This window comes from Perognathus longimembris, chromosome 5 (genome assembly GCF_023159225.1).
Source record: "Perognathus longimembris pacificus isolate PPM17 chromosome 5, ASM2315922v1, whole genome shotgun sequence".
NCBI lineage: Eukaryota > Metazoa > Chordata > Mammalia > Rodentia > Heteromyidae > Perognathus > Perognathus longimembris.
In genome coordinates, this window is record NC_063165.1 from 53,198,611 (window position 1) to 53,261,938 (window position 63,328).

Consider the following 63,328-nt stretch of genomic DNA (forward strand, 5'->3'; position numbering starts at 1 on the left):
GGCTGGGAGCCGAGTCCCTCCGGATGCCAGCTTCAGAAAAGAGGGTGAGAAGAAGGACGCCCCATTCCCTGACACCTAGGCGCCTTTCTTCCTGGTCTCGCATTCCCCCCTTTGTCGTGCACCCGCGCACCCCTGGGCGCCCAACACCCCAGCCCTCCGCCAAGCAGGTGTGCGCACTGTCTGGCCCTGGACGTGGGGTGACTTGGTGCAGGGACCCTGTGCCCTCGAGGAGCCCGGCGGCCGCCCGCCCCGGATGACCGCGAAAGGGGTCTCGTGGACCCGGCGCCGCAGCGGCGTCGGGGGCGGGGCGGGGGGCGCAGCCTTTGTGCGGCGGCGGCTCCGGGCTCCGCCGCTGGAGGGCGGCCTGCGCCCCACCGACCCCCGACAATAGCGCGAGGGTGGGGAGCCGCGCGGTCCCGGAAACTTTTCCCGGGGATCGCCGCCGCCGCCCCCCTCGCGCCTGGGAACCGGAGGGGGCGCGCCACCTCTGCGGCGGTGGCCGGGGAAGCTGTGCCCGGACTCGGGGCGCCGCGCGGGAGGCTCCGGCTCCGGCCGGGCTGGGCGCTCCGCGCGGTGCCATGGAGGAGGCGCCCAGCCCCGCGCCCGGCCCCGCGCTCGGGGACTGGGACTACCTGGATCGCTGCTTCGCCCGCCACCGCGTCTGCATCTCCTTCGGCCTGTGGATCTGCGCCTCCTGCTGCTGGATCGCCGCCCATGCGCTGTAATGGACCCGGGGCGCAGGGGCGGGGGCGGGGGGGGGGGGACAGGGGACCAGGGACAGGTCAGGCAGGGGGTGGTCGCAGAGGAAAGGAGGAGAGGAGGGCGTGGAGGAGACACGCGTGCACACGCCTCGCGTTAAATCTAGCGTTTCTCTGTGGACGGAACCGAGTCTTTCCGGATTCCAGGCGCAGGAGAGCCGGGCCCGGAGCCAGCAGCGCCAGGCTGGGTGGTGCAGTGAATGGGGCCGGGACTGGATCTGTGGTCAGCCCTTCTCTATTGGCTCGCGGCGTGAGCTGAACGAAAGATTAATTAGCCTTTGCTCCTCGCTAGAACGGGGATCTCGAAAGAGGAATGGGAGGGTTAAAGGAGGCATATTGGGAAAGCGCTTAGTAGGTGCTCATTGAACATCACCGTGGCTCCAGCTCTGCCCCTACCCTTGAAGACGTGGACAAGTCCCTCCTTGCTTCTGGCCTGGATTTACCTAAGACCTCCTAGCTGGGAAGAGGGGCTGTGTCATAATCTGACTCTGGTGGCCCAAATCCTGGTCTCTGTAGCCTGAGTTCCAAGGGTGAAGCCTCCAGATTTTGGGCAATGCTTTCCCAGGAACAGAAATTCAGTCGCAGTTCCCAAGATGGTGCCACCCAAGTACTCCCAGGCAGGGGAGACAGGAAAATCCCCCCCACCCCCACACACAATAGCTTCTCCCCTCAGACTTCACACAGTGCAGTCTGCAGCCTCACTACCCAGAAACTGGAGTAGATTAAAAAAGACATGGGACAAGTAGTGTATTTAGTCACTCATCCAAATCCTTGCCACAGGCCTGTGAAATAGCCACACTTACTGGGGAGCAGCCCCGAGTTACTGAGAGGTTAAATATCCTCCCTAAGTTGCACGAGGAGAAGAAAAGTCCAGGCCCTGTTATGCAGGGGCAGAACTTCAGGGATGAAAGTGCTCCAGGTCAGAGGTTGAAAACTAAAAGAGCACTGTGCACATTATCACCTTTATTGTTTAGCCACAGTCGAATAGGTATGTCAGCCACCCGGAAACCATGGCATAGAGAGGTCAGGGGCCTCCTGAGGATGCACTGCTGGCTGGTCTAAGAGCAGGGCTTCTGCCTTCCTGCCCTAGCTGGGACTGGACTTGCTGAATTACTCACTCTTCCAAGTGGTGGGTACATGGGTGGGCTAAGGTGGGCCAGGATCTCCATCCTCCGAGAGCAGGAAGGCTCAGAACAAGCCTTCAGTGTGAAGCCACAGACCTGCCTTCAACTCATCTTACCACCCACCCTAAGACTCAGTTTTCTCCTTGCTCAAATGGGGGTGGGGGGTTGAAATAAATGATTGCTTATTTTGGGTCTAACTCTGATGGTCTTTAAGTTGAAGTTGCCGTTCTCTGGTTTTAAATTGGTTTCCAGAGCCCAGAACTTTGATTAATGGTTGATGGTCACACTGTGAGCTTTGAGTCTAGACTGGGCAGGTGGGAAAATGCTTAGGAACCCAGCAGCCTTCCACTCCTGAACCTTTTCCCAAGAGCTGACATTCAGAATCTAATGATATGGGGTGAATATCACCCTCTGGTTAATAGAAATGAAACCACAGCTACCATCCAAAGAAACACAGCAAGGAACTGGGTGCAATAGATTATGACTGTAATCCTAGCTACTCAGGAATGTAAGATCAGAGGATCATGGTTTGAAGCCAGCCTAGGCAGAAAAAGTCTGTGAGACTTCATCTCCAATTAACCAGCAAAAAGTTAGGCTTCAAGTTTGGTTTAAGTGGTAGAATTCTCTTAGAGCAAACAAGCTGAATGCAAGGCCCTGAGTTCAAATGCTGGTACTGAGTGGGTAAATACAGTATTACATTCAGTGTACATATATGAAAATGGAGCCACTCGAGAGTATGAGTGGGCTTAGGAAAGATGGGGAAGAATGATGGAAGGCGTGAAATTGTTGACGATGGATTGTACTCATAAACTGACGTGCTGAATGAAAACCCCTTTGTACAACTACTTAAAGATAGTTTTCTAAAATTACAAAGAGGGCTGGGAATATGGCTTAGTGGTAGAGTGCTTGCCTAGCATGCATGAAGCCCTAGGTTTGATTCCTCAGCACCACATAAACAGAAAAAGCCAGAAGAGGTGCTGTGGCTCAAGAGGTAGAGTGCTAGCCTTGAGCAAAAGAAGCTCAGGGATAGTGTCCAAGCCCCAGGACTGGCAAAAATAAAAAAATTCCAAAGAGCTTCATGCCAATGGCTCATGGCTATAATCCTAGCTACTCGGGAGGCTGAGATCTGATTATTGCAGTTCAAAGCCAGCTCAGGCAGGAAAGTCTGGGAGACTCTTATCTCCAACTAACCACCAGAAAACCGGAAGTGGTCCTGTTGCTCAAGTAGTAGAGTACTAGCCTTGAGCTGAAGAGCTCAGGTATAACCCAGGCCCAGAGTTCAAGCCCCACAACCAACAAAAAAATAAGTAAATAAATATAATAAAAAATAAAAATTACAAAGAAATGGTACTGGCATTTTTGCCCGGGGTTGACACTGAGATCCGCCCACCTACATCCCCCCATGTAGCTGAGATGAAAGATGCATACCCATTTACATCTTATTGTTGAGATGCGGCCCACACTGACCTCCAACCTCAATCCTACCAATCTCCTCCCAAGTAATATACATCACGGGTATGAGCCTGGCACAACTGACCTTTTTAATTTTGGCTGCTGGGTCTGCCACTGGCTGAAGTGCTTAGGTTATTGTTAGAACCCTCACAATTAATTGTCTTTCAGAAAACCAAACCAGATGGCTAGAGAGTTAGAGTGGGGAGGCATGTCACTGCACTGACTGATTTGGAGAGAGCCAGTCTTCAGTAGAGGATGATGCTGTTTCCACGTGTGTGACTCTGGCCTTTGCCATGGGCTTCTCAGCCAGCGGCTTGGGGTTCCTCTGATGGTTTCTTCCCTATCTATAAACTAAGCTGGGAAACACCTGCTCCAGGCCTGGGGAAGAAAGTGCTTCCTTAGGACACAAAGCCACAACTGCCTTTTTCTGTTTTGTTTTGTTTTGTTTTTGTTGCCAGTCCTGGGGTTTGGACTCAGGGCCTGCGCACCGTCCCTGGCTTCTTTTTGCTCAAGGTTAGCACTCTGCCACTTGAGCAACAGCACCACTTCTGGCTTTTTCTATATATGTTGTGCTGAGGAATCGAACCCAGGGCTTCATGTATACAAAGCGAGTACTTTACCAGTAGGCCATATTCCCAGCCCGCACAGAGCTGCCTCTTTTAAGATATCTGTTCTGGCTTGTCCCCAGATTCACAGCTTCTGTATTCTGTCCACACCTCCCTCCACCCAGGCTTCTTTACCTGACATGTGCAAGGAAATCTGGACAGAGCCAGTCAGCACTGTGTTCTGCGTGCTGTCTCCTGAGTAGTCTGTGTGATACCATCGGGGCGATTCTGGCCAGGCAGCTCACGATCCAGGTTAGTGCGAGCCTTGGGCCCAGTCCAGCACAGGTCTGACTGTCCTTTCTCTGTTACAGCCACAGTGACTTCTCTTGTTCCATCAGCATGTAAGGCACAGTTTACCCTCAGAGCTTCTGTTCTGTTATTTCTATCCCCCACCCAAAAAACTTCTTGCACCCTATAACCCATGACTTATTGTTCACTTCCTGTAAAGTTTGTTCAAAGTCACCTTCAATAAGACTTCTCAGGAGGCTGAGATCTGAGGATCTCTGTTTGAAGCCAGCCCAGGCTACACAGCAAAACTCTGCCTCACAACACCCTAACAGGGGGAGGGACTCCCATTTCTTGGTAGCTGATAAGATAGAATAAGAATACACGCAAGTCCAAAAATAATAGCTAGTGTCTATTGGACACTTGCCTACATCCTTTACACTAAAGGCCTGTAGGCCTGTTTTCCAGATGAGGAAACTGAGGCCCAGGTTCAATGGCTGAGCCATATTTACACAACAAAGACTATCCATGCAGTAGAAAGAATGTGGAGTAGGAAGCAGAGGGCTGAGTTCCTGTCGCATCTCTTCTGGTGGGCATCTTTGCAAATAGGATAAGTCATTTGGGTACCCCATCCCCTCATCAAAGAGACCTTTCTCAGGGTAGGGGGCAGGTGGGAGGTGTGGCTTACAGGTGGCTGTGTTCAATCCTGAATGCGAGGGGCTGTGGTTCTAGAATATGATACTTGATTGGCAAAACTATTTTTATTTGCTCCCAGGTTTTCACTGGTGCCTACCTGGCAGCTGTTGACTTCGTGAGCTTTCTGTTCATTGTCTTCCCCATCTGCAGATCCAAATCTAACTCGGGTGAGTCTGTGGCCATCCATTCCTGTCCTCCTTCCTCCATGCATTCATCTGGATGCTGAGTGTCAGCTCCTTATCCCACGGCACAGGCAAACTGAACAAAGACCCCCAACTCAAGCCACATGAGAAAGTCAAGGCCCTAAACGGTTACTTGAGCTCTGGTCAGGTGTGGGCAGCCAGGGAGGCCATGGACTTCAGGCATCAGGGAAGTCCTGGGAGTGGGAGTATAGCAGGCATTCCAGATGAGCAGAATGGCACAGGTTCACACCAGGAGCAGGCACATGCTGTGGAGATGAGTGGAGAGATCTCAGCATGCAAATCTGAGTGGCCAAGCAAGGTCCCATCACTTCTGGAAATGGAACCCATCAATAGACCACCCATAGCAGAGCAGGGGCAGGAAGTGACAGGAGAGAAGAGGAGCTCTGAGTATGTGGGACTGGAGGGCCCTGAGAGAGGCATTTATGTGCTTGGACCCTTGTCCAAAAGAGGGAATGCTTCTGTCAATGGTACTGTAGCATGTTGTCAACGGACACAGCTGCCAGGAAGAGACATGTTCCTGCACAAAGCAGAGTGTGTGTGTGTGTGTGTGTGTGTGTGTGTGTGTGTGTGTGTGTGTACTGGAGCTTGAACTCATGGCCCCAGGCTCTTGCTTAGTTTTATCAGTCAAGGCTGACTCTCCACCACTGAAGCCACACTTCCACTTTCTGCTTTTTAACTGTTCGTTAGAAGTTAAAACTCCCCTGGGCTTTTTTGCCCCGGCTGGCTTCCAAGTGGGATCCTCAGATCTCAGCCTACTGAAAATGAGCCACTAGCACCCAAGGCAACCTTGAAAGACGCTGCCCGTTGCTGCCCGTCCTGCTCGCAGGAGAGGTGTCGTGACACAGCATATCACTGACCCATGTGTTCAGCCAGCTTGTCGTGGTTCTGCTCTGTGTTCAGGGAATGAGGCCTGTCCTTGAGAGTCCTAATCTAGGAGAGTCTCTGCTGTCAGCACACAGGCTTTTGATAACAGATAAAGTCCCCTCAGCTCAGGAAGGCAAACAGAGCCAACTGTGGGTGGAAGAAGAGAATAACTCAAGGGCTCAGAGGGGGCAGGGAGGCTGCCGCATAACCAGGGGTTGGGGTTGGCACCAGCTCTTCCCACACAGGTCTTGGGCCAATTCTAGGCTCCAGGAGCCACATGGGAGTTTGGTGTCTCTTGTAGGTCAGGACACCCGGGAGAGGAAGAGGAGGCGGCGGCTCAGGGCCAGTGTGTTTGTCCTGACTTTGCCACTGAGCCTGGGCTCAAGTTGGGCTCTCTGGGCTTCTGTGCCCAAGATCTCAGCCCCTGTGAGAGGCCCACAGCGGAGGCTGTTGGGGAAATTTCTGCAGGTGAGGCTGAGCCACCATAGGGAGGGCAGAGCCCTGGGAGGCTGGGAAAGGGGGGACAGGGTTTTCTGTCCCTCGGAATGCTGACGTGTGTCATCTATTCTTGCAGGACAACACTGAAGTCTTTGGCTACCTGCTGGGTGGCATCGCTGCCCTCGGCTCCTGGGCATCTCGCATGCCCCCACTCTCCAGAATTGTGAGGCTTGGGGGGAGGGGGTGGAGGAGGGTCTGGGACTGTGGGTCACATGGCAAATCTTAGGGCATCAGGAACATCCCAGAGGCTCTAGATTTCCCTGGAGGTGTGGTGTCAATTTTGTGCACAGGCATATGTAAACTTAGACTTTTTTTCTTTTTCTTGGCCAGTCCTGGGGCTTGAACTCAAAGCCTGGGCACTGTCCCCGATTGCTTTTTGCTGAAGGCTAGCACTGTGCCACTTGAGCCACAGCACCACTTCTGGCTTTTTCTGTGTATGTGGTACTGAGGAATTGAATCCAGGGCTTCATGCATGCTAGGCAAGCACTCTACTGCTAAGCCACCTTCCCACTCCCAAGTTAGATATTTCTGTCTATGACAGTGACAAGAACAAGGGGTGCATGTGGAGAGCCCGCGTGCGGCTCAGCCAGTGGGACTTGAGGCCTCTGCATCCATTCCCATTTCCTACCAGCCGAGGAAAAGCACTGGGGGTGGGGTGGGGAAGAAGGGGACAAACAAGGGTCCCACTAGATACTTCTGAGGGTGTAGAGGCCAGACACAGTCAGTTACTGGGCTTTGATTTGCAGATATTTCCCAAGTGTCTGGGATGAGGAAAACCCTTTTGGCCAATCCTGTTGGGGTATGGAGGTGAGTTTCCCTTGGCGGAGCTCACAGCCACATGGAATGTACAGATATGCAGTCAGGATGTCAGTGCTGTAGAAAGGCGTCATGTTTGCGATTTCAGAAGAGGGAGAGGAGGCATCTGAGCTCTGTACGGTATTCAGGAGAGCGAGGGTGGAAACCACACTGCTAGCGCAGGTGATGGCAGCTGTCCTGAAGGCTCAAAAGGGAAAGTGGGACATGGGAGGGAAGAGCAGTGTGAGCACTTAAGGGGACACAGGACAGTGCCTGGACAACCGAAACCTATGGGGCGTGTGTAGACTGCCCTGCCAGGTTTTCTCTGACGACTCTGCCACACTAGTCCTGTCTCACTGACAGGAGCAGCACCAGCCTGGATAGCTAGAGATGAAATGGTCCATCGTTTAGCATAAAAAGAACCACTTGACAAGGAACATCATGGCTGAGTAGGAGGCCCTGGGAAGGCGAGTATCTAGTGATGATTTGTGTGAAGACAGAAAGGACCCACACCTGGGCCTTATCCACAGGAATCCTGTCTCCAGACTAAGCAAGGGAGCAGGGAGCCCCTGCTTGAGCCTGTGTATCCAAGGAGGGACTGGGGTAGGACAGTGCCTGGCCACTGGCCTCAAGCAGATGAGGGCCACCTTCTATCTGCCTGGGAATAAAAGTAGCCAACTCTGAGATCTGAGAATCAAGGTTCAAAGCCAATCCAGGTAAACAAATCCTTAAGATGTTTTTTTGCCAGTCCTGGGCCTTGAACTCAGGGCCTGAGCACTGTCCCTGGCTTCGTTTTGCTCAAGGCTAGCACTCTGCCAATTGAGCCACAGCGCCACCTCTCGCCGTTTTCTATATATGTGGTGCTGGGGAATCAAACCCAGGGCTTGATTGTAGGAGGCAAACACTCTTGCCACTATGCCATATTCCCAGCACCTCCTTAAGATACTTATGGCCGATTAACCAACAAAAATCCAGTGTGGCCACACAGTGGTAGAATACCAGCCATGAGTGAAAAAGCTGAGCACAAGCATGAAGACCTGAGTTCAAGGCCCACTGCTCACCCACCCACCCACCCACACACATACACACACACACACACACAAAGTAGTTGAAATACAGAGCACAAAGTTACTGTCCTAAGGATTCTTTGAGCTGAAAATGGGGGGAAATCACACATAACATGCCTTTTTTTATATTTTTTTTCCATTCCTTAGCCAAAGTCTTTATATTTCTAAATATAATCAGCCAAGGAACAATCTAAAATACACACATTTTATATTTGTGTATATAAATTATGTGATTTCACATACTTAATGTGTAGTTTTGTGTATATGCATATATGACTTTGTACCTCTAAAAGCTACTTATATATAAGTATTGCATATGTTTCTTATTTTTAAACCCATAGCTCTAGTCCTTGTTCTCCAGAATTGTCCCTTTGGCTTCAGAATGGCCAAAATATTCCCTATCTTTTTCCTGACCTTTCCTTTTGGGCCTGATTTAGAATTATTGGTCCCAGCAAGAAAAGGGCTGGGAAGTAGCCCTTCACAATTCAGGCTCTCCCAGCTGGCATCTCAGAGTCCCTGCCCTGTATCAGAAGCTGGGCACTGAGATGCCAAGCCCTGCTTGTCCTTAGGAGCTCTCTGAGTATGTAGAGAGCAAGGAGGTGGGTTTTGTTGTGGTGTTTGTTTTATTTTTTTCTTGGGATGGTACTGGGGCATGAACTCAGGAGCTCTGCTTGGCTTTTTCTCTCGAGTTTGGCCTCTACCACTTGAGCCACACCTTCACTTCCAGATTTTTTGGGGTAGTTCATTGGAGATAAGAGTCTCACTAATTTGTCTTCCCAGCCTGGATTTGAACTGAGATCCTCAGATCTCAGCCTCTGGAGTATCTTAGGATTTACAGATGTGAGCACCCAGCAAGAGCAGAGTCCAGTTGAGCAAAAGGCACTGTGTTGGAGAGAGCATTAGATACAACTGAGCCCAGAAGTGAGTTAGTCGTTCTCCATAGCGTGCAAGTGACAAGAATTGGCTTCTGGACTCACGTTTAAGGTAGATTTTGAAAGATGGGTCAGAGTTTGCCAGGCAGAGGGTACAGCTTGGCCCAAAGCAAGATGCATAACAAAAGCAGCACCCTTGGGGAGAACCCTGGGTACAGGGCCTGCTGCCCAACATCCTGTGCCAATAAGGAGCCAAGGTCCCCAGATCCACTTCCCACCTGCCAAGCCGCTTCTCTTCCTGCGTAGTGCCAGGGAAAGCTATTCCCCTGCATCTATCTGTGGACACAGTTCCTGTCGGCCCTGGCTGGCCTCTTCTATGCCTCCGCCATTGTGGCCCATGACCGGGAGCCTGAGTACCTGCTGCGGGCCACACCCTGGTTCCTGACCTCCCTTGGAAGGGCTTCACTGGACCTCACTGTATCCACCTCAGACTGGAGGATGGGCGAGGCTGGACTGCCTTGTTCTCAGCCCCACCCTGCCATGTCCTCTGTCCCTCTGTCTAGGCAGCATCTGGCCCACACTTAGGGATGGTATGAAGCCAGGGGCACACAGCTGCCAATGTCATTCTTTACTATTATTATTCTTTGGGCTGGAGCTCTCCAAAACAATGAAGAAGAGTGGGAGGGTTCCAGGCCTTGGGTTCACAGGCCAGGTCTGGGCTCAGTTCTCTCCCTGCCTCTCTGCCTTCGCTTTCTCTCAGGTCTGGGAAGAAGTGTCTGCACGCTGGCCTGCCATGCAGGGTCATTCCTGCCTTCTTCCTCTGCTCTCTGGGACCGGAGCCTGGGGTGGAAAAGCAGAGGTGAAAGCTGACGGGAGCTGCTGTTGTTTGGTGGCTGCCTAGTGGCTCCTGGCTACTGCTTGAAGTGCTGCATGAGTGACCTTGCATGACCTTGCAGCAGATGGCAGGTGGAGGTGCTGGCTGTGGGAAGGGCTCTGTGGTGGGTGGGTAGGCCTAGCCAGGAAGTTTGAGATCAAGGCAGGGCACATGATAGGCTTTTGGAAAGAATCTGTCCTTGCCCTTTTCCGGAGACTGGTGGCTCCAAGCATTTCCTTAACTTGTGGCCTCATAATTTGAGCTTCTGTTTCTGTCTTCTGTCTTTGCGTGACCTTCCTTTTGTATATCTCTGCATGGCAGCTCCTCCTCCTGTTCCTTCTCCTCTTGGTGATGGTCCTGGCATTTGAACTCAGGACCTCACACTTTTCTAGGTGGGTGTTCATCACTTGAGCCAACACTCCAAGCTTTTTTGTTGTTGTTGTTCGTGGTAGAGCTTGAACTCAGGGCCTGGGTGCTATCCCTGAGTTTTTCTGCTCAAGGCTAGTGCTCTACCACTTGAGCCCCAGCTCTCCTTCCCCCAAGCTTTTTCCTTGAGCTGTTTTCAGATAGCCTCAGACCTTGGTCTTCCTACCTCCACCTCCCAATTAGGTGGGATTCCAGGTATATGCCTTTACATCCGACCCTGACTGCTGCTGCTGCTGCTGCTCCTCCTCATCCTTATTCTCCTTCTTCCTCTTCCTCTTCTTCTTCGTCTTCATCTTTTTGTGCTGGTACTGGGGTTGAACTCAGGGCCTGGATGCTGTCCTTAGTGTTTCAATCAAGACTGGCACTCTACCAACTTGAGCCAGCTCCACTACCAGCTTGTTGGTGGTTAACTGGAGATTAGAGACTTACATACTTTACTGCCCAAAGTGTCTTTGACCCGCATTCCTCAGGTCGTAGGCTCTTGAGTTGCCTGAGTCTTCGTCTTATAAGGACTGGAGTCATTATGCCGGGCTCACTCTGTCCCACGATGGCTAATTACGTCAACAGAGACTCTACTTCCAAATAAGGCCCCATTCTGAGGTCCCGGGTGGATATGAGTGTGGGAGGACACCATCCCACCAGTGCTTGTCCTGTCACTGTAAGCCACGCCCTTTGGGAGGATGTTCTCAACAAGTATTTACCAGAGGCAGGAATGCAGATTCAGGCCTGGCCATGTCCTCAGCTAAGCTGAGTCTCTCTGGAGTAGACAAAGGCAGGATCAGCCCATGGAGGGATGAGAGTCTGGGTGGGCAGGACACCTGGGGTGCTAGGAAGGGTAACAGCAGGCCCCTGACAGGGCTACACTTTCTTGTACCTTAACTTCTATGGCTCAGATCATTTTCCTTTCGTGTGTGATGAAGAGCAAGATGAGAAGAGCCATTGGATTTGCCACTGAAGCCAGAGAGAGCCCTGACACCCAAGCCCTGCTGACCTGCACCGAGAAAGAGGATGACAACCCGGAGACCAGCAGTGAGGACAAGGTCTACGCAGTGTTTCCTGGGTGAAGTGGACAGAGGCAGGGGCCCTGAACCAAGGCTGGGATTTAGGAACCTTGGAAATCCCTCTATGCTCTGTGTGTGTGTGTGTGTGTGTGTGTGTGTGTGTGTGTGTGTGCTAGTGCTCAAACTCAGGGTCTGAGCTCTGTCCCTTAGCTTTTTTGCTCAACCCTGATGCTCTTCCCCTCTTCTCCACTTTGCTTACTGCCCTTTGCTGGTTACCTAGAGATACAAGTCTCACAATGGCACATACTAGCATCCTAAGCTATCTGGGAGGCTGAGATTGGGAGGATTCCCAATGGTTCCCGGACAGTCCAAGCAGAACGGTCCATGAGACTCCATCTCAGTGGGAAGAAGCTGCTGTCATCCAGCCATCACAGGAAGCCTAAGAAGGCAGGCTGTGCGTGCCTTAGCAAGAAGCAAGGCTTTACCTAAAAAGTAACCAGTGCAAAACAAGGGCTGGAAGCATGGCTCAGCAGTAAAGTACCTTCCTAGCAAGCATGAAGCACAAGACCCTGAATTCAAACCCTAGTACCACCAAAGTTAAAAATAATAATAATAATAATCCCGGGATGGGAATATGGCCTAGTGGCAAGAGTGTTTGCCTCGTATACATGAAGCCCTGGGTTCGATTCCTCAGCACCACATATATAGAAAATGGCCAGAAGTGGTGCTGTGGCTCAAGTGGCAGAGTGCTAGCCTTGAGCAAAAAGAAGCCAGGGACAGTGCTCGGGCCCTGAGTCCAAGGCTCAGGACACCCCCCCCCAAAAAAAAAAAATCCCAGCGGATTCTCTTGGACTGAAGGGTTTGGGGACCATTGGCTTCAAAAGGAGAGAGCTATGACACACTTACAGGAAGCAGGATGTGAGGTGTGCCTTAAAAATAAAATCAGACAAAAATGGACAAAGGATTTGCTCAAATAAAATGGGAGCTTGCTTTTAGAAAATGTCTCCTGACTTTCAAATGTCTCCTGTCTTCCTGTCTCCTCTCAAAAGAATTCCGATTGGGTGCCACTCACCACCCTGTCCCACTGCAAGTCGCTGAGGACGATGACAGCCATCAGTCGTTACATGGAGCTCACCATTGAACCCGTGCAGCAGGTGAGAGGCCATGGGCTACGGTTAGGTGTCCAGGAGGGTGGGAAACAGTCCTGGAAGGCTTCCCAAAAGAGGTGATACTATAGCCACAGGGGACCATGTAAAGTGCTGTCATGGAGGGCACACAGGGGAGAAAATGGTTTCCCTTCACCCTCCTAGGTACAGCGGTTGAGGATCAGGAATCCAATTGGTAAGAGTTACAAGAATAAACAACAGCCTCATTCTTATGCATGGAGGTTTCTCTGTCTTTGGCTAAACACAAGAGAAAGGGTTAGAATGTGAGAGGACAGGCATCCTACAGAAGTGGGGGGGGGGGTAAGGAAAATAGGGGTGCAGATGTTGTCACAGGAAATAGCTCTCTTCCTGCTGTACACTAGAAATTCCCTTCATCGATTTGAGTTTTCCTTACAAAAGAAAAAATTTATATAATCGGCCCTTTTTATCCATGGGCTCTGCAGCATATTGAAAATATTCAAGAAATTTGCTTAATGTACTGAAAATATCCAGTACTTTTGGTCATTTTTATAAAATATAGTAGAAGAACAATTTACAAAGGATATATTTTGAATTAGCCATTATAAATCATCTGGAATTGATTCAAAGCCTGGTAGTATGCAATTTCTATACCTTTTTTTCTTGTGCCAATATTGGGGCTTGGACTCAGGTCCTGGGCGCTGTCCCTGAGCTTCTTTTTGCTCACGGCTACCCTAGAGCCACAGCACCATGACTGGCTCTTTTTTTTTTCTGTTTATGTGGTACTGAGGAATTGAACCTAGGCCTTCATGTATACTAGACAAGCACTCTACCACTAAGCCACATTCCCACCAGAGATTGTTCTTGTCCAGGCTGCTAAACTCAGTCATTTCTGCTCTGATGGAGGCTTGCTCATTTAGCCTCTGGCTTCTGACTTCTGTCCCCACGCTCTTGGTGTTTCCGCCATCCTCATGGGCTGTGTGCCCCCTTAGATTCCAGTGCTTTTCCTGGCTAGCTTGGCTTGCAAGTGGAAGTGTCCGGGAGTACCCTCTTCTCTTATGGGTTCTTGGGGACCCCGAGTCCCATGGCTCTCAGTGCTGTGCATCAAGGTCCTCAATCTGTAGCTGCACCCTGCTGCTCCCCCCAGAGTCAGCTCTCTGGCTGCCTATTCTGTGGCACCACATGGCGTCTCACACTTACCACGTCCAACACAGACCTCTGAGTTTCCCTGCCCAGACCCACTCCTCACGCATCTTCCCCGCCATGGTTCACAGTGCCCCAGTCCACGCATCCTTCCAAATTGCTCCATCAGTCCAAATTGCTCCTTCCTGTCTCCTCTCCTGCTGTGTCCCTATGCCCATCCCACTTGTGGGCGCTATAAATGCTCCCCCAAAATATGTGTCAGTGATCAAGCAAAATGTATTGTTTTGTTTGTTTGTTTTCTAGTCCTGGGGCTTGGACTCAGGGCCTGAAGACTGTCCCTGACTTTTTTTTTTTTTCAAATTTTTATTATCAAACTTATGTACAGAGAGGTTAAAGTTTCATACGTTAGGCATTGGATACATTTCTTGTACTGTTTGTTACCTTGTCCCTCATACCCCCCTCCCTCCCCCCTTTCCCTTTCCCCCCATGGGGTGGTTCAGTTCACTTACACCAAACAGTTTTGCAAGTATTGCTTTTGTAGTTGTTTTTCTTTTTTTACCCTGTGTCTCTCGATTTTGGTATTCCCTTTCAATTTCCTGGTTCTAATACCAGTATACACGGTTTCCAATATACTCAGATAAGATTACAGAGATAGTGTAGGTTGTTCCTGGCTTCTTTTTGCTCCAGGCTAGCACTCTACCACTTGAGCCACAACACCACTTCCGGCTTTTTCTGTTTATGTGGTACTGAGGAATCGAACCCAGGACTTCATGCATGCTAGGCAGCCACTCTACCACTAAGCCACATTCCTAGCTCGAAGATGTATTGTTGTACTCATGAATTGATATAAGCCCCTTTGTGTTACTACTTAAATGAAATTTAAAAAAAACACAAACATATCAAGTCCAGTAGCCACGTGGCTCATCTTCTCTGCCACTTTGTTCTACCCCTCCATCAACATTAATAGCTAGAAGGCTTTTTGACAAAAATAAATTATATCTTCCCATTCCTTTCCTTAAAACATTCTTCTAGAAAAACAACAACACAGGACAGTGTCCAGGACCTGAGCTAAAGTCCCAGTACCAGCATCAACAAGTAAATAAATAAATAGCTTTCAGGCTAGTCTTACAGAGTCTCCAGCACCCTTGGGCCCAGCCTGCCACTACTGCTGTGTCCCCATCGTGTGCTTCGTATTGCTCCCCCTGTTCTCTGTCCTGTGTCCCTCCTCTCCTGCTGCACGGGGACTCTTTCTGCCCCTCTGCTTTCAAATGTGATCTCTCAAACTGCAAGGTGTCACCTACCCCAAAGGCCTCCAGGGAGAAATAGCCTCCTGACTAGATGGCTCTCTCTCTCTCTCTCTCTCTCTCTCTCTCTCTCTCTCTCTCTCTCTCTCTCTCTCTCTCTCTCTCTCTTTCTGTTTTATTTCTTTTCTTTTTTTCTTGTTGTTTGTGGGGCTTGAACTCTGGGCCTGGGCACTGTCCCTGAGCTCTTTAGCTCAAGGCTAGCACTCTAGCACTTGAGCCACAGCACCACTTCCAGTTTTCTGGTGCTTAATTGGAGATAAGTCTAACTGAGTTTCCTACCCAGGCTGGCTTTGAACTGCAATCCTCAGATCTCAGCTTCCTGAGTAGCTAGGATTATAGAAGTGAGCCACTGGTGCCTGGCTGATGGGCAATTTCTCTCTCTCTCTCTTTTTTTTTAAACTATTTTTTTTGTCTTTTCTTTTTTGGTACTGGGGATCGAACCCAGGACATTGCACTTGCTAGGCAAGCGCTCTGCCACTAAGCTACATCCCAGCCCACTGATGGGCAATTTCTTAAAGCACTAAGACTGTACTAAAGTACAGTCTTATTTTGTATGCTGTTCATTGTGTGTGTGTGTGTGTGTGTGTGTGTGCGCTTGTGCGCACACGCATGCACGGGCATACACACACAGTACTGCGGCTTGAACTCAGGACCTCATGTTCCTGGCTTTTTGGTTTGGGGTTTTGTTTGTTTGTTTTTGCTCAAGGCTAGTACTCTATCTACCATGTAAGCCACAGCTCTACTTCTGGTTTTCTGGTGGTTAATTGGGGATAAGAGTCACCCAGACTTTTCTATCCAGGCTGGCTTTGAACTATAGTCCTCAGATCTCAGCCTCCTGAGTAGCTAGAACTACAGGCCTGAGCCACTGTGCTCTCCATCGCCTTTGTCTCCTGTCTCAATCCTCCCAGGAGTCACAGGCTGTCTCTAGAGGTACATTTTGAGCATGTTGCACACTGACATGGCCCCTGTCCAGATGCCCAGAGGACACTCAGAAGATTGGGGCTTTCCTCTTTGCTATTGCTGTTTCCTTGGATGTTGGGCGCCACTTCCCCTGTGGCGACATATAAGGGAAGTTCCCAGAGAGAGCATGCCTTTTCCATGAGGAGCCCACTGTGGCTATAGAAATGTTGGGGAGTTGGGGGAGCTAGAGGAAACACAGAGAACTCTAATAGCAGATTCCTGAAGATGGGCACTAGACAATTTCCCACCTTGGAACTACTGAAAAAGAACTTTCAGAAGCTTCTAGGGTGGGATGCTGGGATGGAACTTAGTGGTAGCGTGCTTACCTCGCATACATGAGGCCTTGGCTTGGATCCTTAGCACAGCAAGGGAGGGAGGAAAGTAGGGAAGGAAAGGGGGACGGACGGAAGGGAAGGGAAAGAGAGGAAAGAAGGGGTGGGGAGGAGATGGGAGAGAAAGAGGGAGGGGATGGGGGAGCTGGTTAGCTGGTTATGGTTACTTTCACAGGAATTTCACCTCACTGTTGGGTGGGCTCCTGCTGACATGTTCCACCTCTTTCTCCCAAGAGCCCAAAATCTCATTCGGAGTTTCTGCCCATGCACTTCCTTCTGTGTCCACCAGAGGGCAAGAGTCATCTTGCAGAGAGGGAGCCTGGAGCCTGCTGCCAGCTGGGTCTGGCTGGCAGCCACCTTCCTCCGCTCTAGGGACACCACTCTGTGGCAGCCTGCTTCCTGAGAGCTACTTGCCAGATTCTGATTAAACAGACTCAACAGTGCTGGCTCTAAATAACAGCTAATGCTTTCTTGGTGCATATTATAATGGGCTGGAGCACCAGCCTAAGTCCCATATATAGATTATTTGTGTGTGTGTGTGTGTGTGTGTGTGTGTGTGTGTGTGTGTGTGTGTGTATGCTGGTACTGGGGCTTGAACTCAAGGTCTGGGTACTGTCCCTTAGGACTTTTTTTTTTTTTTTTTTTTTTGCCCAAAGCTGGCACTCTTCCATTTGAGGCACAGCTCTACTTCCTGCTTTTTTCTGGCTAATTGGAGATAAGAGTCTTAGGGACTTGCCTACCAGGCTGACTTAGCAGGCGCTCTAGACTTGAGCCACACTCCAGCCCTAATAATTGTCATTTTAAATTGAAGCACAATGCCAAGGGTGAGGGTACATGCCTATAGTCCCACGGATGCTTGCCTCAAGAGTCTGAGGCAGGAAGACTGCTTGAACCCAAGGCTGGCCTGAACAAGACACCAAGAGCTTGTCTCAAAAACAAACAAACAAAAAAGGAAGAGGGGCTGGAAATATATATATATATATATATACATATATATATATATATGTATAGTTTAATAGCAGAGTGCTTGCTTGTCATGTGCAAGGTACTGGGTTTGATTCCCAACACTGGAAAAAAAAACAAACCAATAATAGTCAGAGGTACTGAGAAGTTAAGTAACTTACCCAAGATCCCACAGCAAATCACAGAAATAGGCTTCAAACTAAGCCTGTCTAGAACCTGACCCAGAATGCCTTTAATCCTAGTTACTCAGGAGGAGGCTGAGATCTGAAATCAAAGTTCAAAGTCTAGGCAGGAAATTTAGACTCGTGTGTGTATGTGTGTGTGTGTATGTGTGTGTGTGTGTGTGTGTGTGTGTGTGTGTGTGTGTGTGTGCTAGTCCTGGGACTGGAACTCAGAGCCTAAATGCTGTTTCTGAGCTTTTATTTTAGCTCACAGCTAGCACTCTACCACTTGAGCAGTAGCTCCATTTCTAGATATTTGATAGTTAATTGGAGATAAGAATCTCATTTACTTTCCTGCCTGCTGGCTTTGAACCATGATCTCAGCCTTCTGAGTAACTAGGATAACAGGTATGAGCCACTAGTACCTGGCTCAGAGAGGTTCTTATCTCCAATTAACTAGCAAAAATCTGGGTGGAGATGTGGTTCAGGTGGTAGAGTGCCAGTGGTAACTGAAAAAAACAAAAAATGAAAGGCCTGAGCCAGGCACTAGTGGTTCATGATCTGAGGATCGTGGTTCAAAGCCAGCCTGGGCAGGAGAGTCTTCAAGATTCTTATCTCCAATTAACCACCAGAAAACCAGAAGTGGTACTGTGTCTCAAAGTGGTTGAGTGCTAGACTTGAGCAAAAAGAGCTCAGAGACAGCACCCAGACCTCGAGTTCAAGTCAAATGACCAACAAAAAGAAAAAAAGGAAGGAAGGAGGTCAGGAGAGAGAGAGAGAGAGTCCCCGAGTTCAAGCCCCAGTAACAGCACACTGAAGAAAAATAGAGCAGCACCCTCTGCTGCCGCATTGTACCTGTTCCATTAGCTAATATTATTTCTCTATTTTCTTTCTTCAGTGGGTGTGTGTCTGAGACCACTGGTATCTTGGCCATTCTGTTGGTGAGAAGAGCACAGAGGTGCCTATTGCTCTTGCTGGTCCTAAGGAGATGCCCAGAGGTGCAGGGGAGCATCTGCTAGTGAAGCAGGACCCCAGGGAGGCGTCATGATTGCTGGGGACATTGACACCCCACTCAGCTGTTGACTGGAGTGTAGCCGGCCCTTGGGGAGACTGTAGGATTCTCTCTTCACTGTAATGAGAGCACCTGCCTCCCTACCCACAGGTTCCTGTGCCAAAACCTTCTGCAGAGGGCAACAGGGCCACACTTGTGCTGCTAGGCTGCTTCTAGAAGCTGCCTGTGCTCCTTTGTGGTCTTCCCCCAAACTCACATGGACTGGACAGAGCGCCGAGTATGCTGAGGACCGGGACTGCTGGGAAGCCTAGCACGTATAGCCACGTTTCCTGTGTGTCCACGTCCCAGCCCTGTGACACCAGTACAGACAGGGACAGGCCTGGAGCGCCGCCCCCTTGGATAGGCTAGGAGATGGAGACTCAGAGAGGCACAAATTTCCTTCTGAGGCTGCAGAGCTTGTTAGTGGAAGAAGCCTATCCAGAAAGCAGGAAGATGCTTGTATGGAAGGTGGGTGGGAAGCCCACCATCTTGCAAAAGTGCAGCTGGTGGAGCGTCACTGATCTCTGAGGAAGCACCTGGGAATGCTGTGGGAGGTCAGACAGACAGACAGACAAATGCTCCACACCCATCATCCTCCCTTTCTTCCCAGCTTTTCTGTTCTGGCATGAGCTGACTAAGCTCAATGGGATGTGTGGTTTCCAAATCACAAATGCACATCCTCTTCAATCCTTCAGTTCTGCCTCAAGGGGTTGATCCCCCAAGCACTCTGAGCTCATCAGAGGTTTGCTGTAACTTAGGACAGCAGGCAATGACTGCAGGAAGAGAGATGGGAGACGCCCTAAGCATCCATTCGTAGGCGATGATGGTTAAATGGACTGTGCTGACCCAAGCCCCCAAACTTCTGACATAGGACCCTTCTAAGACAATATTGTTAGGTGAAAATAGGGTGTAAGAGGCCAAGTGCTAGTGGCTCACACCTGTAATCCGGCTAGTTTAAGAGGCTGAAATCTGAGGATCAAAGCTCCAAGCCAGCCAGGGAAGACAATTCTTGAGGCGCTTATTTCCAATTAACCAGCAAAAAAGCTGCAAGTGGAGGCAAGGGCCAAGTGATAAAGCATGACCAAAAAGCCAAAAGAGAGCAAGAGGACCTGAGTTCAAGCTCCTGTACAACACACACACACAGTGTAAGAGAATGTGTACTATACTACTATCATTGGTTGAAATTGAGGCAAATGAATGTATGTGCATTTAAGGAAGTGTGTAGAATGTCTAGAAGGGCACATGGGAACCACTGGCCACTCTGGAGGCCCAGGGGCCAGGACACCGGCCAGACACTGCCTTGCACACATCTTGTTCCCTTGGATCTGGAAGCATAGGAATGCTTTGGCTCTTCTGAGGCTTCCTGGACTCAGTGTCCCTGTTCTGTCTTTCCCACCCCATCCCCCCTGCAGGCAAGCTGCAGTGCCACCAGGCTGCCTGGTGACGGACAGATGAGTGTAGGAGATGCGTCCCTGCAGGAGCCTCCCTCGTACCCCCCCGTGCAGGTCATCCGGGCCCGAGTGTCCTCCAGCAGCTCCTCTGAGGTCTCCTCCATCAGCTCGGACCTGGAGGTATGCCACCTGCCGCACATGGCTTAGTCATTCACCTATGCTTGCCTGGCTGTGTATGGCGCCTCTGTCATCCTGCCTGTGCTTGCCTCATGCTTGCTCTATCAGAATGAACCTGTGGGGGGGGGTCCACCCTTCACTCACAGACCTCCCAAACTGAAAGCACTGGCATAGCCAGGCTGGTGAGGAGAACACAAGTGTTGCAGGTCCAGCCGTCATGGACCACTTGCTCATTCAAGTCCTAGAGAAATACACACATGAGAAATAGATCTTAAGGATTACAGATTCTCCGATCCATTTGGCCCTGGGAGCACTTCTTCAACCCAAAGACCCCACCCCCACCAGCTCCATCCTGGGGTGCCAGTGGTGACCTGTGGCCGTCACCACGTATTGGCAGGTGGCATCTTGGAGGCACAGCAGGTTTCACTCGGGTCTGACGAGGGCTCTCCATCCCAGCTCCCATGTGATCAGGAAGTTTCTACTTTTCTGAAGAAAATGGAGAAGGACAATGTAGTGGTCACGTGTATGTTGGCAGGAGTGTGCCAGCTTTAGTGTGTGTGTGTGTGTGTGTGTGTGTGCTTCCAACTTTTTGTGTGTGTTAAGGTACTTAACAGGGTACCTGTTATGAAATGATAGTAATAAGTAGTGGAAGTTGGCCGGGTGCAGGTGGCTTCTGCCTGTAATCCTAGCTACTCAGAAGGCTCAAATACAGAAGATTGAGGTTCAAAGCCAGCCTGGGCTGACAAATCCTGAGACTCACTTTTTATCTCCAGTTTTATCTCTAGCAAAAGGCTAGGGTGAGGGCATGGCTCAGTGGTAGAGTGCCAGGTGAGCAAGCCAGCTCAACAAGCTTGAGTCCCTGGGTTCAAATCCTGGTATTGGCAACATGAGGGGCTGGGGATATGGCCTAGTGGCAAGAGTTGCTTGCCTCGTATACATGAAGCCTGGGTTCAATTCCTCAGCACCAACTATACAGAAAACAGCCAGAATTGGCGCTGTGGCTCAAGTTGCAGAGTGCTAACCTTGAGCAAAAAGAAGCCAGGGACAGTGCTCAGGCCCTGAGTCCAAGGCCCAGGACTAGGAAAAAAAAAATACAGTGGCAACATGAACAACAACAAGCAGTGGTGTCGAGATTTTGGTTTAGGTTTGGTTCTTTTTGTAATAGGCTCATTAGCAAAAGAATCAGTTACCCACTGTGTGTCCCCAAATTTGTCAAACTTGTTTTGGACACTGAAATCCCAAACTCAGAGCCACTGGTGGTGGGATAAAGTCCACAGTCCTTAGAGTGATGTTCCAGGTTTTTATCAGCCTGCTGGCCTCAGCTGGCACTATTGTCTAACTGTGAGCTCTTCCTTGTCCCTAGGCTTCTGAGCTGTTCCTCCCAGGATTCACTTTGCTCCCATTTGCATGGCCTGACTTTTATGGCACTTCGTGTGTGAGGCCAACCCCCACCCCCCCTTCACCTGCCCTCCACTGTTGGCCACTGATCTGGGAAGGAAAGTGTTGTCTTTGTCCCCAAATCATTGACAGCTGATGTGAAGTTAAGCGCATGTATCCTTAATATTGTGCTCCTGTCATTCCATGTTATGTGCAGAAATGTAGGCCTCATTAGCTGCCCAGGAGGCTGAGATCTGAGGATCAGGGCTAGAAGCCAGCCAGGGAAGAAATGCCCATGAGACTCTTATCTTCAGTTAACCACCAAAATGCTGGAAGTGGAGCTGTGGCTCAAGTAGCATTGTGCTAGTGTTGAGCAAAAGAAAGCTCAGACAGGGCCCAGGTTCTGAGTTCACGCCCCAGGACAGAAAAAGAGAAAGAGAGGGAGAGAGAGAAAGAAAGTAAGAGAGAGGAAGAGGGAGAGAGAAAGAGAGAGGGAGGGAGGGAGGAAGAAAAGGAGGGAGGGAGAAGAGAGGGGAGGGAGGGAGGGGAAAAAAGAAAAGAGAAAAAGGAGAGACCGGATCTAGTTTCAGAACATGCACCACGCCTATGCTGGGCAGCCTGGAGCCACAGTCATGGCCAAGATCCAAGGAACGAACACTGGGGAAAGGACCGCACCACACAGGGCACTCAGTGAGCAGAGGGACCTGTGGGTTAGGTGAGGCTGGCAGGGAAAGAGGAAGGAACATTTGCTCCATAAGGGTATCTGGCTATAAGCCCACATTCATATTCTCTCCCTTTCTCTTTCTCTCTCTCTCTGTCTCTCTCTCTGTCTCTCTCTGTCTCTCTCTGTCTCTCTCTCTGTCTCTCTCTCCATTCCCAGATGAGGTAATAACTGCACAGCAGCCTAGAAAATATAAGAACCTGTCTTGTAGTTTGAGCTCTCAGCTTTGCACACCTATACACCGGTTCCTCCCTGACTCCCCATTCTCTCTGTTTTTAGGAATCTTTTGTATACAATTTGTCTATTCTAGGGGCCCAAGGTCACCTTTTTAAATTAAGCATGTGGAAATGACTACTTTGGCCCACATTAAAAAGGAATAACTTGGGCTGGGATTGTGGCTTAGTGGTAGAGTGCTTGCCTAGCATGCACAAAACTCTGGGTTCGATTCCTCAGCACCACTTACACAGAAAAAGGTGGAGATGGCACTGTGGCTCAAGAGGTAGAGTGCTAGTCTTGAGCAAAAAGGAAGCCAGGGACAGTGCCCAGGCCCTGAGTTCAAGCCTCAGGACTGGAAAAAAAAAAGGTGGGGGAGGGAATAACTTTTAGAAGCTCAGCCTCCTTGGCCCTACTCTCCCCAGCACAGGCTTTCTGCTCACACCCTAAACCACACTCACTCAAGATGATAGTTACCACAGCCTCACATTATAACTAACTCACATTATATAGACTTCACATTATAGACTCATACCCACAGGCCAACGAGGATTGTGAAGCTCAATATTGATTCTTTAGTTTATGAGCAGGAGATCCTGTCACTTCCCCCACCCCTTCAGTTTTTAACCATAATAAAGGGAGTTAAGCAAGCATGGTGACTCACACTGGCAATTCCAGCTACTGGAGAGGCAAGTATTGAGAAGATTAAGGCTGAACATCAGCTCAGGCCACAAGTTAGCAAGACCTTCATCCCAAACAATAAGCCAGGAATAGTAGTTCACCGTTAGTTTGTGTTCCGGAACGCAAACTAACAGGGAGGGGCAGACAAAAGAAGCTATAACTTTTTTTTTTTAACAATAGGTAACAAGAGAATTAAAAGGCAGACCTGGCAAAGGAATTCCTCAAAGCACCTATTGTCCCTGTGTTTTGCATGGGTCTGGATCACATCTCCACCCATCTTACCCACCCAGAACCGTCATGTAAGGACCAAAGGGTTTGCTACAAACCCACAAAGTATAAAGGCTACAGATAGAAGCTCTCATTTTTAGTTTTGAACTTCCATTTCCTACCCAGGGAGCAGGAAGTGTTTCTCTTTTTCCATGTCTCTCTAATTTATTGTATTGTACAATCCTACATAACATTTAAAAAACAAAGAAAACAAAACAGTATCTTGAAAAGAGATGTGGACTATTTTCTCCACCAGGGGGCCCTCTTCTTACATGGGAGGCTGTCTATGCTGCGGCTGGATTGGAAAATTTATTTCAAGGGTTCAATTCAGCTGGGGCACTTCAGCCTACTGACTTGTTTGCTGGTATGTTTGCTTAGCTTTAAGTTAACGTTTGATTTGGGGAATAATTTTCCATGTGTAGTAGGTTTGCATGGGTAATTCTGAGTTCCTGCCTGTTGTTTGCCCAGCCAGCTTCCCTGGGCTCATACCTTATATAACCATGCTACATTTATCAAAACATTAGCATTGGCACATTGCTATCAGCTAAATGGCAGTATTTATTTGAACTTCACTCATTTTTTCATCCATGTTCTTTCTCTTTTCTATGATGCAATCCAGGATACCACACCACACTTGGTAACATTGTTTAAAGAAACGAATGTACACTAGCCATAAATATCCATTTTGATGAATATTCATTATTTTTAAAGAAAAGTAAAGGGATGACAGCTGTCAGTGGCTCATGTCTATAATCTTAGCTACTTTAGGAGGCTGAGATATTAGGATTGCAGTTCACAGATAATACAGGCAGAAAAGTCTATCTCCAGTTAACCAGCAGAAGCTAGAAGTGAAGGCATGGCTCAGCTTGTAAAGTACCAGCTTTGAGTGAAAAAGCTAAGCAAATGCACAAGGCTCTGAGTTCAAGCCCCTGTACCAGCACATACACAATGATGATGATGATGGTAGTGGTGGTGGTGGTGGTGGTGATGACAATGAAAGAAAAGTGAAGACTAGCATTTATTAAAGTTTTTATTTCCCTTATGTTTGTAATGGAAATCTAACCCTTGCTTTATATTATGTACATTTCAATTTTATTTAATTGTCTGTGGAACTACCATTGCATCTCCTCCAATTAATCTCTCTTTTTTTCAAACTTATTTTCCTCCACTGAGGTGGCACTACAGGACAAATGGTATCTGGAGGTGTGGCTCAATGACAGAACTCATGTTTAGCATGCATGAGACTCTGGGCTCTAGCCCCAGCACACCCATGCACACACACAGACACACATATGCAGGAGGAGTGCTAAGGAATTAGCACTGATCTTGTTAGATTTAACATGCCACTATGCTTGGGACTTTTTGAAGAATTCTTATCTAAGGGGTACATTCTGAAATATTTATAAGTGAAATAATTTACTTTAAAATAATATGCCATGGCTGGGAATGTGACTTAGTGGTAGAGTGCTAGCTTTGAGCAAAAGAAGCACAGGGACAGTGCCCAGGCCCTGAGTTCAAGTCCAAAGACTGGCAAAAAACAAACAAACATACAAATAAATAAGTAAATAAAATACTATGCCAAATAAAAAGATTGGGAAGCTAGATCAAATAAACAGGATAGATCTGACTGTTATCACTATATTATTGTTTTAATTTTGTGTAAGATTGAAGCTTTCGTAGTTAAAAAATTTGTTTAAGCCAGGTGCCAGTGGCTCATGCCTGTAATCCTAGCTATGCAAGAGACTAGTACCTGGAGGATCAGAGTTTGAAGCCTGCCTGGGAAGACAAATATATGAGACTTCATCTCCATAAAACCAGCAAAAAAGTAGAGCTGATGGCATGGCCCAAGTAGTGGAACAAGCTGAGTGAACTTAAGTCCTGAGTTCAAGAAAAATAAAAAGCTGCAGTGGCTCAAACCCACAATCCTAGCTATTTGGAAGGCAGGGATTGGAGGATTGTCCTTTCAGGCTACCCTGGCCATCAACGTTTGTGAGACTCCTCCACCAATGACTGAGCGTGGTAACACATGTCGGTTCTCCCACAGGGGGAGCCAGGGGAGCCCAATGGCTGGGCACTGGTGAGTGCCTGAAACACCAGCAATGCTGAGAAGCACAAGCAGAAGGATCAAAGTTCAGGCCAGGCTGGGCACAAACATTTTATGTTGAAAATAACCAACATGAAAAGGTTATAGGCCTGATTCAAGAGGCAGAGTGTCTGCCTAGTAAGCATAAAGCCCAGAATTCAAACCCTACTATCAGTTGTTTAACTTAAGAATTGAGCTGGGTGCTGATGGCTCACATCTGTAACTCTAGCTATGCAGGCAGGCAAGTCAGTGAGATTCTTATCCCCAATAAACTACCAAAAAGCTGGAAGTGGCTGTGGCTCAAGTGGAAGAGATCTAGCCTTGAACAAAAAAAGTTTTGACTTCATGTTCTTGGACTGGTAAGAAAGAAAGAGAGAATAAAAAGAGCAAGAAAGAAAGAGGAAGGATGGGCCAGGAGTTTGGACTAGTGGTAGAGTGCGTGCCTACCATGCATGAAGTCCTGGGTTTGATTCCTCAGTACCATATACACAGAAAAAGCCAGAAGTGACACTGTGGCTCAAGTGGTAAGGCACTAGCCTTGAGTAAAAAGAGCTCAAGGACAGTGCCCAAGCCCTGAGTTCAAGCTGCAAGACTGGCCAAAAAAAAGAGGAAGGAAGGAAGGAAGGAAGGAAGGAAGGAAGGAAGGAAGGAAGGAAGGAAGGAAGGAAGGAAGGAAGGAAGGAAGGAAGAATGCTGGAAAGAGCTGAACAGCAGGAGCTTCGTTTCTATATGATAAGAGCCCAAGTCTGGAGAATGTACGTACTTTAAATACATCAATAAATACTTTTAACTTCTACTGAAGGAAAAAAAAAAAGCAGCCCAGGTCCTGTGAACAGCTCATCCTGGCAGCTAGTCTGTTGAACAGACTAGACATTCTCAAATCAGCCTGATAAACACCCACAGATTCCTAGCTCTTGTGTCAGAAATATACATCTCTGGGACACCGCAGGAAGCAAGCAAGCGCTGGAAGAATGAGAACAGACACTGGGGTCCGCCCTCCAAGAACCTGAGTCAGGCATATTTGAGGTTTGGAGTAGAACCAAGCATGCAGCAAATGCTGAGGAAAAATGAGTCTTGGCCGGTGGCAAACACCTCATATTTCAAGTGGGGATTTTATGTGTATCTCTTTCTTGGTTTTATGGGCTCCCATGGAATGATCCCAGCTAAGTGGTTAATAATTGGGAAATTTATTGTTATTATTACTGTTAATAATAGTCATTTCTAATCATAGTAACTTTTAAATCTATGTAGTTACTTCCCCCAGGTTCCAAAGCCCTTCATAACTATCATGATAGTGCTGTTGATCATTTAACTAAGTTGTCACTGCTAATCACTGCTGCCTTGTTGCTTGCTGCAATCAGCTTTCCCTTTGTCCCCAACCATATGAGGCTTTGTCTCCTGGCTCACTGAGCAGACAGGCTGGCACCAGGTACTGCTCTGTGATGGTGACAAAGTTGTGTCCAACCTTTTTTTCCCTGTCTCTCTTTTTATCCTACAGCAGAAGTATTGGGAAGCCCTAAACTTGGAGCAGGTATGAACAATTGTGCTCTCTCTCTTTCAGGAGGGACTTCCATGCCTTGATTTTAGTTTCTATTTTTGTTACACCTCCTTCAGTGAAAAGAGAATGGAGTCCAATGCTCATGGCTCTCTCAGGAGGCTGAGATCCAGAAAACTGTGGTTGGAAGCCAACCCAGGCAGAAAAATTTGTGAGCCAGGCTAGCGGTGTAGCTCAAATGGTGAAATGCCAGCTGTGAGTAAGCAATGCGAGCAAGCTTAAGACCCTGAGTTCCATTAGAAATTAAATAAATAGGATGCAGGCCAGAGATGTAGCTCAGTGGAACAGCACTTGCCTAGCATATGTGAAACCCTGGGTTCCATCCCAAGTACCACATAAAAGAAGGAAGTAAAATGGAGATGCAACCATGAGGATGAGTGGGATTTCAGGAATCTTACTTTGCAGTCCTTTCTGCTTTGGGGATATTAAAAATCAATCCAATCAAAGAGAGACTTGGAGACGATGCACACCCAGCAAAGAAACGTGGTTTGGAACAGGATCTGTGAGCTGTGGAGTCGCTGCCGGTCACAGAGTAGTACTGGGCGTGGCTGTTATGATAAAGTCCCACATGTTGATTTTCCTAGACCTGGGGCAGCTGGCTGCGGTCTCCACGCCTAGGAACGAGAGAGCACATGTTTTGACAGCCCAGTACCTGTCATCTCCCAGGACTACTTCTGATGTGCTCAAATTGATTTTATGCCTGCTTTCCAGCAATGTTTTTGTTATGGAGAATTTGTTGCTGTGCCTTTTAAATTTTTTTTTTGTTACCATAAAGTTGATACACAGAGGGGCCACAATTACATGTTAAGTAATGAGTACATTTCTTTCTTTTTTTTGCTTCTTTTTCTTTTTTGGGGAGTGGGGTAGGTTATCTTACTATGTAGCCCCAAGACCTCCTGCTTTAATCTTTTGAGTGCTGACATTATAGGCAAGCATCGTTGTGCCCAGGCTACATAAAGTTGTTTTTTGGGGGGGTTGTTCTTTTTTTTTTTTTTCCAGTCCTGGGCTTGAACTCAGGGCCTGGGCACTGTCCCTGAGCTTCTTTCTGCTCAAGGCTAGCCTTGAGCCATAGCACCACTTCTGGTTTTTTCTGTTTATGTGGTAGTGAGGAATTGAACCCAGGGCTTCATGCATGCTAGGCAAGCACTCTACCACTAAGCCACATTCCCAGTCCCTTGATATAAAGTTTTAAAACATGTTATTTGGGCTGGGGATATGGCACAGTAGTTCAGCACTTGCCTAGCATACATAAGGCCCTATGTTAAATCCCAACCCTGAAAATAATATTCTGCAGATTTAGAAGCCAGAGATGATGCCTTGCATGGTGGCACATGTCTATAATCCCAAGATTGCAGACAATTAGAGGATTATAATCTTGCTGAGACAGGATTATGCATTTGAAACCAGCCTGGGCTACATAGCATAGGCTGTCTCAAAAGGAAAAAAATAAGCATTTAATGTGGTGGCTTACACCTGTAGTCTCAACTACTCTGGAAGCTGAATGCGTAAGGATGGAGATTTAAGAACAGCCCAGGCAAATGCTTCCCAGGACTCCCATCTTAGGTATGGTGGGTTCAGTCTGTAGTCTCAACACATGAAAGGTCACAGATACATAGGAGGATCATGGCCAGGGGCAAAAACTCAAAACCTTACCTGAAAAATAAAGCACAAAAAGGGCTAGGAGAATGGTTTAAGTAGTAGAGTACCTACTAGCAAGCACATGGCCTTGGATTTAAGCCCAAACCTAAGGATTACCAGAGGGGTAGAGAGAGAGAGATTTTAATATTTTCCAGGACTTAATCTATTTTAAAGAGTTCACTTGAGCAAAATGGCAGGTTGTTCAGTCAGCGGGCAGCTGAATCCATCAGGATTAGCAAAAATACCTCTTAAGTAGCTATTGAAGGAGTTGAAATAGTGGTTATCAACCATCAGAGCATCTAAGAAGAGGCAAGGGAGCTGCCAACAAGCCTGAGCCCAAAGCCCCAGGACTGGGGGGAAAAATGTCTCACAGACCTTTCTGTCCAGGTTGGCTTTGAATTATGATCCTCAGATCTCAGCTTCCTGAGTAGCTAGAATTACAAGTGTGAGCTACTCATACCTGGCTTTAAGGATCTTTTTTAATGTAGTAAGTTTTTAAACCACCAAGTAGTATAATTTGGTTAGTTCTTAACAGTAAATCACTTGAGTTGGGTTCTTTTTTTCTAACCAAACTGTTTATAGTCAGCATAGCAAACATTCTCAGGGATCCCTGAAGACCTTACCTGAGGCTCTAAGGCATGGGCTGTTTGGCTCAGCTTAAGTCTGGGCACCTGGCAGAGTTCTTTGTCTGATTGCATGTTCATGCCTAGGTCTGTGATCTTGCCCAAAGATTTTATCCTGCCCAGGCTGACATATCCTTTATCACCATTGCTTCTTGTGTTGGGTCTGGATACTGTCAAATGTGATCTGACAACTCAGCATCCTCAGTCATAGAATCTAAGAAATGGAAGAGACCATAGTATCTAGTTGCTGATTAAACCCTACAGATAACGCACAGTGAAACCGAGGCCCAGTGAAGGGAAAGCAAGCTAGCGACTAGAGGAGGACCTGGTCCCGTCCCTACTTGGCCTCTGTAGCTGCAACTTCTAGGAGGCAAGCGCTCTTGCCACTAGGCCATATTCCCAGCCCTAGCTGCAACTTCTAAATAGCCCCAAGTACACAGTAGTCTATTTATTTCATCATTTTAGAAGGGCACATAGATCCAAGTGCCAGTGGCTCACTCCTGTAATCCTAGCTCTCAGGAGGCTGAGATCTGAGTTTGGAGGTTCAAAGCCAGCCAGGTCAGGAAAGTCCATGAAAATTGTATCTTCAATTAACCAACAAAAGCCAGAAGTAGAGCTGTGGCTCAAGTAGTAGAGCAGCAGTGAGCAAAAAAAGCTAAGGGACAGTACCTAGGCCCTGAGTTCAAGTCTCAGTACTGGCATGTGTGCATGTGTGTGTGCACACACGCACACACAGAGGAAGGGCAGGAGGACTTGACAAACAGCTGCATTGATGCTATGCACCCATTTGCTTTCACCCATCATACCCACCTCTGCAAATTTCACTTGCTGTGCTTATTGGTCAGAGTGATGAACCAACCATTAGCAGTGCCTATTGCACGGATTTGAAGTGTTTTAGACAAGTCCACTGAGGCACAATATAAGAACACCTTCTGGGGGGAGGCGGGGTTATGGACAGATCTGCACCTTGCTCTTAAGGAGTTCATCATCTCCGACAAGGCAGATGGCCAATAAAAAGGCCAAGGCTGTTGGTGTGCAGGTGCAAATGGGAGGTAGAGGTAACACAGGGAGAGGAGCGGGAAATCACTAGGCAGCAGGATCAAGATAGGCTTCCTTCTTCACTGGGACACAGAGTGGGCGTGGTCTCACCCAGGACTTAATTAGTCATTAGGAATTTGGAGAATAATGGGAACATGACTCAGCCTGACCGGATAAGGGTTTGCTAAAGGCAGGGGGATAGTGGAAACGAGGGGTGGGAAGGGAAGTGAGGTATTCTGTTGATGATGCCTGTTTATTAACTCCTTAACTTAGAGTTATACTCATCTTGGGTACTAGTAAAACTGGCCTGGACTAGAAATGTGGCTCAAGTGGTGGAGTGCCAGCCAGGTGAGCAGAGCAAGAGTTCCACCCTTGTGTTCATGCTCTGGTACTACCCCTCCTTCCTCCCTGCCCCCCCCCCCCCACACACACACAAAAGAAGACTGCAGGGCTGGGAATGTGGCTTAGTGGCAGAATGCTTGCCTAGCATGCATGAAACCCTGCGTTCTGTTCTATTCCTCAGTACCACATACACAGAAAAAGCTGGAAGTGGCACTGTGGCTCAAGTGGTAGACTGGCCTTGAGCAAAAGAAGCTCAGGGACGGTGCCCAGAACCTGAGTTCAAGCCACAGGACTAGAAAAACAAAACAAAAACAAAAGAAGGCCTATTGTGGTGGATGCCTAAAATTCCCTCATTCCAGTTACAGAATAAAATTCTGGAGTCAGAAAAATAAAAAGCCAGATGCTGGTGGCTCATGCCTGTAATCCTAGCTAGTTGGGAAGCTGAGAGCTGAGGATCTCAGTTCAAAGTTAGCCCAGGCAGAAAAATCCGTGAGACTCTTATCTTATCTCCAATTATTCACAGGAAAAGCTGGATGTGGCACTGTGGCTCAAATGGTAGAACACTACTGAGCAAAAAGTTGCTCAGGGATAGCACCCAGGCCCAGAGTTCAAGCTCCAGGAACAGCCAAAACAAACAAAAATGAAGGGGCTAGGAGTATAGCCTAGTGGCAAGAGTGCTTGCCTCATATACATGAAGCCCTGGTTTGATTCCTCAGAACCACATATGTAGAAAAAGGCCAGAAGTGGCGCTGTGACTCAAGTGGTAGAGTGCTAGCCTTGAGCAAAAAAGAAGCCAGGGACAGTGCTCAGGCCCTGAGTTCAAGCCCCAGGACTGGCAAAATAAATAAATAAATAAATAAATAAATAAATAAATAAACTCGAGCTGAAATAGAGAGTCCTGATTCAAAGCCAGCCTGAGCAGGAAAGTCTGAGATTCTTATCTCCAACTAATCACCAGAAGGGCAGTAGAGCTGTGGTTCAAGTGGCAGAATGCTAGCCTTCAGTGAAAAAGCTAAAGGACAGCAACTAGGCCCTGAGCTCAAGCCCTGGTACCAGTACACACATACAGAAAAACAGAATAGAAAAAAAAAACTATCCTGTTTAAGTTGCCCATACCCACTTCCTGTCTTATGTGTGCTTGGATCATAGGGACCAGGACTGGGACTTGGGGATTGTGGTAGATGGGAAGGGTCTGTTTCATCAAGGTATGCTTTGTGTCCCATCCACCCTCCCCCCCACCCCGCAGTGGGACCCTGAAGATGTGAATCTTGAAAGGAACAGTGAAAACATGGAGAGCCTCAGATCCCAGGTGCACAGGGACTCCGTGAGGCCAGTAGACTTGACCCCTGATGATTTACATCTCCGGCAATCAGTGCACCAGCTCAGAGCCTAAGGTCAGGCATTTGTCAGCATTGAGCAAGACTGAACTACAGTGACATCTGTGGCAGGAGTTCAAACTGCTGCAATGACAGCCCAGAGCTGTCACTGAGCTTGGCTGATCTACACCACACCTCAGGATGGAGCTCTGACTCTGGGTCATACAGACAGACCTGAACATGCACAATTTGTTCTGAAGATCAGAATTTCCAAGATGACCTCTGCTTTGTAAATATAACAACTGTATTGTTTCACTGAAGGACATTGGACTGGATGTGGTGGTACATACCTTTAATCTCAGCACTTGGGAAGTTGAGATATAAGGACCATGAGTTGGAAGCCAACTTGGGTTGTTTAGCAAAAGCCAGCCATTAAAAGGGGGTAACATCTGAAGGGGGAGCCTTCAGATCCTGTTTCCTATCCTCTCTTTTCCTCTGTTCAGCCATCAACAGATGAGTTCACCTAACAAATAGCTATTGTGTGTGGATCTTAGCAGAGCCCCTTCTGTGGGACCTGGCTAAGCTCAGAAATGCCCATGTATCTGCCAAGGATGCCATGGCACATGCACAGCACTGGCCAACACCTGGCTTCTGCTCTGCAGCCACTCACTGCAATTATGCAGCCGACTGCCGGGTGAGCCAGGTGGCTGCAAGATGACTGGTTTTGCAAGCACAAGCAAAGTTCCAGGTAACAGGACTCCCTGCAGCCTGGCAAAGTATGTGCTGAAGCAGAGTTTGCATGGGAAGGAGTTTTGTGCTTTGGGAAAAAATGGAAAGCCTACAACGCATGAAGACAGGCCGGGAAGTGTCCAATTCAAGCACAGCATTACTGGGGGTGGAAGGGAATGGGACCAGGTGGGAGCAAATGCTGATGTAAATAAATGATGTCTGAATGAGTTGAAGGATCTCACTGTGGAGCACAGTGAGAAGTCTGTGTTCCAGCAGGGCCACAGTGGTCTGACACAAGGACAACTGGAAAAATGCCATGGGACACAGCTCCATTCCTGGCAGAACCACAATGACCTGTATGACTCAACAGCTGCTGCCCAGTTTCTTCTGAGGGGCGGCACAAGCCCTGGCCATGGGAAGAGTTACATGCAGAAGCAGGAGGATTCTGCAGACCTCTACACAGATCTTAATCCCAAGTTATGCTGAACTAGAAGAGGATTTAAAGCCACATTATTATCCCCAATATCTACTTGGGGTCCCTGGTTGTCTTATAAGGGAAAGTGTGCTATATCAGCTATGTTTTGTGGTCTTAACCACTGAGATTGTACTTTGAGGGAAGAGAAGAAATTGAATGGAGGCCAAGGGTGTAAGAGAGCAGACATTCCAGCAGACAAAATGGTAGAGAGCCAGATGCAGTGGTTCACACTTGTGATCTCAGCTATCCAGGACATATAAACAGGATAGTGGTGCAGACAGCCTCACTGTGTGTGCACAAGAAAGCTGGGCATGGTAGCACTTGTCTGTCATCCTAGCTAGAGGAGAAGTATAAATAGGAGGACAGCAGTCCACGCTATCCCCTGAAGGGGGAGGGAATAAGACCCAATTCGAAAAATAACTAAAGCAATAAAGGCTGGCATGGTTCAAGTAGTAGAGCACTTGCCTAGCAAACACAAGCCCTGAATTCAAACCCCAGTACTGAAAAGAAAAGTATAAAGGGTTGGAGAGGGGTAAGGGTAGACACTAGCCAAAGAAGTAGAAATATGATGTGGCCAGAACAGGGTGCAGTATGGGTGTAGACAGCCAAAGAACCTGGAAAAGAGTCAAACCATGTCATCTTGTTATGTGGTGCTTGATCCCATGCCTTTGGAAGCTACTAGAACAGGAAGGTGACTGACTTGCTCAGGTAGGCTAAGTCAGGTAGACTTTCCAGGAAGCAGGAATGTACTCATGGAATAGTGAATGTGGGCAGCAGATTGAATCTAAAGCATTGAGATTCAAAGCAGAAAGCAGAAGGCAAGGGGATAGGATGACATTTCCGGAGTTTCCTTTTGCCTCATTTCGTGAGGGAAGGCCATATCATGCTTCCTGAGGTACCAGCAACTGGCTAGGTCTGAGGGAAATGGAAATTACTCAAGAACATCAAATGATCTTGCTGCCTTAGTAGTGCAAAGATCTCCCTCGATCTTATCATCCCCTCTCCACTCCTCACAAACCAGTTCCAGCGACCATGTCTTAGCTGGTCTCCAGTCTCTCATCTCTTCACAGTGAAACACTAAGCAGGATTTTGGAAGTAAAGTCTGGCCTTACTGCTCTAGAACCCTAGAACCTTGATGAAGAAATACCAACCAAAATGTCTTCCACCCAGTGAGAGTGGGCCTCTGTCCCAGCTTAGAAAGCCATCAGACAGCTTAGGAGGCCAAGAGAGCAAGTGAGTTCCTTTCTCAGATGACCCACTGAGTGCAAAGTGTTATGTGCATATACTGCAGAGAGGCTGGGGAACAACTGGTGCAGAAGCTGTAACAAGAGTCTTGGCTTTGGCTGGGTGACACTGGCTCATGCCTGCAGCCCTAGCTAACCAGGACGCTGAAATCAGAGGATTGCAGCTTGAAGCCAGCACAGGCAAAAAAGTACAAGACACTCTTATCTCCAATTAACCACCAAAAAGCCAGAAGTGGAGCTGTGGCCCCAGTGGTTAGAATACCAACCTTGAGCGAATAAGCTAAGGGACAGTACCCAAGCCTTGAGTTCAATCCACTGTACTATAATGCATGTGCGCACGTGCACGCGCGTGCGTGCATGCGCGCGCACGCACACACACACACACAATTGAACTGCCCATTATCTGCATGGCTCAGAGCATATTATGTAACTTTTATGAATCCCTAAGGTGTACTGAGAATAGTGCCCACCTAGAAAGCTTGCAGTAAAGACTAAGTGAATTTAATACATATCAAAATGTGTAAGATGTAATTAAAAGTGGATGTGTGTGCGTGTGCCAGTCCTGAGGCTTGAAATCAGGGACTGGGCACTATCACTGAGCTTTTATTACTCAAGGCTAGTACTATACCACTTGAACCATAGCTCCACTAACTGCTTTTTTACTAGTTAGTTGGAAATGAGTCTCATGCACGGGTTGGCTTTGAACCATGATCCTCAGATTTAAGCCTCCTAAGTAGCTAGGATTACAGGCATGAGCCACAGGCACCTGGCCTAAAAGTGGATTTTGAAGAAGAGTTAATTTCCTTCCCTCCACATTTCCCAATACATGTGCTGAAAGAATGAGAGCCAAGATGGAAGGTATTTGAGATCTGGATCCCTTTAACAATTACCATAATCAATGATTACCCAGCCCTTACTAAGCTCTAAGGGAGGGGAAGAAAGTTTTACCTATTTCATCTGTCAAAGAAATCTGTGTCATTTAGGGAGAGTGGCTATTACTAAGATTTTCTTAAAGCCTGTTTAAATCCTGAACAAGTTATCCAACTCCAGTACTTCAATATGATGAAAGGACTTACAAGCACCATGTGCTAATATACTGACATCATGCCTGTTACTATGAACTATGGACTATGAGTTTAAGGGGAGGCACTGGGCCAAAAAGCATGAATGGGCACCAGCTTCCACCTTGGATTTAATGTGCTATTTGTCATTTCCCTTTCTGGCTCACAGTTTCCCCATCTGTAAAATGAGAGATTAAATTTCTTTCCTTTTATAGGCATCTGACTCAAGTGGTAGAGCACTTGCCTAGCAAGTACAAGACTCTTGAGTTTAGTCTCCAGTACCACACCCACAAAAGAAGTTCCTATCTTTCCTTTTTTTTCTTTTATGAGCATGCCAGTCAAGACACAAAAGATTGATACCTTTATAAACACTCAGAAAAAAAAAGATGGTGCAATTCACAATAACTTCCAAGATTCTGGGCACTTCTTTTTCTGCCCTTTTGTTTTCCAATGGTGCAGGCATTGATCCATACTCTTTGACATCATTTTTTTTTTTCGGAAGTTAAAGTTGAGATGCTGCAGAGGATCGGTGGTTTATGCCAAGTAACCGGAGCATCACAATTCAAAGCCAACACAGCCAGGAAAGTCCATAAGAAATATCTCCAGTTAATCACCAAAAAGCCTGAAGTGAAGCTGTGACTCAAGTGTTAGAGCACTAGTCTTGAGCAAAGAAAGCTCAAGGGCAGTGTCTAGGTTCTCAGTTCAAGCCCCAGTACAGGACCCACACATACACACATTCCCACAAAGTTGAGATACATTGACACAGAGGGCTCTGCCTTGAACAACCTAAGGTATACTGCAAGGAATTTTGTTTGTTTTTATGTATGCTGGTCCTGGGCTTGAACTCAGGGCCTAGCTGGGTGCTATCCCTGAGATTTTATTTTATTTTATTTGCCTAAGGCTGGTGGTGGCTCCACCACTTGAGCCACTGTTCCACCTCTGGCTTTTTTGTTAATTGGCGATGTAGTCTCACAGACTGGTGTTGGAGGCATGGCTACGTTGGCACAGTGCCAGCCAATGAGTGAAAGCATCTGGTATCAAGTTCTAGTCCCAGTCTCAGCCAAAAACCAAACAAACATGGGCTGAAGGCGGGGCCAGCTCTCAGTCTCTGGAGCAGCTCGGATGGCAGGCATAAGCCACAGGCTCCCGGTTCTACACTGCTGTCTTGAGCTGGATTTTCAGGGTAGGCTTCCACGTGTGTCTGGTATTCGGTGGTCCTGGAGTTAGGTGGAGAACCAAGCTCAAAACTGGTGCTAGATGAAAATGAACTGGAGAAGGTCCCATCTGCGTTTTCTTTAACTGAATGCCAGGCAAGGCCGCGGGGGGCGCCGTCATGTTTCTTCCCGGCAGGGTCCGTCTGGAAGCCGCGGCTCCCAGTGCGGCCGGAAGCTTTCCATCCGCTGTGCCCAGGGTGCTGGGGAACTCAACGGTTTCCTCGGGAGGCGTCGGCTGGGAGGCCCGGTTCAGACTGAACAGAGTTGCCGCGGCAAACAGACATCTCGCGGTCACTTCACTCCAGGCGGTGGCCGGGCACTTCCGGGAGGAACGGAAACGCGTGTCTCCGTGCGGGGCGCATGCGCAGTCCGCAGGTGGGGGTGTGGGTGGAGGTGAGGGAAGCGCCCGCCTCGCGCTCCCCGGTCCTGCCGGCTCTGGCCTAGCTGCTGTGCTCATCGCAATGGACAGTGCCCACGTCCTGAGTTCCCGCCCCAGAAACAGCACGAGAGGGGGATGGGGGGTGGGGGCGGGAGAGGGGAACAGTAGTGGAGTGCCAGGCAGTTAGGTCCTACTAAGTTTTTAGTTATTTTAATGCACCCAGAATATTTGCGAGAATAGCCTTGTGCTGTATTCATTCTGTAAGTACATTAAAAAAAATTTTTTTTGCCTGGTGCTTGAACTCAGGGTCGGGGTTCTGCCCCCGAACCTCTTTGTGCTCTAGCTAGTGCTCTACCACTTGATCCACAGCCCCACGTTCCCCTTTTTCTGGGTAGTTTATTGGAGGTAAGAGTCTCACCAACTGCCTGTGCTGGCTTTGAACCTCGAGCCTCACATCTCAGCCTCCTGAGTAGCTAGGATTACCGGCATGAGGTAAAAAAAAAAAAAAAAATTGGTACACTGGATATTGTGTATATGCTTACCTGAACTAGGGAAGGGAAAGAAAAATGAGGGAGGGCGTAATTAATATGACAAGAAGTGTACTCAGCACCTTATTATGTAACTGTACCCCCTCTGTACATCACCTTGTCAATAAATTTAATTTAAAAAAAAAGAAAAGAAAAAGTAGTACAGGTGCATAGTTTACAAAAAGAAGATCAAATTGAAGGAAAGTGTAACCGAAGCATTTGCTAGGCTGGGGTAAAATATCATAAACTCAACTAAGAATGGGTTATGAAGTGGGTTAGAAGCTAGACTAGGATATATTACAGCAAGACCCTGTCTCAAGAGAATACAAAACAAAACAAAACAAAGCCAGGCTCAGGTGGTTCACACCTGTAATCTTAGCTACTCAGGAGGCTGAAACATGAGGATTGCAGTGCAAAGCCAGTCTGAACAGGAAAGTCTGCTATGCTCTTATCTCCAAAGAACTACCAAAAAGCTGGAAGTGGAGCAATGGCTCAGGTGGCCCAGAGTTGTAGATAGTTTCTTAGGTCGATTATCCAGAAGGACAGAGCTATGACAGGGCTGTTTAACAATTTACACATTGGAGGATTGCTCTGGAAACTGGGCTAGAAGGCCACTTCCAAGCCCCAGGTTCCAGGTCACATGGTCTTGAACCCCTGCCAGCTGACGAGTACCTTTGGAACTGGCTGACAGTTGCCTGACTGGCCTGAAAGTTGCCTTTTCCCTTCATCCTGTAGGTATCCTGGCACTTGCAATATCCAGGGCAGGGTAATCCTAAAAGCTACAACTGGTATAAAGGTCCTCCGAGACTGTTGTCACAATCTTTCCCAAGGAAACCCTGGCCACATGTGAAAAGTGCTATTTTATAAGTCTAGTGTTCTACCTAGCCATCATGTATTGTGGAATCCTACAATGCTGATATTCAAATATAGGCTCTTGGATGTGAGGGTGATCTGGCTGCCACATCTGTCACCCCATTGATCGCCAGGGTTGATTCGGCTGATCTGGCTGGCTAGGCAGGTGTCCCCTTCCTCCCTCACCGCTCCATGTGCGTCCCTCCCAAAGCTGCACCCTCGGTCAAAGAGGACGACCATCCCCCATAGAGGAGGACCAGTTTTCGGTCAAGGGTATATGAGTAGCTGTGCTCCCCTGCTAGAACCTCCAAACAAGCTCTTAAATATATGCTCTTAAGCTCTACCCTAGATAGTTTCCTATGTCTGGACCAGACTGAGGAATGTTAGTTCCAAGTGATTGTTTTGCTGCGTGTCGGTGGCTCACACCTGTAATCCTAGCTACTTAGGAGGCTGAGATCTTGAGGATTCTGTTTGGAAGCCAGGCCAGAAAGGAAAGTCTATGACATTCTCATTTCCAATTAACCACCCAAAAGCTTGAAGTGGAGCTGTGTTTTAAGTGTTAGAGCACCATCCTTGATTGAAAAAGCCAAGCAAGAACACCAAACCCTGGGCTGGGGATATAGCCTATGGCAAGAGTGCTTGCCTCGTATACATGAGGCCCTGGGTTCGATTCCTCAGCACCCCATATACAGAAAATGGCCAGAAGTGGCGCTGTGGCTCAAGTGGCAGAGTGCTAGCCTTGAGCAAAAAGAAGCCAGGGACAGTGCTCAGGCCCTGAGTTCACGACCTAGGACTGGCCAAAAAAAAAAAAAAAAAAGAACACCAAACCCTGAGTCAAGTCTTATACTAGCACAAAAGAAAGAAAGAAGGTAGAGAAAGGGAAGAGAGAGACACACACACACAGAGACACAGAGAGAGACAGAGAGAGAGAGAAAGAAAAGCAAGCAAACCAACTACTCAGGATGTTGAAGTAGGAGCACTGCTCAGGCCCTGGAGGTTGGGGTCAGCCTGGGCAACATAATGAACCCCTTCCTTGAAAAGGAAGATTAATAGATACAGGGATACAAATAGGACAAAATGGGAATAATCTGTGAATCTAGATGAATGATATAAGCATGTTCATCATATGATTCATAGGTTTGACATTTTCTTTTGGGTATGTGCCAGTCCTGGGGCTTGAACTAAGGGCCTAGGCACTGTCCCTGAGCCTTTTTACTTGAGGCTATCAGTCTACCACATGAGCCACAGCTCCACTTCCAGCTTTTTGGTGGTGAATTGGAGATAAGACTCTCACAGACTTTCCTGACCAAATTGGCTTCAAACCACAATCCTCAGATCTCAGCCTTCTCTTGAGTAGCCAGGATTACAGGCATGAGCCACTGGTGCCTAACCAGCATTGAAGTTTTTCAAAGAAAAGTGTTGGAGGAAATAAAGACTCACAATTGGACCCATCATGAGATGGCTGTCCACAGCAGCATCCATTTTGCAGTGAATAATGCCCACATGCTAGGGAAGAGCTGTAGTACTAAGGACCACTTTCCCAGCAGCTTCCCAAGTGTTGCCAGTTTCTGACTGGACTAATTATACGATGTCCACAAAATGGCCACAAGGGTGGAACGATTCCAGTTTGTCTGGCACTGAGAAAAAAAATAGGCCCTGTATCTTAGACAAGTCCTGATAAAGCGCCTCCATGGATATGAATAATGGCCTGGCTCGGGATGAACCAGGCTCAGAAAGCTAGACAAAGGGAAGCCTGGAGTACTGTGACAAGGAAATTCTTCCCCTGAATTGCCTTTTCCTATTGAGATAAGATAGCACACAATAAAGCATGAGTGCTAGGAAGTGCTGTCACCAACCCAGACTGAAGCAGCCTGCACTCAGGCCTAGCTGAGGCACGTGACTGACTGCAGGTCCGCACCTGGTGATCTCCAGAGAACTGACTCTGGCCTGATACATATGGGGCTGTTACTGGTCTTAGATCCAGAAGGCCTGGGATCAGTGGGGCAAGCCCTGACTCCTATCTCTCTCACCAGCTGTGGAACTCTGCGATATCATCATCATCATCATCATCATCATCATCATCATCATCATGAAGACAAGGTCTCACTTTGTAACCCAGGTTGGCTTCCTAGTGCCAGGGTTACAGGTGTACCCATTATGACTAGGTCCTTTTTTCTTTCAGGTGCTGACGTTTGAACTCAGAGCCTTGCACTTGCTTGGCAGCTTGCTTGGCTAATGCTCCCCCACTTGAGCCACATCATCAGTCTGCCTTTTTTGCTCAAGGTGATTGAGTCTCAGGTCTTTTCTGCCTGGGACTAGCTTTAAACTTGAGTCCTCTATATCTCAGCCACCGTAAGCATAAGCCATCAGTTCCTGGCTCTGGCTCCAATTATTATTTTTAATTTTGTGGTGCTGGCCCTCGCGCTTGAAGTCAGAACCTGGGCACTGTTCCTGAGCTTTCTTTGCTCAGAGTTAGCAATCTACCACTTGAGCCATTGCTCCACTTCCAGACTATTTTGGTGATTAATTAGAGATAAGCGTCTCATAGAGTTTCCCCCAGGGCTGGTTTTGAACCTGAACTGTGAGCCTCAGAGCTCAGCCTCCTGAGTAGCTAGGATCATAGGTGTGAACTACTGGTGCCCAGAAGAGTGCCCAATTTCTAGTTTTCCCCCTAGGGCAGCTGCCCTCTAGCTTAAGTTTACTGAGAACTCCTGAAGTTCATGAACTGAAGTCTGGCTTCCATCCTCAGAAGGAGGAGAACGGCAGTGAGCTGTCCATCCCACCTTCTCAGATTGTAATGAAGCTTAAAAGCAGAGAGACAGAGAAACAGAGAGAGAAAGAGAGAGACAGAGAGACCAACAGACAGACAAAGACAAAGATGAAGAGACAGAGACAGAGATAGAGACAGAGAATAAGCACTAGGCCAACAGGTGCTGGGAATGCTAGGAATTTCCAGATGTCTCTCCCATCCTTCCTCTGAGGCTAGGACTATATGGTTCCATCTCAAAACTAGCCTTGCTTGATAAATAGCCACATATGTTAATGGAATAACAAATGTCTTCAGCCATATAAATAGGTTGATGTACAAAATGTGGAAATGGAATGGAGTGTTCCTCATTACTCAGAATGTTAAATAAAATATGGACTACTGAGGTTTGAAACCATCCAAGAAAAATGTCTGAGAGACTTAATCTCCAAAATAATCAGAATAATCAGCAAAAGGCACAAGTAGTAGAGCACTAGCCAGGCAAGCAAGGTTGAGCAAGTATATAGTTCTGAGTTCAAATCCCAGTACCCAAAAGAAGGAAAAAAATATATTTGTTCTTATGCATATATGGCTCCATCTACCTTCCCTGGCTGCCTCACTAACCCATGTAGGCTGAGAGTCACATATACAGTATTCATATACACAAATACAAAAATCGTGTATTTAGGGTTAGGGGTATAGCACAATGGCAGAGTGCTTGCCTAGCATGTGTGAGGTCCTAGGTTCAATCCCAAGCACAATAACAAATGAATAAATAGGTAAATATGTACATACATAAAGGTATATATCTAGTTAATGAGTATCTTAACTATCAAACTATATTGGGGGAGGGGTAAATATATCTATTTAAGCTAGGTATCAGTGGCTCACACCTGTAATCCTAGTGACTCACGAGACTGAGATCTGAGGATCATGGTTCAAAGTCATTCGAGGCAGGAAAGTCTGTGACACTCTTATCTCCAATTAACCACCAAAAACCCCCCCCAGAAATGGAACCATGGCTCAAGTGGTAGCCTAGAGCAAAAAAGCTCAGGGACAGTGCCCAAGCCCTGAGTTTCAAGCCCAGTACCAGTGTAAAAAAAAAAATGTATATATGCACATATACTTATATATAAATGATTCCAAACAAAAAGTATTAATAAACACATGTGAATAACAAAATAAAAATCAAGGAGTACAGAAACCATAACACACAGTAAATACTCAGTAAGTGTTGATTATGCTGGGAAAGCAGCATCATTAGAGCTAATCACACCCACAACCCAGTGGTTAGGGCTGTGCACTGTCAAGCTAGATCACCTGAGTTCACCGCTACAAACTGTTTTCTAATTGTGCAATCACATGCCTCAGGTTCCTTTTCTGTACAGCAGGTGTGCTAAGGACTCCCTCAGAGAACTGTTAGTCCACGTTATTAAATGAATCAATCAAAAGGCCCAGGGAGCAACCCCAAGAAGATATTAGCAGTTATGATTACTTCTGCTCTGACTCCTCACAGACTTGCGGGGGCACTGCCACACACCCCTAGACTTCTGTCTTAAGCTGTAGCTCTTGGAAAAGAGAACAACCCCTACCCTTTGCTGACCTGGACTATGGGAACCCCCACACGAGCTCTTTAATAGAGCAGCCTCTTTTCAACATGCCAGCTGGCCCCAGAATGCCAGGTTAGACCGGGTTCTCGCCTCACCAACGCACAGAGTCAGAACCTCCATTCTCTAGCCTTCTCCCCAGAGAGAAGGTCAAGCTTTTCCTTTGCTCACCTTGGAGTCTAGAGTCCAAGCCCATCCCCCTCTTCCCCCACTGCACAATGGGGCCATTCTTTTAAAGGAATTAACCACTCAGGCCCTGGGACCCCTACCTAGCTCCCTGTGACTTTACCCTTAAAGGGAAATTCTCCAAGCCATTACCAAGTGCCCATATCGACACTCCCCGTGCAACCACTTCCAGGGATTCCTAGGCACAGTTTGCTTCCTTTAGAGAAAAACACAAGCATAATCTTCTTAGAGACCATATCGTGTGTAATTTTTAACCTCAGGCATGGTTCTCTTGGGCAGCCAAGGAAGCGTATCAGAAAACAAGGAAAACAGACTTCATTGTTTTAGGGTTGTTGTTGTTACTTTTAAGTACATTTTTATTTATTTAAAAAAATTGTTATTATAGAAGTGATATGCAGAACAGTTACAGTTATATAAGTCAGGTAATGAGGACTTTTTGGGGGACAGTGTCACCCCCTCCCTTGCTCTCTGCCAGTTTTTTCCTCCCGTCCCCACCTACAAGTTGTATAATTTATTTTCCACATAGTGTCTAGTGAGTACTGCTGCTGCATGTGTCCACCCTTTGTCCCCCCACTTCGGTGTGACTTTATTGTTTCTAACACTCACCTGAACAATGGCAGGCTGCATGCCTATGTAGTTGAGGCTGCATCCTTCCTAACACTGCAATCCTGGAATATTGCAGCGAAATGGGTTCCTAGATAGCCCCAGCCTCCCAGTGTTTCTCAAAATCAGTGGCTGGCAGAGTCCCCAGGTGTCTTGCTTATAACACAGATTTTCAGGTCTCAGTTCCCCACCAATGACTAATTTGGCAGACCTTGAGGGGTAGAGGGAGCAGTGTGGCAGAATCCCAGATCCTAGTGGGGTGCCCTAATATGGGACCATGGGAGGAGAAAGTGTGGCCAAGGTGGGTGAAGGTCTGTGAATACAGCTGTGCCTAGTCTGGGAGCTAAAGGGCCAGGGTAGGGCCAGGGGATAGCATCAGACAAGATCCAAGGTGGAGCTGGGAATATGGCTGAGTGGCAAGAGTGCTTGTTTTGTGTACATGAAGCCCTGGGTTTGATTCCTTAGCACCACATATGTAGAAAACGGCCAGAAGTGGCTCTGTGGCTCAAGTGGCAGAGTGCTAGCCTTGAGCAAAAAGAATCCAGGGACAGTGCTCTGGCCCTGAGTCCAAGCCCAGGACTGCCCCCGCCCCAAAAAAAGGTCCAAGGTGATGATGCCATCAGAAAATGCTTGCTACTGGGCACCAGTGGTTCACACCCATAATCCTAACTACCCAGGAGGCTGAGATTTGAGGATTGTGGTTCAAAGCCAGCCCAGGAAGAAAAATCCCCGTGGGACTCTTATCTCCAATTAACCACTAGAAAACCAGAAGTGGTGCTGTGGCTCAAAGTGGTAGAGCACTAGGCTTGAGCAAAACTGTAGCTCAGGCATAGGTGCCTGAGACCTGAATTCTAGCCCATGAATGAGAAAAAGAAAATAAAAAGTAAAAGAAAATACTTGCTATTCTTAAACTTCAAATCCCTTGCCAAATAATCTATCATTGTCTATCAGGATCTGCTTTCAGATAGACAAGAATATATATAAAGCAGGATCCCAATATCAGACTGGTCTGTTGGAGTTGAAGCAAGCCCATGGGAATGCAAGCCAAGAAGACAATTGCTACCAGTGGTCAGTGAGGAAAGCCTTGTGCTCCGATGACCTCATGGCTCTTTTCTGTCGCTGGTGACTGGACACTCCCTTCCCCTCTGCTCACCTCCACCCACAAGGCATATCAGACAGATGACTACATGCGTGCAAGGGAAAAATGTTCCCTATCGATAAACACACATTCTCACGTGCTGAACCTCCCCTCCCCCTTGTTCCCCAAATATCCCATGACTGACCAACCCTTGGCCAAGCCAGGCTGAATGAGGTCAGCCCAAACTCTCTCAGGAATTTTTGAAGAGCTGCATAAGGGTAAATGCCTGGTCATGCCTCGAATTCTTTATGTGAAACCTTTTTAGCCTCAACAGCTCAGGTCACATTTGTCCCCTGGCTCTCACTGTGTGTGGTTGTTTTTCAGATTACTTCTCACCACGAGAATATTTCTGTATCTCCCTAGAGAGGCCAGCAAGGGACTCTAGCCCGCTGTAAAATAGGGAAGAACAGAAGCAATCAGCTCAAATGCCAGCACCATCAGAGCCCACATCTCAGAGGCAACTCCCCACCTTCTGAGTGTGAAGGTGGAAATGTCCCTAAGTGTCTCCTGTCCTCAAGGTCTTCTTCAAAGTGAGTGATGGCACTAGTGGCTCATTCCTCTTAGCTACTCAGGAAGCTGAGATCTGCGAATCCTGGTTCAAAGCCAGCTCAGGCAGGAAAGTCCATCAGACTCTTATCTCCAAGTAAGCAGCAAAAAGCTGGAAGTAGAGGTATGCTTCAAGTGGTAGAGTGCTAGCCTTGAGCAAAAATGCCCAGAGATGATGCCTCGGCCCTGAGTTCAAGCCTCCAGGACTGGCACCAAAATAATAATAATAATAATAATAATAATAATAATAATAATGAGAAATAGAGAAAGATTGAGAATGTCAAATTCAGAAGCCAGACCCTTCAGGCTTCCACTATTTCCAACAAAATGCAAAGAAACCACCCAGGGTACCATTTCCCCACCAGATCATGCTCTGGAACCTCTGACCACTCCCAGGCCTCCCATTTGTCCAAATATCTGGGAGCTGAAACAATAGCTTTACTAAAACTGTGATGGGCACTTACTGGAATGTCATGTGATTGAATTGAACCAATTTGTCAAAAACCATTTTCCTTTCACTCCTGGCCTCTTCCACATCCCTCGATAAGATAGAGTCCCCAGAGCACAATAATCCTTTCCTGAGATAGAATTTAGAGGCTCATGAGAAAAAGAAACAACAGGGAGGCTAATTTTGGCTTCCCTGAACCTAAAGAAAAGCACACAGGCAGGTCCTGTGCAGCCTAAGGAAGGCAGGGTGGGCCTTATTTCATCCCACCAGAGTATCTGCTCTATCACCCAGGGATTTGGAGAACAATGTGTGTTGGGGGGTGGGGAGGGGCAGTTGAGAACAGTCCTGACCAAAGTCATGCCTGCATCCTGGAGAAATATCTGAAACAACAGCCTGTGGCTTTTCAGAGTTAAAATTTTAGCTGCCAACTCCTTACCATACCTCCTCAACTAAACTATTAATGAATTAGGAGTTGGGAAGACATTGAGATCAGGAAGATTGCAGTTCAAAGCCAGCCTGGGAAGGGAAGCCCATGAGATTCTTATCTCCAATTAACCACTAAAAAGTAAGAAGTGGAGTGGTGGCTCAAGTAGTAGAGTGTCAGCCTTGAACATAAAAGCTAAGAGACAGTGCCTAGGCTCCAAGTTCAAGCTCCAGTACTAGCACATATGCACACACACACACACACACACACACACACACACACACACACTTGGGGATTCCTTCTAGACCCAGAAGTGGTCCTGATGTTCAGAGCTCCATGAATCTCCTAGAGTTTTGGGCACACTTTTTTTTGCTGCTCCATTCCTTGGCTTGGCTTTCCTCTAATTTTTAAAGGGATCTCTGATGCCACCCCCCACACAAAGGTTTGCATCTCTTGACAGAGAAACCACCCCCAGCCCCAATCCACACCCACTCCAGCACTGCCTTAGTGCCTGCTGAGGGATGGCTGAGCCAGAATTAGTGAATTTGTGAGAGGCCACCTAGAAGATGCCTTTTGCTGGGCTGTGTGAGTTAACCAAAAGTCTCCAACTGTGATCTGAGCTATTCTATGCTGCAATCACATCATTTTGGGCTCCAAGAAAGAGAAGATTCACTGATATGCATCTCACATGGAAGGCAAACTATCCTTCAAACAGGCAATGCTTTTCTTCTTATCTTAAATTAAAAAGCAAAAAACAAAAACAAAAAAAATCCCTAAAAGCAAAAAAATGGAGATCATTGGCCAGGCAACTTGGTCCTATTCTCACTCCAATGATAAAGTGTTAATAAGTTCTCAAGAACTCCTCCAGAGGCCAAGACTGAGATAATGGTCTATCAGGTCATATCTAAGACTTGGGACATATAATTTTCTTCCCTAGCCCCATTTCTCCCTATTTAACCAGAAGTCAATGTCTCTATCCCTGAAGACACATGTTTTCCCATGGCTGCTGTGTAATAAACCTTCCTCTACCCTTCGCTATCTCTTTATTTGGCATATAAGGGTGAGTAGCCAGATCTAACTTGGAAGTCCGAGATTTGGGGTCTGGGATCTAAAACCCTAGTTTCAAGGTTGGACCAAAGCCAATTCTTCTTCCAGTTTTTTTTTTTTTTGCTAGTCCTGGGGCTTGAACTCAGGGCCTGAGTACTGTCACTGGCTTTGTTTTGCTTAAGGCTAGCACTCTACCACTTGAGCCACAGCACCACTTCTGACTTTTTCTATATAAGTGGTGCTGAGAAATCGAACCCAGGGCTTCATGTATACAAGGCAAGTACTCTACCACGAGGCCATATCCCCAGCCCCTCCAGGATTTTTGTTGTTTATGTTGTTGTTGGTTATGGGGCTTGAACTCTAGGCCTGGGCACTGTCCCAGCTAGCACTCTACCACTTAAGCCACAGTGCCACTACTGGCTTTCTGGTGGTTAATTGGAGCTAAGAGTCTCACAGACTTTCCTTCCAAGGATGGCTTTGAACCACGGTCCTCAGATCTCAACCTCCTGAGTAGTTAGGATTACAGGTGTGAGCCACCAGCACCTATCTTCCAGGAACTTTTGAAAAGTGGAGAGAGTGTGGTGTGGTCAAGGTGAGCAGAGGTCTTCCTGGGCCAGGTATAGTCAGTGGATAACATCACACAGGATTATATGTGATGGAGTTATCAGAAGCTGAAAACTAGTTAGTTTTCAAAATCACTAATGTTGTCTCTCTCTCCTTCCCTCCCTCCCTTCCTCTCTTCTATTTTCTCTCTCTCTCTCACTCTCTCTCTCTCTCTCACACACATACACACACATTTGTCAATGCTACTTAAATTTCAATGTTCTTTAGAGCTTTTTCATAGCTGATGCTCTACCACTTGGGCCAAGCCTCCACCCCACAAGTCCACCTTCCTGACAAGCTCAGAGTGACCTGGTGGCTGTAGATCACCAGCCACATTTCCAGGCATCTAAGCTTGAGGGTACACTGTGATTCACTCAACTCTGAACCTGTACCATGGTGTCTACTTCCTAAGTGATCCTCAATCTTCTCTCCCAATTTTCACAGTTTCAGTGACATTCTTCCCCTTCCTTGAAATACCCTATGCCCTGGCCTGGGCCCAGCCTATATGTTAAGTGATGACGCCTCAAAAATCCATAATCAACAATTGTATAACTTGTTTCCATTCTGTTTTTTTCCCCATTGTATCATTCCATAAGCCATGACCTCCAGTCATGCTGGACTACAGAAGTACAAGGACTTGAGAGTGAGACCCGTGTCTGAATCCCCTCAATCAGCATCCAATCTTTCTCCTCAGTTATAACCCTGAAGGTGATTACTTGCTATACCCCACCTGCGTCAATGCCAGCAGAATTGGAAACCCTAATCATACTCACTAGTAAAGTTTTATGAAAATGAATCATTTTGTTATTGGTTTATATAAGATATCTGTAATACCTCCTCCTAGTCCACAGTGAATATATATGATCATCTGCTTGTTTCCACCATCATTCATTTTGAAATTTAACTGTAGGGCTGGGAATGTGGCTTAGTGGTAGAGTGCTTGCCCAGCATGCATGAAGCCCTGGGTTCAATTCCTAGTACCACATAAACAGAAAAAGCCAGAAATAGCACTTTGATTCAAAGTGGTAGAGCACTAGCCTTGAGCAAAAAAGCTCAAGGACAGTGCCTAAGACTTGAGTTCAAGCCCCACTGCTGTCAAAACAAACAAACAAAAAACACTATCCTTTTTTTCTTTCCTTCCCTTCTACTTGAGTCTACATATATCTGTTCTTAGCATCAGTGTGTGCGTGTGTGTATGTGTATGTATGTGTATGTGTGTGTGTGTGTGTGTGTGTGTGTGCATGCGTGCCAGTACTGGGGCTTGAACTCAGGACCTCACAATCTTGTTTAACTTTTTCTGCTGAAGGCTGGTGTTCTACCACTTGAACTGTACCTCTACTTCCAGATTTTTGCTGATTAATTGGAGGTAAGAATCTCAGTACTTATCTAAACTGGCTGGCTTTGAACTGTGATCCTGGATCTCAGCCGCCTAAGTAGTTAGAACAGGTCTGAGCCACAAGTACCTGGCTTATCACCATCTTCTGAAAAATTGGCCTTCACTAGTTGGTGAACTTGCCAGCACTCAATCTTGGGCTATCTATAAAACATATAGTCTCATTTAATATAAATTATCTAGTATTAGGTGTTTAGTCGATAATTGAAGAGGTTAGTTTGGTTATATCTCCCCTTCCCAATTAATTTTTATTTTTTAATTTTTTGGCCAGTCCTGGGCCTTGGACTCAGGGCCTGAGCACTGTCCCTGGCTTCTTCCCGCTCAAGGCTAGCACTCTGCCACCTGAGCCATAGCGCCCCTTCTGGCCGTTTTCCATATATGTGGTGCTGGGGAATCCAACTGAGAGCTTCATGTGTAGGAGGCAAGCACTCTTGCCACTAGGCCATATTCCCAGCCCCCCTTCCCAATTAATTTTAACCTCAGCCATGACAGATTGCAGATCTCAGGAGAACAAACAGCTTAGCACGGAAAAATACTTTATGTTGGAACCAATATATTTGACAAATGTTTATGAGCATTTTTTTTTTTTTTGGCCAGTCCTGGGCCTTGGACTCAGGGCCTGAGCACTGTCCCTGGCTTCTTCCCACTCAAGGCTAGCACTCCGCCACTTGAGCCACAGCGCCGCTTCTGGCCGTTTTCTGTATATGTGGTGCTGGGGAATCGAACCTAGGGCCTCGTGTATCCGAGGCAGGCACTCTTGCCACTAGGCTATATCCCCAGCCCATGTTTATGAGCATTTTAAAGGTCCAATAGGTGATAGTGTTATGGGGTTTGAGGGGGGGGGGGGAGTCCCCATCACTCCAAGAGTCCACCACTCAGAGACAGTCTCAAGCAAAAAGATGGGTTTCTTGGGGAAGTAAAGAGCAGGCTGACCAGCCAGGGACGCAGCACAGACCCCCAGAAGTCCTCAAATTGGGGTTTATAAAAGTAAAAGCATAGCACCAATATAGGGGCTTGACGCAGGGGGTAGAGCAAGCAACAAACAAGTTAAGCAAGCCATTTACAGAAGCAGAATTTTGGGGTCAGGTTGACCAAATCTACTCCCCCAACATTTCCTACCATGTTTCCCTAGTCAAGATGGAGTCAGCTCTGCTCCCAACAACAATAGCAACAAAGACCATCCCATTCACTTTGCAACAAAACAGGTACAAGTAGCCTTCTCTGGCTTTCAGACAGCTTCTGCCACTCAACTCATGAGGGGGCCAGGTCTATGTCAGAATCCTCTTCTACATTCTCCTGTGTGCTCCAGAGAGCTCACTGCTCTGTTCTGAAAGACAGCGAAGCCCCACCAGAACTGTAGACCTAGACCAAGAATCCCTAAGTCTGTTTTCCAACTCCCAAGTGGTTGGGCAGAACATTCTAGTTTCCTGAACAGTTAATCCTTTAGGATACTTCTATCCAAACATTAATTTTCCAATAAATTCTTTACAGTTTACATGGCTCTTTCATATACAGCAGATCTAAGATTGACTTTTGCTATTACCTCTACAGCTAGACAGGGTAGGTTCTGGATCCCCTTTTTGAAGTTAAGGCAATGGAAGCTCCAAAACTGAAGGGACTTTTCTGTGGTCTTGAAACAAGTAAACTAAACATTTGAAACCACAACCCATACTGGCTATTGATCTAGCAATGCTTTTTGCTGTTAGAGGATCTTTGGATCTCTTTAGAAAAGAAAAATAAAGAAGGATATTACAGCAACCCCTCTGCTGCTTATTCCTGATGGGTCTCCTGGAAGAGGAGAAGGGTTAGTATGGAGTAGAAAGAAGAGTGGCTCTTCTAAGTGCCAGTTAGCCATCAGGTTTGCGAAATAGGCTTAGATTGTCTTCTGGCTTTTTCCCTCATTCTGAAATCCATAGAATATAGTCAGAGCCAGGCACCATTGGCTCATGTCTGTAATCCAAGCAACTTAATCTGAGAATTGAGGTTCAAAGCCAGCCCAGGCAGGGAAGTCCAAGAGACTCATCTCCAAATTCTTATCTCCAGTTAACCACCAAAAGCCAGAAGTAGCTAGGCACCAATGGCTTACACCTGTAATCCTAACTACAGGGGGCAGGGAAGTCTATGACACTCATCACCAATTAACCACCAAAAAGCCAGAAGTGAAGCCATGGCTCAAGTGATAGAGCACTAGCCTTGAGTGAGAAAAGTGAAAGGACAGTGCCCAGGCCCTTAGTTCAAGCTGTAGTACTGGCATAAAAAAAAGTGGAGTTATGGCTCAAGTGGTAGAGTACCAGACTTGAGGGGAAAAAGCCAAGGGAGGATGTAAGGCACTGAGTTCAAGCTCCAGTACTAGCATGCACCACGTGTATGCACACACACGCATGCACACACGCACGCACACAGATTAGTGGGCCTAGGGTCAACTGGGGGAGAAAATGGCCATGGCCTCTGCTACAAGGACCCAGGCAGTAAATCAGATGCAGATGTAGCTATCCAAAGACGAGTAAGCCGATGAGGTTGCAGATTTTCTGTGTAGATGTGCTTTTCTACAGCCACATCAGTAATCCCTCCATTATTTTTTTTTTGTAAATGAGTATTTAGTTGGGAATTAGGCATCCTCTGTACTATGTAGTATTAGCCATCATGGTGGAAGCACATGGTGGAACAAAGCTTCTCACTGCATAGTATTGAGGAAGCAAGTGAAAGGAGACAAAAGAGTCAAAGGTCCCAATACGAAGGCATCTACTTTCTAAACCATGTCCTACCCCCTAATGTTTTGGCCACCTCCCAATAGTACCATTAGCTGCAAACCAAGCCTTCAACACATGAGCAGTTAAAGCCTATGCTCTAACAGCACCCTACAAGGTTTAGGTTTAGGATTCATCAGGCTTTGGGGTCTAGTCCTAACCCTGTAGCCAATTAACTGTATGAGTCAATGCTTGGGAATCAGCCTTTCTTGTAAATCCTGAAGGGTTAAGTGATTTCCAGTCCTGAATGCTCCTTTGAGTCAGCTTTCAAAACAAAACAGGTAAGAGTGCCACCCTCAGATTCCAAGTCAATTGGTCTGGGTGAGGCAGGGAAATGGTATTTTTTCCCCAAGCTCTTGCTGATGATCTCTTGTATAGCCAGGGTGGGATCATCTCTGAGCTGTCCTGAAGAGCTTAGTAGAGCCCGTTTCTCTACCAGGCTTGCATCTACCATTCACAACATGGCATATATATGTATATATGTGTGTATATACATACACACATATATAGGCATACACATATATACATATGTATGCTATATATACATATATGTTATGTATCATAGTCTTATTATATACATATATACATATATATCATAGTCCCTTATTGTGTGTGTGTGTGCGCCAATACTGAGGCTTGAACACGGGACCTAAGTACTATCCTTTAGCTTTTGGCACCCACAGATCCACTTCTGTTTGGGGGCAGGGGGTTGTTTTGTTTTTGCGGTTAATTGGAGATAAGAGCCTCACAGACTTTCCTGCCTGGGCTGGCTTAAAAGCGCAGTTCTCAGAGTTCAGGTTCCTGAGTAGTTAGGATTACAGACATGAGCCACCAGTACCCAGCATACTCAATCTTTTTGCAGGCATGTGCACATGTGCGCACGTGTGTGTGTGTGTGTGTGTGTGTGTGTATGTGTGATATAATTTTTTTTTTGTTGGTTGTGGGGCTTACACTCTGGGCCTGGGTGCTGTCCCTGAGTTCTTCAGCTCAAGTCTAGCACTCTACCACTTTGAGCCACAGTGCCACTTCCAATTTTCTAGTAGTTAATTGTAGATAACAGTGTCACAGACTTTCCTGCCAGAGCTGGCTTTGAACTGAAATCCTCAGACCTCAGCCTCCTGAGTAGCTAGGATTACAGGTGTGAGCCACCAGCACCCTGTTGGGTGTGTGTGTGTGTGTGTGTGTGTGTGTGTGTGTGTGTGTGTGTGTGTATTTTTGTTTTTTGCCAGTCCTGGGGTTTGGACTCAGGGCCTGAGCACTATCCCTGGCTTCTTTTTGCTCAAGGCTAGCACTCTACCACTTGAGCCACAGCGCCACTTCTGGCTTTTTCTATATATGTGGTGCTAAGGAATCAAACCCAGGGCTTCATGCATTCTAGGCAAGCACTCTATCACTAGGCCACATTCCCAGCCCTCATGTATATTTTTATTTTAGCATTTCAGTCATCAGCTTGCTCTCTTTTATTTTTTCCAGCCTTTAGACTCAAGTCCATGAAAGACTAAAGCAGAGAGAACTAAAGACCTCACTGGTCAAGTCCCTTATTATAGTGATAAGCCCTCTGGGGAGAGGCATGTTCCACATCTCACAGGCAAGGTAGAGCGAGCAGGTACAAGTCTCCTGGGCTGCCAAGCAGTGCCACAGCTACAGGAGGGTGTCAGGGAGCAAAACAGTACCTTGTTTTATTTTTTGCTCCATAGGCCTTTCATCTTCTAGTACTTTAGAATTTGATAAATATTTACTCATTCTTCCTTCCTATAATGACCAAGTGTTTATTCCCTAGAGATGCAGGAAATATTGTCTACAGATGGAGAAATGGTAGGCAGGAAGGCTGAGACTTGCTCTGACCATGCAGTTGTATAATCGCAGAGGCAGTGCAATGGAAACCCAGGTCCTAGCTTTCCTTTCCTTTTCACGGGTCTCTGCAGCAGAGCTATGGGGGCACAGGGCCACACCTGCCCTCTCTCCTTCCAGGAAGAGGAGACTGCATCACAGGCAACTCTTCCTGCTTCTTGGGGCAACTCTGGTTTTGTTCATATACTCCAGTCTCTCTAATGTGCTTTCCAATCCCTTTCACAACGTGTCCACTGGCTCTGCCAGCCTTTGTCTTTTGGCTCTGGCTATGTTGGAATGTCCCAGGCTGCACCTGCCACCCGGAAAGTCAAAATGGCTGGAAAGCTCCCACCAGGGAGTAGAGGAGGTAATGAGAAGGAAAAAATTGCTTGGCTTCCAGTTGCCCTATGGACAGTAGAACAGTGTGCAAGGTGATCTGCCTGTGACCATGGTGTGCCAAAGGGACAAAACCCTCTGGTTTGGGGGGGCAGGGTACTGTTTTGCACCTTTCTGTAGGAGAGAACCATGCAAAATTAAAAAAAAAAAAGGAGCTTTTTTTCTCTCTATACTGGTACTGCGACTTGAACTCAGGCCATCACACTCTCACTTGGCTTATTTTGCTCAAGGCTGGGGCTCTACTACTTGAACGACAGCTCAACTTCAGGCTTTTTGGTGGCTAATTGGAGCTAAGAGTATCACATACTTTCCTGCCTAGGCTGGCTTCAAACTTTGATCCTCATATCTTAGACTCTAAGGAAGTAGGATTACAGGCACGAGTCACAAGTCCCTGGCTAAAAGGAGCCTTTCTTGAGCAAACAAATATTCACTATTTTCCACTTCTTCCCAGGAAACATTTCTTAGCTCTTGAGAATCTGCCTTTGGTTTCCACCACAACTTTGAGTTATCTTCTCTTTAACAACCCTGGCCCAACTTGATTTGCCCTTCTTTTGATTTCCCTCATGCCCACTTTTCCATATTTCTACTGCTATTTCACTGACACATTATCTTCAAAATTTGTTTCCATTCTAGACTTCCCTGTTGGCTACCTTGAGAGGCAATTCATTTTTACCTTGTTGGTTAGATGAAATGAAGTGGCCACTCAGTAATGAGAAGGATTCAAACTGTGGCTTTGAGATACTATTAAAAATATAATTATATGATTATTATAATATTTAGATACCAAGATTTTAAGAGTATTTGGAGCTTGCTGTAGTGATATGCACCTGTAATCCCAGCACTTGAGAGTCTGAAGCAGAAGGACCACAAGTTCAAGAACAATCTAGAAGCCAGGTGCTGGTGGCTCACACCTGTAATCCTAGCTACTCAGGAGGCTGAGATCTGAGGATCATGGTACAAAGCCAGCCTGGGTAGGAAAGTCCATGAGACTCATTTTTGTGTGTGCCAGTCCTAGGGCTTGAACTTAGGGTTTGAGCACTGTCCCTGGCTTCTTTTTGCTCAAGGCTAGCACTCTACCACTTGAGCCACAGCGCCACTTCTGGCTTTTTCTATATATGTGGTGTTGAGGAATTGAACCCAGGGCTTCATGTATGGGAAGCAAGCACTTTCCCACTAGGCCATATTCCCAGCCCCCATGAGACTCTTATCTACTATTAACCATCAGAACACTAGAAGTGGCACTGTGGCTCAAGTGGTAGAGTGCTAACCTTGAGCTGAAGAGCTCAGAAACAGTGCCCAGGCCCAAAGTTCAAGCCCCAAGATCAATTAAAAAAAAAAAAAAGAATAACATAGACTATACAGCAAGACCTTTTCTAAAAAAATTATTAAAACAAAAAAGCATTTGACATCAGGACTATGAAATAGCCTGTTCTAATCCTAGAATTCACTTCACCATGGTGAGTCCAAAATGGAAGGGACCTTTGAAATCACCTACATTGTCTTACTCTAAAATTTTCAATTCTAATGCCAGGTGCCTGTAATCCTAACTACTATGGAGGCTTAGAGCTGAGGGTCACAGTTCAAAGCCAGCTCGGGCAGAGTAGTCTATGAGATTCTTGATTTCCAATTAACCAGCAAAAAGCTGGAACTGAAGATATGGCTTAAGTGGTAGGTTTGAGCAAAAATTCCAAGTGAGAATGTTTTGCCCTGAATTCAAGCACAGTTATAGTACCAGTAACAGCATGATAGATAGATAGATAGATAGATTTCAATCTGCTTTTCCACATGACTAGACCTCTTTTCTTTTTTTCTTCTTTCTCTCCCCCACACCTTGCTATGCCATCACACCCAGCACTTTTGATGTTGTTTAGGCCTTCAAGTGAGACTCTGTTTTACCTTGTGTTTCTATTAATGAAAAAAAAGAACATTTCTAAAAAAACTTGAACCACAAAAATGTATCTTCTATTAGTTCTTTTTAGAAGAGCTAGCAAAAAATAAGAATGTATAGGGCCTGGGGTATGTGGCTTAAGTTGCAGATCACCTGTCTAGCAAGCATGAAGACCTGAGTACAAACCTCAATACCACCAAAGAAGAAGAAAAACGTAGTGAAAAGAGAAAAAGGAAGGATTAAATTCCATATGCAGGATGAGTGGCCCCCACAGTTGTGAGGTGTTTGAGGGAGATCATGGGTTTTTCTGTGCCAACTCTGCTGAGCTACATTGGTCAGCTGTTTAGACAAACACAAAACGCAGTTTCTGTGAAAGCAGATGAGTGAAGCCCATCTTCACTAGGCTTTGGTTATCCCAGATAATTGGATAATTTAATTCATGGAAAGGTCATAAGAGCAGAGCTGAGGATTTCCCAAAGAAGAAATAACCCCCCACACACTACAAGTCAGCACTAGACTAGATCCTTAAGCCCATTTTGTCCAACTTCCTTCTTCCCACCTACCCAGTTTTTTTGGGGGGGGCCAGTCCTGGGCCTTGGACTCAGGGCCTGAGCACTGTCCCTGGCTTCTTCCCGCTCAAGGCTAGCACTCTGCCACTTGAGCCACAGCGCCGCTTCTGGCCGTTTTCTGTATATGTAGTGCTGGGGAATCGAACCTAGGGCCTCGTGTATCCGAGGCAGGCACTCTTGCCACTAGGCTATATCCCCAGCCCCCACCTACCCAGTTTTATATAAATGAGAAAAACCAAGGCTCAGGGAAAAATACTGTAAAATGTGGGATGTCTGGGTTTGAACCAGCAACTTGTCTATCTGCTTTTTCTCCTTTGCTGGTCTCTAGCAAATTTGCCCAGTGGTATCTGGAAGCATTCCAGGAAAAAATAATGGAAACAATTAAACCTTGACAAATGACAGCTTCTTCAGATATGATTTAAACACAAAGAACTATAAGGAACTCAACTACTGAAAATCCCTGATAACATCAAGGAAAGGAGTCATTGCATATAAATCTCAGGGATGATGTCATCTAAACAAACAAGTCGCTAGTGGATGGTCAAACTCATCATGAAGGAAATGGGTCTTATAAATAGTTCTGCTGTGGAGATAGTGTGGCGTCTTAAAAGTCCCAGAGTCTTGCAACAGGAAGAAATATCATAGAAGTCATCTTGTCTGGAGCACACTGACCTTGCTACTATCAGCAAGGTCAATGCCACTCTCACTGGGATTCCCTGGACCTGGGTACTGGCTACTACTCCAGCATTTTACACATTAAAGAGTGCCAAATGGAATGGAAATTTATTCTTCCAAAATATAATTTTTTTCTGATGATGAACTAAAGCTGCTCATTGTAAATCTTCAAACAATACAGAGATGTATGAGAAAGACTCACTAGAAAAGCCAGGCACTTGTAGCTCTTGCCTGCAATCTTAGCTCTTTAGGAGTCTGAGATTGAGGATTATGGTTTGAAGCCCATTCAGGCAGAAAAGTCCATAAGACACTTATTCCAATTAACCACCCAAAAGCCAGAAGTGGAGCTGTGGCTCATAAGGTAGAACACCACCAGTAATATAAAGGACAGTACCCAGACCCTGAGTTCAAGCCTCAGTATGAGCAAAAACAAAACAAAAAGACTTACTGAAATCTCACCACTAGAGACAACTATTGCTGTCACTTGGATGAATATTATTTAACATTCCCTTCCACTCATATACATTTAGATTCACACGTCTACAGTTTTACTAAATTGGTACCAGAGTATCAATGCAGTTTTTTTCCAGTCTTCTTTTCACCAAATCCTTTGTATATATCCACATTTCCATCTTGATGGCTTCATAGTACTCTACAGTATAATAAACCTTAATATAATCAATCAGACTGATAAATGGATTAGAGTGTTTCTAGTTTTTCCACAGACTTGGGGGACAAGAGTCATCTTGGTCAGGCTTAGTGAGGCAAATTATTTTCAGAAACTAGAAGCAGCTTGTACAGAAGATGAGGGCAGTCCTAAGGCACGCTGGAGAAGGAATGAATGCATGATGGGAAGTTCTATCATCAGTCCTTGGAAAGGGGGCACAAAGGTACTGGACCGTACTCAGGAGGAAGGCCTTAACAATGTGTCCCCAATGCCTGGATCCCCTTTGGCATTAGGTGATTTCTGGGTGAGCTTGCCAACCTGCACCAGGCAGGAGGCAGAATGGAGAATGAAACCAGCCCCAACTCCAGAGTTTAGCTCACCTGGGCCAGCTGCCGCTCTATGGCAGGACCCATATGTCCAAGGTCTCAACAAGAGACATAGCTGCATGATAGCTTAGTTACCAAGCAAAAGCTTCACTTCCTGTGGCCTTTGGCAGATCACCAAGCCTACTGCCAATAAGCTAGCTAGCAGATCACTAGCCCTTCCCTCACAGTTATAGCAAGCTATGCCACCATCACTCAGTTCCCAAAGGGGCTGTGTGGGTTGAAGACGGAGAGGCTCTGGCACCCACTCAAACCATGGAGATGACTTGGGATACAAATTCCCACCACCTCCAGCTGAAGAGGAACGGCGACTGTGTCCCAGTGAATGCCTGTAGAGGCATGTTTTTATACATTTGTTTAGTGAGCTCCTCAGTGTGGACTCCAGGAAGCAGGGTTGCTATGTAAGTAGAACATGTGAAGTCTTGCCGAGAGGCTGGAGAGGGCTTGGAAAGAGTCAGCTGACCACTGTAAAAGTAGCCACTGTTCAAGGTCCAGCTCTGTAACTTCAGAAATTCAATTCCATTGTGCCCCAAAATTAGTGGGACTCTGAAAGCTGATTCACACAGAGGAGACCAGAGGGCATAAAACTAGCTGCCAAATGATAAATTTATAATGAGATGTATGAAGGCCAGGTGAAGTGAATATTTGGGTCTGCCCAACCAGCTAGCTGTCTCTTGCTACAGGAAATCAGCATGGAAAGCCAATTCACCACAGGAAAGTACCATGGTCCTGAAATCAAGTGAAGAAGATTAAAGGTGATCTGAAGGATTGCCAGATGCATCTATGGCTTATGAGGGTGACACACACCTCTCAGGTGACAGTGCCAATGGCTAGAAAGGAAAGTAAGGTGGTGTGTGTGTGTGTGTGTGTGTGTGTGTGTGTGTGTCTGTACTAGTACTTGACTACAGGGCCTAGGTGCTGTTACTTAGCCTTTTCACTCAAGCCTGGAGCTCTAACACTTGAACCATGATTCCATTTATATCTCTTTAGTTGTTACTTGGAGATAGGAGTCTCACAGACTTTTCCTACCCAGACTGGCTTTGAACAGTTGTACTCAGATCTCAGCCTCCTGAGTATGTAGGAATACAAGTATGTACCACCTGCATCTGGCTAGCCTCAGGTAGTTATAAATATAGACCCTACTCATGGCTAAGTTGAATAGCTAGCCACTCTCCTAAAAAACCCTTCTTCTGGGGCTTGGAATATGGCCTAATGGTAGAGTGCTCCCCTCTTATACATGAAGCCTGGGTTCGATTCCTCAGTACCACATATATAGAAAAAGCCAGAAGTGGCGCTGTGGCTCAAGTGGTAGAGTGCTAGCCTTGAGCAAAAAGAAGACGGGGACAGTGCTCAGGCCCTGAGTTCAAGCCCCAGGAATAACCAAAAAACAAAACAAAACAGAAAAAAAACCCTTCTTCTATCTGGCTATCTCTAAGGTGCCAAGGATGCAGTTTTTCTTGCAGATGGAATTCCAATAGGTCAGATATCACCATAGAATTCTATGGGTTTAAAAAAATATATATTAGTTTAAGCTGGGCACTGGTGGTTCATGCCTGTAATCTTAGCTACTCAGGAGGCTGAGATCTGAGGATCTCAGCTCAAAGCCAACCTGGGCAGGAAAGTCAGTGAGACTCTTATCTCCAATTAACCACCAGAAAACTTGAAGTGGCCCTGTGGCTCAAGGGCTAGCTTTGAGCTGCAGAGCTCAGGTACAGCACCTATGCCCAGAGTTCAAGCCCCATGACCAACAACAACCAAAAGTTTGCATTAGTTATTTTGGGAAGGGGAGATTTCATTGTTACCTTTCCCCACATGTTTATAAGGTTTCCAATCAATCTCACCCCCCCCCCTCACTCTTCCTGTCCTTTTTCAGCCCTTTTAATAGCCCATCCATATTTGATTATCTAACTTACAGAAAATAGAGGGGTTGTTGTTTTTTCTTTTCTTTATCTGTTTTTAGGAGGATAAGAGGGGGCACAGAAATGAAAGGACAAGGAGTGGACAAATGCAGCAGTGGTACTGACAAGAATAGAAGGGAAAGAAATACATGGAGTAAGATTGGTTGGATTATATTATAAACCTTTTCTGGAAAGGTAATAATGAAATCCATCTCTGTATAGCTAATGTAAGCTAATAATTCTTTTTTTTTTCTTTCAGGGCATTGTCTCTGAACTTCTTTTACTCAAAGCTAGCACTGTACCATTTGAGTTACAGCAGTAGTAGTTTATTGAACAGTTTATTGGAGATGAGCATCTCATGGCCTTTTTTTGCCTGGGATAGCTTTGAACCACAATCCTCAGATCTCAGCCTCATGAGTAGCTAGGATTACAGGCAAGAGACACTGGTGGTACCCAACTTTAGCTAATAATTCTTAAATAAAAAAGATAAGAAAAGAGGTTGATTTAGCTCATAGGTTGGAATGCTGGAAAGTTTAAGGTCATGGGGCTAAGTAAGGTCAATTTATATTGAAGGCCTCCATGCTGTGTTGTCCCAACATCTCTAAGTGCGGAAAGGCAAGCAAGCTTATTGGAAAGAGAGCAAAAAGGAAGGTCCTGGCTCACTTTATGACTTGCTATTGTTATAATTACCTCACTCACACAATAATAACAATCTATTAATGTAGGCTCAGCTCACAAGATACACTCACTTCTTAAAGACCCAACATTGTTGATAAATCACAATGGAAATTAATTTTTTATGCCAATATGGGGGCTAGAATTCAAGGCCTAGGTATTGTCCTTAGCTTTGCTCAATACTAGTGCTCTACCATTTGAACCACAGTTCTACATTTAGTGTTTTGTTGATTCATTGGAAATAAGAGTCTATTTATTGGATTTATCTAACAAGACTGGCTTCTAATTGTGGCCTTAGATCTCAGCCTCCTGAGTAGCCAGGAATATAGGCATAAGCCTCCAGCAGTGGCTTTCAATAACTTCTTGATACAAAAGAGGCTCCTTGGATGTCTGTGCAATGGAATTGTCTGGCTATTTAAGGTCATTTAGTGGTGGTGGCTGCAGGTCAGGGAGAAGTTGACTGAAATTCACATGGTTCTGGGCCTCTGTAATCTGCATGTGTGCTCTGGTTCCTAAAGTTCTATTGCCTGTATTGTGCAAGAGTCTATAAGTGCTATTTTCTATGTACTTTTCCATTTATTTATTTAAAAATTTATTTATTTATTTATTTTTGCCAGTCCTGGGCCTTGGACTCAGGGCCTGAGCACTGTCCCTGGCTTCTTTTTGCTCAAGGCTAGCACTCTGCCACTTGAGTCACAGCGCCACTTCTGGCCATTTTCTGTATATGTGGTGCTGGGGAATCGAACCCAGGTCTTCATGTATATGAGGCAAGCGCTCTTGCCACTAGGCCTATTTATTTTTATTAATTAAATTTTGTTAACATGGTGTTGTGCAAAAGGGGTACAGTTACATAATAGGGCAGTGAGTACATTTCTTGTGATATCTTATACCCTCGGTTTTCTTTCCCTTCCCTAGATCAGGTAGGCTTATATACAATACCCAGTGTACCAAAATCATATAGAGTAGCCATGTGGCATACGCCAAAGGAAATTCACCTAGAACTTTAAATATAACGTCAACAATAGAGTTTGCTTATCCTTGTCTTATATGATCATACATACATAGCTGTTGAGCATAACATAAGGCATAAGGATAAATAAATAAATTAAATAAAGAGGTGGGTAAGATGATACACATCTATAACCTCAACACACAGTTGGAAAGAAGATCCCTAGTTTAGGACTTGTCTGAATTATGTAGTTAGAACTTGTCTCAAAAGCAAAAATAAACACAAACAAAAGGGTAAAGACATATAGTTCAGTGGCAGAGTATTTTGATGCTTTTGCTTAAGGCCCAAATATTGACCCTGAGGAACACAAAATGAAAATTAAGGTAGTGTCCAATATGGTGGCACCTGTTTTTAGTCCCAGCTATATGGGAGGTTGAGGTGAATGACAATTGTGAAAACTGGATTTTATTCTAAATAACACTGAAATCCATTAGAGGGCTGAACTCAGTCTGCTGCTGAGTGCTGAACAAACTTAGGCTTCTAGCATGTCAAAAATAGAACCATTGAAGAAATGGGGAAATGATCTTGGGGACCACTGAGACTTCTGTTACAGAACATGACCCACAGAACAGAGACTTATCACTGCCATACTCGGGCTTGAGAACTCAGAACCTGGACGCTGTCTCTTAGCTTTTTTTGCTCAAGACTAGTGCTCTACCACCTGAGACACAGATCCACTTCTAGCTTTTCGGTGGTTAATTGGAGACAAGTTTCATGGACTTTCCTGCCTGGGCTGGTTTCAAACTGCAATCTTCAAGTCTCAGTTTCCTGAGTAGCTGGGATTACAGTTGATGCCCAGCTAGACATGAAGAATCTTGATCCCTGAATTGGACTGCAATGAACCAGACTTCTAGGTGATCTGTGTCCATAGAAAAGTGGGCAAAGCACTAATCTAGTCTGATTCTTTTACTAGGATTTGACTTGGTCCAATTTTTTTTTTGTCCCCCCAAACTCACATTTAGGAACCTTAATCCCAAATCCATACTGGAAGTACAATTAGGATTAGATAATGTCATGAGGATAGTGCCTCATCAGGACAGAATTATCTTTATAGGAAGTAGAGCAGGGTACTGGTGGCTCATGCCTGTAATCCTAACTACTCAGGAGGCTGAGAGCTGAAGATCGCTGTTCAAAGCCAGCCCAGGCAGGAAAGCCTGTAGACTCTTAACTCCAATTAACTATCCCCAAAAGCTGTTAGTGTAGCTCTGGCTCAAGTGGTAGAGCACTAACCTTGAACAAAAGAAGCTCAGTGACAGTATGGTGGCACAGTATTTGTGCCCAGGACCTGAGTTCAGGATGTTTCTTTCTCCATGACTAGCACAAAGAAAGAGAAGGAGGCAGAAAAAGAGGAGGAGGAGGAGGAGGGGGGGAGGAGGAGGAGGAGGAGGAGAGACTCTTGCTGGTATGTTTGCTCTATCTCACCACATGATGCCCTTTATTGTTATAATA

The 63,328-nt window shown here is 46.6% G+C and overlaps 1 protein-coding gene and 1 long non-coding RNA gene across 3 annotated transcripts; one reads left to right on the top strand and one right to left on the bottom strand.

The window, feature by feature from the left end:
- Positions 1-339: 339 nt before the first annotated feature.
- Positions 340-33,420, top strand: Tmem44 (transmembrane protein 44). 2 transcript variants are annotated; one of them, XM_048346914.1, is made up of 11 exons: positions 340-721; positions 4,065-4,191; positions 4,940-5,027; positions 6,229-6,395; positions 6,502-6,588; positions 9,466-9,636; positions 11,353-11,499; positions 12,510-12,614; positions 19,911-20,069; positions 26,907-26,939; positions 31,851-33,420. In XM_048346914.1, the coding sequence occupies exons 1-11, from the start codon at positions 579-581 to the stop codon at positions 31,995-31,997; spliced, it is 1,374 nt and encodes a 457-aa protein (XP_048202871.1). In that variant the 5' UTR covers positions 340-578; the 3' UTR covers positions 31,998-33,420. The 2 variants fall into 2 exon arrangements, with proteins under 2 accessions (XP_048202871.1, XP_048202872.1); XM_048346915.1 differs by lacking the exon at positions 26,907-26,939.
- On the bottom strand, positions 26,948-38,705 carry LOC125351858. Its single transcript, XR_007211031.1, has 3 exons — positions 38,512-38,705; positions 28,516-28,521; positions 26,948-26,958 (listed from the first exon to the last, which is right to left on the bottom strand). It is a non-coding gene; the product is annotated as an uncharacterized LOC125351858 (long non-coding RNA).
- Between the last annotated feature and the right edge of the window lie 24,623 nt (positions 38,706-63,328).

What these genes read in the sequence shown, in the direction of transcription:
- Tmem44 (XM_048346914.1), top strand. Translation starts at nt 579, where the DNA reads ATGGAGGAGGCGCCCAGCCCCGCGCCCGGCCCCGCGCTCGGGGACTGG. An exon ending in CCAGGCAGCTCACGATCCAG is followed by an intron (nt 4,192 to 4,939) that starts GTTAGTGCGAGC and finishes ATTTGCTCCCAG; the next exon opens with GTTTTCACTGGTGCCTACCT. An exon ending in CCATCAGCTCGGACCTGGAG is followed by an intron (nt 20,070 to 26,906) that starts GTATGCCACCTG and finishes TTTATCCTACAG; the next exon opens with CAGAAGTATTGGGAAGCCCT.